The sequence below is a fragment of the Triticum aestivum genome, chromosome 6B (genome assembly GCF_018294505.1).
Source record: "Triticum aestivum cultivar Chinese Spring chromosome 6B, IWGSC CS RefSeq v2.1, whole genome shotgun sequence".
NCBI classification, from domain to species: domain Eukaryota; kingdom Viridiplantae; phylum Streptophyta; class Magnoliopsida; order Poales; family Poaceae; genus Triticum; species Triticum aestivum.
The window spans coordinates 68,941,295-69,013,383 of NC_057810.1; the positions used below are offsets into that span (position 1 = coordinate 68,941,295).

At 45.9% G+C, this 72,089-nt stretch overlaps 2 protein-coding genes and 1 long non-coding RNA gene across 4 annotated transcripts; 1 reads left to right on the forward strand and 2 right to left on the reverse strand.

The window, feature by feature from the left end:
* Window positions 1-3,168: 3,168 nt before the first annotated feature.
* Window positions 3,169-7,667, forward strand: LOC123135838 (uncharacterized). 2 transcript variants are annotated; one of them, XR_006466271.1, is made up of 10 exons: window positions 3,169-3,618; window positions 4,222-4,312; window positions 4,834-5,323; window positions 5,408-5,627; window positions 5,724-5,921; window positions 6,007-6,180; window positions 6,249-6,558; window positions 6,698-6,942; window positions 7,028-7,153; window positions 7,388-7,667. It is a non-coding gene; the product is annotated as an uncharacterized lncRNA (long non-coding RNA). The 2 variants fall into 2 exon arrangements; XR_006466272.1 differs by having other exon boundaries at window positions 3,217-3,618; window positions 4,222-4,511.
* An 8,450-nt stretch (window positions 7,668-16,117) lies between these two features.
* On the reverse strand, window positions 16,118-17,992 carry LOC123133518 (putative F-box/LRR-repeat protein At5g02700). The gene is made up of 2 exons (XM_044552994.1): window positions 16,837-17,992; window positions 16,118-16,731 (listed from the first exon to the last, which is right to left on the reverse strand). Exon 1 carries the CDS (start codon window positions 17,951-17,953, stop codon window positions 17,006-17,008), a length of 948 nt encoding a protein of 315 aa, XP_044408929.1. The 5' UTR covers window positions 17,954-17,992; the 3' UTR covers window positions 16,118-16,731; window positions 16,837-17,005.
* A 7,981-nt stretch (window positions 17,993-25,973) lies between these two features.
* Window positions 25,974-28,042, reverse strand: LOC123133519 (F-box/FBD/LRR-repeat protein At3g26920-like). The gene is made up of 3 exons (XM_044552995.1): window positions 27,062-28,042; window positions 26,851-26,985; window positions 25,974-26,751 (listed from the first exon to the last, which is right to left on the reverse strand). Exons 1-3 carry the CDS (start codon window positions 27,980-27,982, stop codon window positions 26,389-26,391), a joined length of 1,419 nt encoding a protein of 472 aa, XP_044408930.1. The 5' UTR covers window positions 27,983-28,042; the 3' UTR covers window positions 25,974-26,388.
* Window positions 28,043-72,089: the final 44,047 nt, after the last annotated feature.

Below are 72,089 nucleotides of genomic sequence, written 5' to 3' on the forward strand. Positions count from 1 at the left end.
CATATGACCATGCTGAATTGGATGTTGACTTGCTTCCGGGACGGGTTAGCTTTTATAATCTCATGACCATGTTGAACTTGATGATGTTACACTTCTGGTATAGTGTGAATCACTACAGGAAAATTCCGTTTTCCCGTGTGTTAGCCTATAAGCCGTGAGCTATTTATCAGGTACTCGGCTTACGTTCCCTCTAAACCGAGTGCCGGATAAACAACACCCGGCAAACAAAAAGCACTCGGCTTATAGTGTCTTGTAACTCGAGTGCCCAGAAAAGCCCTCGGCTTAAATAATGCACACGGTATTTATACAAAAAAGCACTCGGCTTATAGCGCACACTCGGCGAACATATTTGCCACGTGTCTACAATGAAGGTCGTTGACGGCGTCGTCACGGAGGAGCCTATAAACCGTGCACACCGGCATGGCTCTCGGCTTATACGCCTTATAAGCCGAGTGCTTTCTTCTAGCACACAGCTTACATGTCTTATAAGCCGAGTGCTTCCTGCATACACTCGGCTTATCCTTTGCAAATTTTTTGCAAGAACATAAGTTTTAAAATGCTTTTCATTGCATATATATATTTACCATTTAAATATGATTCCTTTCTTCTCTTTCGCACCCATTCTGTCCCGACAGTTTTAATGACCCTTATTTTCCATGCCCTCAATTTTCTCATCTCTCTCCATTTACCCTTGAATATTATTTCGGCATGTCACCATGGTCTACCCTAACACAAACCACGAGGAGTTCACCCCGGGCAAACCCCTCTAGAGTCCAGTCAAAGGCGTAGATCACGCAGGCCTTGTAGATCGGTTCATCTCCGAAAACCGTGCGAGGCAGCATCAGAAGAGCACACCCACCAGCATGTGTCCCAAATATATGTATGAAAGTGTGGTTTGATGTATACATACACAATACAACACTTTGATGCGAAACTTGCCTCACAAACAAGACAGTACACATAAAGGTTCTGCACCTATAGAGGTGTTCCACTTAGTACTACCGGTGAGGAATCTGGAGAAGGTATGTGCACAAACTTGGTGTGGCATGTCACCATGACCTACCGTAAGGTAAACCAAGTAGAGTTCACCCCGGTCAAAACCCTCTCGAGTCCGGTCAAAGGCGTAGATCGCGCGGGCCTTGCGGATTGACTCATCTCTGAAAACCATGCGAGGGAAGGTCGTAAGAGCACACCCACCTGTAGGTGGTCCAATATATGCATGAAATGGTGGTGTGATGCTTAAACATCCAACACTCAACTTTGGTGTGGCATTTGCCACACAAACACGACAATATTGTAGGAAGGATATGCACCTAGAGTGTTACCATGGTCTCTCATAACACAAACCATGAGGAGTTCACCCCAGTCAAACCCCTCTCAAGTCCAGTCAAAGGCGTAGATCGTGCAAGCCTTGCAGATCGGTTCATCTCCGGAAACCGTGCGAGGGAGGGTTGGAACAACACACCCACCTGCATGTGGTTCAAATATATGTATTAAAGGGTGGTTTGATGTTTAAATATCCAATATACAACTTTCTTGCAACACTTGCCACACAAAACACGACGGCCCCACGGGAAGGTTATCCACCTACAATGTTGATGCCACACTTGGCACCGCCGGGAGGGAATCTTGTGAAATCGTGCGCTCAAAATTATTCTGGCATGTCATCATGGTCTACCGTAACACAAATCAAGAGGAGTTCACCCCGGTCAAAGGCGTCGATCGCGCAGGCCTTATGAATCGACTCATCTCCGAAAACCATGTGAGGAAGGGTCAGAAGAGCACACCCACTAGCATGTGGCCCAAATATATTTATAAAAGGGTGGTGTGATGTCTAAATACCCAATACAACACTTCGACGCGACACTTGCCTCACAAACACGACATTTCACAGAAAGGGTCTGCACCAACAAAGGTGCTGCAGTTAGTATCGCCCGTGAGGAATCTTGAGAAGGTATGTGCACAAACTTGGTCTGGCATGTCAACATGACCTACCGTAGCACAACCCAAGTAGAGTTCACCCCTTTCAAACCCCTCTCGAGTCCGATCAAAGTTGTAGATCGTGCGGGCATTGTGGGTCGACTCATCTCCGAAAACCATGTGAGGGAAGGTCAAAAGAGCACACCCACCTGCATGTGGTCCAGATATATGCATGAAAGGGTGGTGTGATGCTTAAACATCCAGTACTAAACTTTTGTGCGGCATTTTCCACACAAACACGATAATCTTGTGGGAAGGATATGCACCTACGGTCTTGGTGTCGCTCTTAGCGCCGGCGGGAGGGAATCTTGTGAAGGCATGTGCTCATACTTGTTCCAGCATGTCACCATGGTCTACCATAACACAAACCATGAGGAGTTCACCCCGGTCAAACCCCTCTTGAGTCCGGTCAAAGGTGTAGATCGCACAAGCCTTGCGTATCGGCTCATCTCCGAAAACCGTGCGAGTGAGGGTTGGAAGAGCACACCCATCTCCATGTGGTCCAAATATATGTATTAAATGATGGTGTGATGTTTAAATATGCAATATACATCTTTGATGCGACACTTGCCACACAAACACCATAGTCCTATGGGAAGGTTATGCACCTACTGTGCGGATGCCGCACTTGGCACCGCCGGCAGGGGATCTTGTGAAGTTGTGTGCTCAAAATTATTCCGGCATGTCGCCATGGCCTGCCGTAACACAAACCAAGAGGAGTTCACCCCGGTGAAACCCTTCTTGACTCCAGTCAAAGGCGTAGATCACGCGGGCCCTACAGATTGGCTCATATCTGAAAACCGTGTGAGGGAGGGTCGAAAGAACACAGGAGAGAAATGTAGATCGCGGCGAGGGAGGGGCGGCGTCGCTGCGGCATGGCCAGATAAGTGTGGTAGTGGAGGGGAGTGGTGGTGCCCGATAGGGTTTGTTTGCGAACAAAACAGAGATTGACCGGTTTGACCGGCTTTTAGAAAAGCCGACCGCTCCAACCGGTTAAAAAAAGAAAATACTAAAAAAATATGAAAGAAAAAAGTAAAGTAAAATAAAGAAAATAGTTGTAATGAAATAAGAATGTAAACCGTGTAACACTACTTGACACTCGGCTTACATTTTCATGAAGGCGCGGGACTTAGCAAAAATCACGCGCGAAGCTGAAATCCTCTCCCTGCCCGGCTAAAATCCCCCCAAATCCACAAGCTCACTCTGTTTCCCCCCATTCCCTGCGCCGCCGAAATCCTCTGTGCCCGCCCCGCCGTCTCCGCCCACCCACCCACCGGCCGCCGCGCCGCCCCTCCTCCGGCGCCGTTCCTCTCCTCTAGATCTCCCCCGCCCCCACCCCACACATCGCCTTTTCCTCTCCCGAGCATGCCCGGCCGCCGCCGCCGCCCCCCGTCCCCCGTTCGCTAGGGTTGAGGTCGCTGGGCCTCCTCCGGCGGCAAGGTGCTCGGCGAGGATGAGAAGAACGCCGGGAACGTCTCCGCCCGGCCCGAGGTCACCGACACTGGCGCCCCGAGCACCTTCTCCTCAGGCGTCGCCGCCCCGTTCCTCTTAGACTCCGACGCTGCCGGCCACCTGCACCGCCGTCCTCTTCAACTCTTCTGCTTCGTCGACGGTCGCCACCACGCATCGAGGCCCAAGGTAGCGCCCCTCAACTCCTATCCCTCATCTGTGTTCGTGTTGTGCTGGGTCTCAAACGTATCTGAACAAAGCTACCAAGCAAGGCCTGATACGACTGAAGAAATAGAAAGTGTGCAATGTTATACCAACCGAAAATAAAAACTGTACAAGGCTTTATAGCATTACCATGGTCAAGTAGCTACCCGACCAACAGACATGATCACTGTTGTATATGTTCTAATACAAATATGCGTAGTTTGACACTGTCAAAGTAGTATTTTGATTCACTGTCTCGCATAATCAATTTTTTGTGAGTTTCAGAAATTTGTAAAAGTTCAGAAGTAAATTAAATTCTGCCAATTTGCGCCGTGATAGATACAATAACAGAGTACTTTTTAGTTAATAAAAGCTTTCACTCATGGCAGCAAGAAAAACTTGCATTCAGAGTAAAAGCTTTTAATGAGTACATATATATAACAGGTCGCAGACTTTTGATGAGTCAAAGCTTGAATTCAGAGTAGTCTGCAATTTGTTATTTGCAACCTGTTATTTCTGAGTAGTACATATATATATAACAGGGTAGCAAGATTTGAGCTGACTCGATGTTCTTGTCAACTTGGTCAGTTTGGAGGAAGAAGACTCCCAGGGACACCTCCAACTAAATTGCTCATGGCCAATTATCCTCAGCCCACATAGCACCTAGCACCGACGTGAGGTGAGGATCTCTGTCTTCCAGGACATTAAGTAAACTTTCTGGATCTCTGTCTTTCGTATCTGGATATAACCAAGAAGCTGGATATTAAGTAAACCAGGACATATTTTTGTCTTCCAAGATGTGTTCTTTTGACATATAACCAGGAAATCAAGTAAACTTCCTGGAAGGCACCTGCAATATACTCCTTAGTATCCAAGATGTAAGACAACTCTATGTTCTATGAAATTGTGCTTCTTGCCAAGAAGTTCTCGCCCTATGATTGTGAACTTTTGCATATGATTTTTTTTTTTGATAGCATATGAACTTTTAAACATGAACTTCTGAAGTGCTCTACTTTTGCATATGAACTTTTAAACATGCCCTTCTCAACTGCTTTCGTTTTGCATATGAAGTTTTGAAATTGATCTTTTGAACTGCTCTACTTCTGCATATGATCTGTTAAATGTGCCTTTTTGAACTGATTTTGTTTTGGATATGAAGTTTTCAACATGAACTAATCGCATTATTGTTTCTTGGAGCAGGTGTTAAGAAGATGCCAGGGAACAAAAAGAACAACAAAGTTGTGAGACTTGGCAATGTGATTGAAAGGTTAGGCAAGTTGACGGGGGTCATAAAGAAGGGCACCGGTGCGACACGTTCCACACAGGTAGGCAGGGCCAAACCCGCACAACGAGCCACGGTGGATGGTACCCAGGGTAGACGAAATGGTCGTACCCTTGTGTCCCGTGTTGCTAGCCCTATCCCCTCTGCCCATTCTGAGGAGGAGTCGGAGGAGGAGAGGGAGGAGGAGCTAGTTATGGAGGAGAGGGAAGAGGAGGCAGAGGAGGAGGGGGAGGAGGAGCTAGTTGTGCAGGAGGAGTTGGAGGAGGGAGAGTATGAGGTGGAGGAATCGGCAAAGCACATGGAATGGCCGGTTCCTAAGGAGACCAAAATCTAGTTGCGTGGGGTGTCCACGCTGCCTTCGCGACCATATCCACATAAGGGGATCATTGTTAAACCAGTTGGTGTGAGGTAAGTGCTTCTGTGGACTCTTAACTACGTCCTTACATTCAAGTTTTTTGCAGATACTAACTTACTTGCCTTTCCATTGTGCAGGGCCTTGGTGGTTATTCCAGAAGGCACAATCCCGCCATGACAGCCAAGCACCATCATTAGATGTCTTTGTAGGCATTATTAACCCGGCCTGGTTCCCATAGGAGACGGTGAGGAGGAGCCAGCTTGGTCTTGGGAGCATTGGAAACGCGCTCCAGATACGAAAGACAAGTGGGACAGGGAGTACCGCAGTGCTGCTGAGCGGGTGGTCAACGATTTTTGGGTAAAATTCTTTGTCAATTTTCTTAGTTATTTCTTTGCCAATATTCAAAATCATTGCATTGATAACTGTCTTATGCGAATTTATGCACTTTGGTAGGACTTCTTTACTTGCGTTGAGGGTATGGAGGATGAAGCTAATGAGGTCGTGGAGGAGATTGCCAAGAAGATTGTCCAAGACATGCCTTACGAGGCTCGCGTCAATGCTGTGGTAAAGTATTTCGCGCATGAACGCAAGATCCTTCTTAAAAAGCCGCTAGCCCGGAGAGTGCATCTCACCCATTCCATGTACATGAAGGTAGTTTCCATTTAATTACTTGTGATTGCCTCGATTAAAACAACTTAGTTTCATTCCTAAGTTGGATGTATTTGACATACTTCAGGCGGTTCCCCCGTGGTGCAACAACAAGATTCCTTGCTACTAGCAAATCATATCTAGGTGGATAAACCCAGAGTGGAGGGCCACACGCAGAGCAGCTTCGGAGCGACGTGCCTTGATGGGTGGTCCGGTACACCTTCAAGGCAACCTCAACCTCCATGCTTACGTGCAGAAGAAGGTAATAATATATTTGGCTTATGAACTTCTCAACTTGTGCCCTTATGGATATTATTGCTTCTATTGCAGAATAGGGAGAGAGGTGAGGGTGAAGAGCCGCTCAATACCTTCACGGGATTATGTCTCTCCCGCAAGTCAAAGAAACTGGAAGGGGGGTGGGTCAACCCAAGGGCTGGGTTGAGGATTGATGCATATAATGGGAAGTTCAAGGAGTGCAACGGGCCCAACTCTGATCCAGCCTCACATGACATTGATGTTACGGTTTCCCTCAAGTCGGGACAAGGCAAGAAGCGTGGGCGGTTATATGTTGGTGACGGTTCCATCCGTAAGAAGGACATTCCAAAACTTGCCCACCTCCGTGCTACCACGTCGAGCTCAGGTCCTGCTATTGAGCGTCGCCCAGAGCCTGGGCTGCACATGATGCATCAATTCCATGAATGTTTTGCTTCATTGATCTCCCTTCGGGTTTCTTCTTTGCATTGCAACGATGGTAAACTTGTTGTGATGGCATATTGCAGGCTCGCCTAGAGGAAGAAAGCAGGTTGCGGCAGGAAGAAACCAGGTTGCGGCTGGAGGCTCAGGCCAATGCCCTACTTCAACAGGAGCAAGCCATGAAAATGCAGCAAGCCCTGTTTCAGCAGCAGGAATTCATGGTTAAACAGCAGGCGGCCCTGCAGGAGACGTTCGCTCGGTTCAGTACTAATATGCAGGGTTCTACTTTGCGGATCTTCCTCCTGTTCCGCCGCTTCCTACTTTTAGCTTTGTAAGTCTTCAACTTTTCAATCATGCATCTTACCATCATGCTTAAAGATCATGCATCTTACCATCTTACCGTCTCATGCTTGAAGTGTCCTCGATCGGGAGAAGACTCCAATAACTTTGTGGTAGGTGGATCTACACCTGCCCAAGCAAGCCCAGTGACACCCACTGCGGCTCATGGTGCTTCAACCTCCACACCACAATGATCACTCGAGGTAGTTGTCTATGCTTGTGCACTATTGATGCTTGTGTCTTGTTGTTGGTTGTGCCTCTCAACTTGTACCTTGTGTATTGTTGATGGTAGAGCCCACAAATGTTGATCCTTATATTATTCATACTTCTTAGCTTCAGTTTGAAATTTATATGTTGATGCTTGTTAAATCTTGTGCCTTATTGATCTGTAATTTAACTTTGGAAATTCTTACTTGGCTTCAATTTGAAACTTATAGGTTTGCATCGTGGATGTCATCAATGGTGGGCATACATGCTGTGGTGGAAGCTGATTGCATCTTTTAGGTTGAACTCATGCTAGGTGTGAACTTGGAACTCATGATTCCATTTGTGGACTCTTGTTGCATTTGTAGGTGAACCCTTGTTGAATATGTACGCTTGTGGACTTTGAACTCATGGCCCTTTTGTTTGTGAACTCTTGTTGCATATGTACACATGTTTTTGTGAACCTTCTTTGAATATGTATGCATCTGTGGACTACTCATGGTTGGTTTGTTATGGTTGTCAACTTGTAGTATATTGTTGCTGTGAACTTTGCTGTATATATATTGTTGGTGCTCCCAGAAGCCATTTGTAGCATATAGTTGCATACGTACACAAATAAAATGCTACTAGCGCTATAAGCCGCGTGTCCCAGCGGCAAGCACCCGGTTTATAAGGCATGTATATGCCCCCAATGGGCTGTAAGCCGTGTGTCCCAGGCTACTAGCGCCATTATGCCACGACCCTGCTGGGCTGTAAGCTGTGTGTCCAAGGACGCGGCACCCGGCTTATAAGCCATTATCCGACGACCCCGCTAAATATAAGCCGGATTGGGGGCCTGCGGTTTACATTTATACCGTGTGCTTGCCTCGGCCCTCGGTTTACATATAAACCGTGCGGCTTGCCTCGGCCCTCGGTTTACATGTAAACCGTGTGCTCGCTGGCACTCGGCTTATATAAACGGACACATGGCGCAACCGTGAGTGTCCGGCTGCCGTTATATATAAACCGTGTGTTTATTGGCCCTCGGCTTACGTAGGTGTACTCGGCTTATATATAAACTGAGTGTTTTTCCCGTGGCTCTCGGCTTACCCTTGATAAGCCGGTCCTTAGTAAGCCGTGTCCTGTAAGCCGTGAAAAACACTCGGCTTATATATAAACCGAGTGCAAACCGGCATAAGCCTAGTGTTTTGGGCACTCGGCTTATAAGTTTTTTCCTGTAGTGAATATTTCTTCTTACCATTGAACTCGACAATCGGTTGTCCTGATATATGTACTAAACTTGCCTTTATATTAATGCATCATGCCGTTTGATCTTCCATGGCTTGACCATATCATTAGGACCGGCACCCTCGCGCCAAGGCGCGTTGCCGATCTAGTTAGACAGAGAAACGAACCAGGTGGAGTTGGGCCAGCCCATCAAATATCGCCAGACTCCCTGCCCCTGCGCGCCAGCGTGATCCCTGGCGCGTAGGTCCCCAAATAGGGTCCCGGGCGCATCTCGTACGAGGGCTAGACTCAGAAAAGAAAAAATCTACGTACGAGGGCGACGACTTGCGAGATGGCCAGCCGCCGCCGCCGCCGCTCGCCGAGGGCGACGCCGCTGGACAATGACGATTTGCTTTCCGAGATCCTCCTCCGCCTCCCACCGCAGCCCTCCTCCCTCCCTCGCGCCTCGTTCGTCTGCAAGCGCTGGCGCTCCCTCGTCTCCGACCCAGGCTTCCTCCGCCGCTTCCGCGTCCACCACCGTCGCAACCCTCCCCTCCTCGGTTTCTTCAACACAGGATTTCGCAAAACCTCCTTCGTGCCTACTCTCATGGCCCCCGATCGTGTCCCGCGCGGACGCTTCTCCTTGCCGTGGGGTGATGTCAGCCGCTTCAATCTCCTCAACTGCCGCCATGGTCTCGTACTCATCTCTGACGAGACGCAGCGCCAGTTCATTGTGTGGGACCCTGTCACTGGCGACCAGCACCGCGTCGCCGTTCCCGCGCCATTAGAGATCAACGGTGCCGTGCTTCGTGCCGCCGGAGACGTCGGACACTTCCAGGTGGTCTTTGTAGCAACACGCAACAACGGCATAGAACATGGACAAGAAGCACTCGTCTGCGTTTACTCGTCGGAGACCGGCGTGTGGGGTAACAGCATCTCAACACCCATTCCATTCGGGCCTAGCCGGAGCTTATTTGGCACCCATATATCTACCAAGCCAGCTGTTCTGGTTGGCAACTCCCTTTACTGGACTCTCACTGGTTTTTGTTCATCAAGTATCCTTGAATATGATCTTGAGAAGCAGAGACTAGCTGTGATACAGGAGCCTGACTATGTGCGTGAATATTACTTCACGGTTATAAGGGCAGATAGTGGTGGTCTGGGTTTCCTCAATTTGTTGGAATTCACCGCACAGTTGTGGGAGAGAAAGACCGATTGTGATGGTGTTGCTTCGTGGCGGCTGGGAAGAACAATTGAACTGGATAAACTACTTCACCTGAATCCTCCCCCGATTCCAGGTGAGTATGACGATGATGAGCAGGATGACAAGATAAGAATACTAGGGTTTGCTGAGGAAAATAATATGGTGTTCGTGGGGACATGGATGGGCCTCTTTGCGGTCCAGCTTCAGCCATTGCGGTTCAAAAGACTATCTCGAACAAGAAGTGAAACAACATTGCATTGTCATCCATTAGAAAGTGTTTATACTGCAGGTAATAGCATGCTTTACAATGTGGGTATAATGAAATCAAGTTAGTTTTCGGTAATTGGTTGATGTAAAATGTTGTTCACATCCTTTAGTAAGCTTACTATTTTTAGTGGTATTCTATGAATTATTTATTTTTCTGCTTGATGATCTCTTTAGCATAGAGATATTAATCTACGGCGCTTTGTGTCAACGCTTCAGTGGATGCATCTTCTACGCATAAAAGGCCAGATAATTTTATGTACTGCTTCAGAGCTGGAAAATTATTTGTTAGCATCTAGTTTAGCTTGTCGTCAGTTCTTATGTAGCCAGGTTCAAGCTTCCTGTCCTACACACATTTAGCAACTAGTTGTGCCAGTCATAAGTTGAATGCTCACAAAGCAAGATGATTTCCCTGACGGCTTTGGCAAACCCAACCTGGAGTTAAAGAGTGCCGGTGGAGGTCACTCGAGAAGTAAGAGACAGAGGGTCCTTCATGGACTCCTAAAGGATGGAGAAAGCTGAACCAAACTTTTTTTCGGTTGTCATTGTTCTACTATGTTGTGATTTCTATGATTGAAGCAGAGGGGTGGGGTATCTTCTTTGTCAAATTATGTAGCAATGCTGTTTTATCGACTATGTAGCATATTGTCTCTGTTTCTATCAGTTAGTCTCCAACTCTCTATCAATTTAGTATATGAATATCCATACAAATAAAATAGTTAACACAAAGATTTGCAAATCCTTTGTTACTCATTGATTGTTTGACCTTTTATCCTTTTAGAAACAGCCTTTTGTGGTGACCATGATGGACCTGAATTTCTGCACAACGCATAAGATGTATTGCTTGATCAGGTAAGCTTATCTTCTGCTTGTTTGAGGTATCTGGAATTTACTTTGTTTGTCGATGTTTTTCTATATGACCCTTTGCAAAGCTTATCTTCTATATGACCCTTTGCAAAGCTACCTGGCGTCACACTCTCATGGCAGCCTACCTCTTGGATCTCTTTTGTATGCCTTGCTTCATCATCCCTTTCTCAGTAGCTTTCCATTCCCTTTGCACTCCTTGGTACTCCTCCCGTTCCTTCTGATGGTACTAGTGCTTCTCCCTCTAACTTCTCAGATGACTGATGACATGGGCCCCTTCCTCATGCCCGATTTGATGTCCGTGCCTGCTCATAGATGAGAATGATGTCATGCTAAGTAGTAGCGGAATGAAATATTTTCCCTTTATTTTGCTTTGTTGATATTTTTGGTCTTGCCAGTTGCTATACATTTTAGATTGGCACAATACTCAAAGAGCATGTCCTCATTAATTAGACCTTATACTACTATCTATGTTTTGCTTGCAGTTAACAAGTTTTTATGGACACTTGTGCTATTCTTAGCAGGCGTGTTTAAATATTTTCTCAAGATGTATCAGTTCATCAGTCTAACTCTTGCATATGGTTTGTGCGCAGTTCTGATTTCTTCTATTTTAATGTCCACAGATGCTTATAATATAGTTTATCTGGTCAAAACTAGATGTTGCAATGGTTTGTGTGCAGTTCTTAAAGAAAATTTACACCCTGACTTATATGAGTCAACTAGAAACTCAAGGCCTGGCCTTTTGTGGGAGAATATGCTGAGTCCTTCACAAAATCGCCTGATATCTTCTATTTTAGTTACAACAGATGCTTAATAATTTTAGCTGAACACATAAAAATTCACATGGCTGGCTCATCACGAACACTGCTTTCAGCAAATTTCCACTTTTAATCTTTTGATATCATATTATCATCACTAGTGACGGTTAAGGTTTTGTTTATTTATGCTGTGCGGATCATAAAAAGTTTGACTTCTGTTTTTAAGGTTAGTATCAACGTATTTTCGCATGAGTCCCTCACAAGTCATATGCCCGTCATGACAAATACTATTTTGAATTATCTGATAAGGCATGTTGTTCAGTATATGCGGGTCATGTAGCTCTTACTTAGATCAGAGCAAAAAAACTCCTTTTTAGAAGGAACACAACTGCTGCATTCCATTAAACTTAAAGCTGGACGGATTGCCAGCGCACAGGTTCACTACAAACTGAGGTACATGACCAACTCACACAACATGGTTGCCACCCCTGACAGAGCGCCTCACGCAGTAGGTTCATGGGCTATAGTTTAAACAAGACCTTACACATACAGAAACTTTTACATAGTCATATGCAACACACAACATATATTAGCTAGAAACCTCGATGTTTCAGTTTTACTCAACATGTTGGTAAGCTAGCTGATCATGTAGCTTCTATTTAGATAAGAGCAAGGAAGTTGAGATCCAACTTCGAAAAGAGAGACGACCCCCGCGTCGCTCCGCTCGGGCGACTCGGGGGAACTCCGCGCGTCGCCGGCGGCCCCCTCCCCTGCGCCTCCTCTCCTCCGCCGCTGCCGCTGGCCTCGCCGCGGTGGCGGCGGCCCCCTGCCTCCGAAGGTGGCTCGGGGAGATCCGCGGCGGACGCGTGAGGGCCGGGTGGCCGGGGTCATCTCGGTGGCGTCTCCACTCGAGCTCGGTGCCGAGGGCGCGGTGAGCGCTGGAGGGAGCAGGGGTGGCGTCGAGGTGGCGCGCAGCCTGCTCGCCGGCGCCTGGTCGTGGCGCTCACAGGCGCTCCCCTCGGCGGCGGATCTGGCCGGCGCGCCGGATCCGGGCCAGCGGCTGGCTTTGGGCGTCGGGGCGCGGTCTCTATCCTCGGCGTGGTGGTCCTGCCATCTCCTGTGGCTGCTAGGGCGGCGTGGGGGCGGGGCCAGGCCGGTGGCCAGCCATCCCCTCTCTTCCGGCCAGATCCAGATCGGGCGTGCGAGGTGCCTCCTCTGTTCGCGTCCTCCTGCCGATCTGGCAACCACCCCCCCCCCCCCGGCGCCCCGCGCTTTCACCCCCTGTGGCTGCTCCGGCAGTCTGGTGTTGGTTGTGCGGGTGCTCGGTGGCTGTCGTTGCTGGAGGGTGGTGCCTCCGGGCGGTGGTGTCTCCCGGTCTCAACAGCGGCATGGCTTAGCAAACGGGTGGCGCGGGGTGTTGCTTCTGGTGAAAGCCCTGTGTCGACTTCGGTCGACACCGGCGGCAGCGACGCCCTTCGGCGTCGGATCCCTCCTTGGAGGTGCCGTTGTGTGATGCACTGTTCCCTGCGTACTCTGTTCTTTCTCTGGGCGAAAGCCTTAGATCCAGCTGCTGGGTCGGACGGCGGCAACGTCCTTGACGTCGTTTTTACACCTTGGTGGCACCTGTCTTCGGAGAGGCTGCTCCATGCTGTTTGCTGAGGTCTGGGAGTGGTGCTTGGCTGGTTTGAAGCGGGTGGTCGGAGGTGGTGGTGCGGCCAGTCTGGGGGTCGACGGTGGTGTGTGTCGTGCTCGAGTGCCCCTCGGTGCGTCTCTGCTTGGCGGTGCCCTGCAGCTATGCCGTTGGCACACAGGTGCCGTGGCGTCGTCTCGGCCTTGCATAACCTTTCGAATGTACCCCCGACACAGGTGGTGTCGTGGCGTTGTGCAGTCTCGGTTGTGAGGTGCCTTTCGATTGCGTTGATGGTGCAGTGCTGCGGTTGGGTTTGCTAGGCGATGCCCTTCGACTATGCCGGTGGCACACAGGTGCCGTGGCGTCGTCTCGGCCCCGCGTGTCCCTTCGAAGGTGCCTCGCGACACAGGTGGTGTCGCGGCATTGTGCAGTCTCGGATGCGTGGGCCTTTCGATTGCGTCGACGGTGCAGTGTCGTGGTTTGGTCCGGCTGGCCAATGCCGTTAGATTTCTCCTTTGGTGCTCTTTGTTGTGTTTTCCCTCGCTGTTCCCCCTGTTATGTGTGTTGTTGGCGTGGGTTATTTTCTGTTTATCTCTTCTCCCTTGTGCCCCATGTACCTCTGGTTCACTTGAACCTATATTGCGATAGGCTGCTAAAGCCTTATAGGCAAATGAATACAATTCAGGTGGGGAAATCTCCCCCCCCCCCCGTTGAAAATTCAAAAAAAGAAGAGCAAGGAAGTTCTCGATGTGTCATCATAACAATAGAACTTGAAAGGTGTGCCACTGAACCAGCCACCATCAGAAAAAAAGAGCCCGCTCCCGCTCTCCTAGGGTTCCCCGCGCAGCCGCCGGCTCCCCAGCCGCGCGTCACCGCCTCCGCGGCCGGCACCCGCCGCCACTTGCCCTCCCCCCGCCTCATCACCCCCATCCCCACCCCTCCCTTCCCCTCCCCCCACCGCCGGGCCCTGCCCGCGTGGTGCTGGCGGCGGCGGCACTGCCTTTCCCCGCGCGTCGCGCCTCCTCTGCTCGGGCGTTGGTGGCTGGCGGCGGTGCTCTTCGGCCAGTGTTGGTGTGGCCTGGCGGTGGTGCTGCTGCGTGCCGCGGTAGCTCTCGACGCGCCGGTGCGGCCGTTGGCCGTGGGGCGGCACGGTGGTGCTGGTGGCTGGCGGCACCCGCCCATCCCAGATCTGGGCCCATTTGGACCTCATATGGGTTGGGGCGGGCCGGTGGCTTGGCGTTTGGCGGCGGCACTTCCTAGTGGTGGAGAGGTGGCGGCGGTCTGCAGGCGGTGAGGCCTTTGTCGGTCGGAGAGCTGCAGTGTGGTGGCAGGACTGTCCGGGTCCACTTGGACCCGGCTGGGCCGTCGGGGCCCGGCAATTCCTCGTCGCCGCGTCCGGTCGGCTACGCTGCGGCGATGGAGGTTGTCCCCTCCTGGTCGAGTTGTGCTCACTCCCGTGGCCGGTGTCTCCTTTCCCTCTCCAGGTTTCATGTTGGCAGCTCCAGTGAGGCAGCGAGAGTTGTCCGGTAGCTGTGGTGGCACAGGATGGTGGGCGGCTGATGGGATGCTGCATTTCGAAGTGCCTGGGGTGGTGGTGGTGGTGGTCATGGATTGGGAGAAATCCCTGTCGGCTTGTTCGGCACCGACACGGTGATGCCTGCGGGTGCCGTTGGTCCTTCCTGAGGGGCGTCGGGTGTATCCCTTCCCCACTATCCCCCGTGTACCAGGGGAAACCCTAGAACATTTTCGGGCAACAACGGTGATGCCGTCTCATCCCTTCTTGATGGTGTTGCTTGGTGCACAGCGATTCGGGATGCTGGAAGCATGGTGGTACTTCTTCGGAGGGTGCAGCGGTTGCCGGGCTTCCTTTCTCCATTGACCTGCCGGTGTCGGCATTAATTTCTCTTTTTTTCTTCTTGTTTTTTCCTTTTGGGCTTATTTGTGCTGTGGCCCCAGCCAGCTGGATGTATCGGTCGTTTGCGTTATATATAAAGCAGGGGAAACCCTTTATCGTCAAAGGTGTGCCACTGCAAATTGACTGTTGTCTTATTGATGTTCTCTGTTTATAACGTTGATTTTTGTCTAATAATGCTGAGATGGTTCAGCTTTTGAGCTTTTGGCAAAATTTATACAGTGATGAAGATAATGTCTACTACTTGAATATGGCTTTTCAATGAATGATTATTACAAAAAATGGTTTGACTGATGACATTGGTTGCTCTGCAGGTATCTAGCTGAGATGCAGAAATGACTTGCTTGCTGTAGGTTCTTCCGTGTTGTGTAGGCACTAGGCAGTCATACCACAGATGCAGAAGAAGCTACAAAAACTGCTATGCACACAGCAAGCCAACAACATGTTTCTTTCTGATTCTTTCATGTCCATGAAAAGAGATACGTATGGCTGGTAACGAAATGCGACCAATTCCATCGAAACTGTCCACATATGTTCAGTATCTCAAGCCTCTCTTATGTAAGTATGGGTACCCCATATACAGTGACAAAAGTCCAACAAGTAAATGTTAAATAACCAAAGGTTTTGAAAGCAACAAAGATATTTCAGAATTACCACTTATCTAGTGGTAGTAATGTTGAAAACAGGTTATGAGGCAGTATACACCTGGATCCTGCCGAAAAGCCAACACTATTTCCAAGTCCATAATTATCCCAATACGACAGCATTAGTAAAATTAATTACAAATTTGTACAAGGATGGATCCAATTTCATTTCACTAAATTCAACCTTTACTGACAGATCAACTAGTAGGCAACCACAGAATGTTCCGGCAGCACCCGAGAGACATTAGCCAAACTTCCCCAGGCTAGCTGTTCAGGATCATTAGCCAAACTTCAATATGCACCTAGAAATTTACAGACACGTTTCCTTCCTAGCTAGGAAAGCATAGGGGGCCGAACCTACAGGTTGGCCTTTCCTAAGCATCGAACAATGTCACACATAAGCGAAAAATCAAACCAGCAAATAAACTTCAGATATTTCTGTATATAACTGAAACGACAATTAAGTTTCCAATACATGCATGTGTTTCTAGACCACCATAAGCAGAACAAAGCCACAAATTCACAAGGTAATAGGGGTTACCGCTCCCTACTGGTTACAGACCATTTCAACCTCTCTGCAGTGCACTATTATTTGAATCCAAAATCATCTTTTGCAGTTTTAACAGGGGTAACTTCATAGGTACTGGAATGACAGACGATGTAATCTTCAGGCATCAACTTTGTCTTCAAATGAACACAAGACACTAAGACTGTGCAACCTTCAGGCATCAACCCTGTCTATGGTTGTCCGAAGGGGTCGGCCACGGACAAATCATGGATATGTGCATCATACTCAGTACGACGATGTTTACTCCTGAATTCAAACTGAGCATCTCGAGTAGCTCTGTTTTCCACTTTTAGCAGCGTGTGATGATAAGCCACTGATATAGTGTTGCACTGGCCATATACTTCAAATTCAACCTTTTTGAGCACTTTTGCATGCAAAACAAAGAACCTCGCAAAGTTAACCTGTTTCTCATAGCCTACGAATGACTTAAACACCACTTTTTTGAGATGGGTCTGAAGACATTCGATTGGATGTAAAGGGTCATATTGAGGGTCATTTTTCTTATCCTTCTCATTGTGTTTTTGAAACTGTAAAATTGGAAATAAGAGGTATATGTTAAAGCTGTTGCAAACTAGACTAGATAATTTGTCAACCAAATCAAACATTCAAAGCAAGCAAAGATGAGTACTCACAATGATGTAGAGCTTTTCTAGATAAGGAAACCACCTAAGGATGTTAAGAACTGCGTTCAATTCAAGGCCAGAAGACCTGAGGCAAAAAACCTTCGCGGTGCGCATCCAGTTTGCTGACATAACTGGGCTTATTCCGTGAAGATAAACGTACAATGAACATAAACAAAAATTATCTGCGTATACAAATGACAAATGTAATATCAGAGGATGTTGTTGCTGTTACCTGGGCGACGAGCTTGGAGGCTACAGGTAACAAAGGGCCCAATATCTCTAGTTTAGGCGCCCAAATTACCCTCATAGTAACACAATCATCATCGTAGCAACTAAAAGGTAATAGTACCCTTACAAGGCAAGGGGCGTCCTCAATCACCAGCTCTGATTTTTCTTTAAAGGCATTGCGGACACCAATACTTCTAAGAGTCCGTGAGCTAACACGAAGGCATCCCTTGCCACAAACTTCGGACATGTAAAAACTCTCCAAGGCATGGCATCCAGAGAGCAGTCTATGGAAGACCTCCCATGAGATGGTAACGTCCACCAAGGATAGTTGCTTGAGGAGGGGAAAGTTCATGGAAGGCAAGATCTCATCAGGGAAATCACAATAGCTGAACTTGGTAGCGAGGAGGGTGGATGCAGAGTGGAACACGGATGGTGGCAGCGTGTTTCTTGGCTCAGAACATTGATGGGGGCACTGGTAGTTGATATCGAGCTCTTGGAGGCTGGCGAGGGCTTGGGAGTGGAACCAACTCTCCAACTGGGTGTATAAGTCGCCTTCCAGGAAGCACTGGAAGGAGAATCGACGGATGGGGACAGGGTGTTGGGAAATTATCTTGGAGACGGCGGCGGGGGTGATGGCAGAGGTGGAGACGGGGTAACCACCGGGTGGGTTGCGGACCTCAAGATTGAGGGGTGTGGAGCGCCAGAGTTGGCGCCATCGGGGGGAGAGGGCCGACATGCGTCCACCGTCCTTGGTGGGGAGGAGGGAGATGATGGTTCGGAGGATGGCATCGGGGAGCGTGTAGATGAAATCACTCGCGATCTCATCGTAGACGGTAATTCTATGGGATTCTGGCTGGTCGGGCCACCAGAGTGTAAGTGTAAGTGCCTCATCCTCCATGGCCGGCGGCTAGAGAGACGACAGACGATTTTAGCGACGCCGGGGAATGGATCAGTGAGATCGGGATCTGGGATGGAGAGCTATTTATTAGCGACCCCCCACCGCCCAAATTGGCAATCCATACCCACTTTCCTCATTTGCCTATGGCTGCCAGCTGTCGTGCGCATCAACAACGCTATCCTAGCTCATCAATGACGTAATCCTAACTGGTCAGTAGTGGACCTGTGGACGCGTGTGCCGCTCTTTATATTTTTCCTTTCGCAACCCCCAAAATACATTTTTTTTACAATTGTTGTGGCACAATTTTGTTTCAAACCTAGAAAAGTGTATTTTGCTTAAACAAAAAATACATCTATAGGTAAGCACTACAGAGAGGATGAGGCTTATCCAACCAGACGCCTGGTGAATCGGATCCCATTTTAGCTGGTCCATTACCTGGTTTTCTTCGCTAGATAGTGGGCAAAAGTTGTCCTTAAGACCATCTAATAAGATATTACATTACAAGCAAAGTTGCAGCCGTTGGAGTCGATGAGAATCACCCCTGGGGCATTGCCTCGACCAAGACCATGCAATCGGACCCCACGGTCATTCTCTACACACCTGCTTAATGTGTCGTTACGGGCCGATCTGCTCACAAGGAAGATGTGGTGAAAGGGAGAGGAGTTGGGAGTAGAGGCAGCGAGAGAGATGATAAGAATGGAGGAAGAACAAGTTCTCTCCGGTTCGGTTCAATGTCTTGCTCGATACCCTTACAACTGGCCCTCTCTGGCCTCAATAGCTCTCTCTCTCTCTCTCTCTCTCACACACACACACACACACACACACACACTATATATATATATATATATATTCTTGGAGGCATCAGTCGACGCAGTGGCAGTGCTGGCCTCGACGCTTGCTTCACTGACCAGTGGTCCCACCTCCTAGGCTGCCTGACTAGTGAGGTCCAGGGGCACAGTCATGACATGTGTCGACAACAAGATGTTTCTTTTAGTGCGCGCGCTTCCCCACGTCATGGCATCAGGCATGCAGTTTAGTCCATCCGTGTAGAAGGCCGCGTCAATGTTCAGTTTGGTTAGCCCTTCTTGCAGCTTGTACCATCCTCTCCTCTCAGTTCTTTCCTTCTCCAGTTTGTGGCTGTTATTCGTATGACAATTGCTAACCTCTCCTCCCTTGTATAGCTTCTCAATGGGGCCAGTTGTTGTCGCTCCCACCGGGTGTATCATATCTCTGCAACAACGACCTCATGTATAGAAACATTCTTCTATACCTAATAATAAAAGGGCTATTGCTTCTTGCGGTACGTCACGGAAATTGCCCCCAAATCGCAAAATGTTACCCACACCAGTGCCACCAAGTGATAAAAAACGTCTCACAAAGGGGAATCCCCGTCTGGGCCGGCCCATGCAGTAAGGACCTCTTCTTGGCAAGGAGCAAAATTCGTTCAAAGGCAATCTGTATAAGACACATTCCCAAGATATGAATCCATGTGGCAGAGAAACAACTCCCTAACTAGTGAGATTGATGTGGCTTGAAAATCTCACTTCTGGGACAACACCCTTAATGATGTGAGCGTGAAAATTAGATCCATAGTCACAACACTATATTCTTGGAGGAAGAAGTTGAGAATCTGACATGACAAAACTAGGTAGGCAATATGCTGATGTTGAAGAAGCTGAAAGCTCGTTTCAGCCTGGCGCAGGTCCCTGAGATCTTGGAGTCGGATGCATCTGTGGCGGTCTCGAAACTATGGTGCTCAGATTTTCTGCGCCCTATTTTACCATGCTGTATGACTCGACTGCAATACGATGAGGCACTCTAAAGTTCTCCGTTCCTCCACCCAAAAAGGAAAATTGTGAACCAAAGAGGCCTTCGGTGTAGGGAAGCAATCCATATCAAATTTGGACGGTGTGTTCCTTTGAACCGAATGGACTCTTAAGTGAAAAAAAAACCTATGAATTTGAATCCTAAAAAATTCCTTTGAAAATCCTTTTAACCAAAGAGGCGCTAGCCCCTCCTAAGCACCCATAGTATCACTAAAGACACAAGTATATATCTTGTTCTTATCCATGCCACAAATATATACTTTGAATACTTGTGGCCTGGAAACGTTTTCTTGTGCTACTAATTCATGAAAGCTCCAGAACAAGTCGCAAATTTTCCCGCTGATTCTTTCATGTCCATGGGAAAGATATATACATGTCCACCAACAAACAGTCGTTCATTCCATCAAAAACTGCTGACTTTTGTTCAGGATCTCAAGCCTCTTTTACTTAAGAATCTAGGATACCCCATGCACAGTGATAAGGATGCATAAAAAAACCTGGTTACAACGATGTTTAGGAGTACTACTTCTGGCAGTAATGCAGAAAACAAGTTAGGAAGCAGTGTTACACCATGATTCGTGGCAAAAAGCCAACACATACTATTTTCAGGCCATCGGCCCAAAACGGCGATGTTAGAAAAATCACTTGCAAATGTGTACAAGGATGCAATCAGTTTCATTTCAGCTTCAGGCAGAGACACATTGAGAGATCAACTAGTAGGCAACCTAAGCATGTTTCGGCTGCAGGCAGAGACATGATGAATATTGCAGCTTTTAGCCCTTCTCTCAAACTTGAACACGGCAGCAGACACAGATTGAGCTTTCCTAAGCATCATACAGATGCTATGTATATGCAAAGAAATCTAATCAGCAACGGAACTTTTCATACTTCTGTATATAATAACTGAATAGGCAGCCAAGTCTCCAGGAAGCATGTGTTTCTAGACCAGCTCAGGCAGAAGAAAGGACACAACTGTGCAGGTTCAAAGGAGATTCGGCGGATGGCGTTACCAGCTCCATTCAAGTTACAACTTTCGGCAGTAATCTTTATTTATCCCTCCACATTAGAGCATTTCAGCAATGAACTCTTTTTGCATCAACCCCATTACCAAAATGAGCACAAGACGGTGCAATCTTCAGCCATCGACCCTGTCTATGGCTGTCTGAAGGGGTCGGCCACTGACAAATCATGGATACGCTTGCTGACATGGTTATCAATACAAGAACGAGTGTTTCTAGAATCAAATTGAGCATCTTGAGAAGCTAGCAACCTGTGCTGACGGGCCACTGATTTATTGCTGTAGTCACCATATCTTTTAATTTCAAATTAGTTTAGTACTCTTGCATTTGAAACAAAGAATCTGGCGAAGTCAGAGTGTTGCTCATGGTCCATGTGTAAATTCAGCACCACTTTTCTTAGATGGGTTTGAACTTTGAAGGCATTCGATTGGATGTAATGGGTCATACTGAGGCTCAAATTGCTCATACTTCTTATAGTGTACATGAAACTACAAAAGGAAAAAAGAGGCATATGTTAAAGCATTACTAACTTGGCTAGATAATGCATCAACCAAAGCATGATTTAAAGGAAGCAGAGTGGAATACTCATAGTGACATAGAGCTTTTCCAAACAAGGGAACCACCTGAGGACGTCAATAACTGCGCTCAATTGATAATCATTAGAACACCCAAGGGCCAAAACCTTCACAGGGGATACTGAATTTGCCGAGCTGACTAGGCTCATTCCCTGAAGAAAACAAACAATGTAAGTGAAAAAAAAGTTAACTGTATGTAGGAATGCCGAAGGCTGGGTGTTACTGTGACCTGGAAGATCCCTATTTTGAAGAAGTCCGGCGAGAAAGGGCCCAATATCTCCAATTTAGGCGCCCTAACTATCCGAATAATCATAGTACAAGCGTGCCGCTCACAATAAGGGAATAGTAACCTTTCAAGGTGAGGAGCATCCTCGACGACCAATTCTATTTTTTCACCATATCTACCACGGATGCAGATGCTCCTAAGAGTCTGAGAGCTAACACGCAGGCAACCCGGAGCACGAACTCTCACGATGTATAAGCTCTCCATGGCATGGCAACCGGAGAGCAAGGCGTGGAAGACGTCCCCGGAGATAGAAACACAAAACAAGGAGAGCTGATTCAGCAAGGGGAAATTCATGCGTGGCGCGATGTCCTCCAAGAAATCGAAACCTCTGATCGAGGCAACGACGAGGGTGGATGCGGAGCGGAGCGAGGATGGCAGCAACGGATGGATCGTCCCAGGTAGATCAAAGAGGGTATCGTAGCCGACATCGAGCTCCTGGAGGTTGGCGAGAGCTCGGGAGTCCAACCAGCCCTCCGCCTCGGCCTCGAGGTCGCCGGCATGGAGGCAGGGTAAGGAGAATCGGCGGCCTGGACCACGGTCCACGGTGTTGGGAGATTATCTTGGAGATGACAGAGACGTGGACGGTGGACGGGTGGAAGGCAGGGGCGTAGGTGCGAACCTCAAGGTTGAGAGGCGCGGAGCGCCATAGGTGGCGCCATCGAGAGGGCCTGCGTGCGGCCGCCGTTCTTGGTGGGAGAAGGGAGATGATGGTGTCGAGGATGGCGTCGGGGAGGTGGCTGATGAGATCGTCGGCGTTCTCGTCGCAGTCCCCACTCCGTGCGGTTCCATCCCATTCCTGCTCCTTGCGAGCGGTCCCGCCGCCGCTGCCTCCTGCTCCATGACCGGCGGCAGGTGAGACGGAGGGTTTGGGTGGTTCGGCGGCGCTCGGTCGATAGTGGGTTTGGGCTTTGGATTTGGATTTGAAATTTCCGCATTTTCTTTTCTTTTTGGAGGGATGAAATATCCCCAATTAATATTGTCTATAGTATTCACTCAAAAAAATTGTATATGATCGAAAAGGAAAAGGAAAGAATGTAAATAAACAAGAAAAAGAACAAAGAGCTTCCAACATATGCCTATATCAATTTCACTCTAGTATCTACTATATCATTAAGCTCCCTAGGATTGGTGGCCTCTCACTCAATTGAGGTCATTAATTTGAAATTTCTCACTCAATTCTTTTAATTGAGAACTCTCCAATTTTACCGCTCTCTCATTCAAATGAGAAATTTAATATTGAATTTCGTTCACAATTTTGACTCGGTCAACAATTTTTTAAATCAATCAAAAGCAACCGACCTATAAACCATACCAATCCCCCGCACCTTCATCACTTAGAAAAAGAAGCGCCAACTTGTGATATTGTAGCATCAATATAGTACATGCAGCCATCGGCGAAGAAAATTTCTCCACATAAGTATGAGTAGATTAGCAGACAACACAAAAACACACCACGAAAGGCCCATAAAAAACACGTTATTTGAATAAAAAACACACAAACTCCATCATCTTCCCCACTAACCAAACCAAATACTCCATCTGTTTCAAAATATAAGGTCCATTAGTTTATTGAAAAGTCAAATTCTTTTAACTTTGACCAAGTTCAGAGCCACAAATAGACATCCATAATACAAATAAATGGAATTTGAAAATTTATTTCATGATGAATCTAAAAATCCGATTTGATATTATGGATACTGATATATTTCCACATAAATGTGCTTAAACTTAAAGAGGTTTGATATTTCAAAAACTAATGCACCTTATATGTTGAAATAGATGGAGTAATTTTTTTATGAAAACCCAATGACATAAACGGCGCAGCAAAGCGCGGCCTACTCTTCTAGTAAAGTACTATAGCTCAATGCCTTTGTTAATGCTTCATACTTTTGTCATGGTGTATGCGATTTTTTAAGAAAAAAGTTAAGGGGTTTTAGTCAGTTCATGTTGTTCTATTTTCAAAATAGATTCGTAGTTTAACCCGGAAATCAACTGTGAGATCAAATTTTCATTTTAAAATATGAATGTATAGTAGAACTGAACTTAGTTTGTATAGGTTCAAATAATAGGATAGTCCATGCATAGTAATATCAATGCATCAACCGTTTATACGCGTGGAAAAATCAGTCGCCTTATCAGGCGTTGGATCTTACTTCATATGATTCTGAGCTATTTTATTTATGTAACATAAGTACATAACCCATGCCTGCAATACTATTTGGGAAGGGCATGTGTGGAGGCGGGAGTGTGCGGCGTGCAAGATGATCGACCATGATCAGTTGGTTCCTTCCGATTGTTTGACATTGTTTGCTTGATTTGGACTGTTGACACTAGTATGGGAATGAGAATGCATCAATTTGTGTATTGCAATTCAGCATCAAGCTTTTAAATAAGCCTACCCATGGATATTCATTTCTCAATTAGCCTTAGAGATGCAGTAAGTGCTTAGTGTGGAAATCTATGAGTTACAAGCAGCGAAATGATTATTATCCTTGTGAAATATATGTTTTGATCCATAAAGCACGGGTGTCCACAATGGAGAGTTGGTGGTATTTGACCAGACATATCTATCAAGGGTTCCTCTTGTTTCCTCCCCTAACCCTAGGTGGCTAGCATGAACTCTTCCCTCCAATCACCGGCGAGTCTGTGGATTCGCCTCCGCTCTGCCCGCCACTCTTGCGGCCGGTGGTGGGGAGGGGAATTATGATCACAGGACATGGTGAGTGGTGATTGCCACCTCCGAACACGTCGACAATGATGACCTAGTGGATGCTGGTGGAGCTAATGATCTAGCTGGATTCCCTCGACAAGAAATGGGATACGGCCGACATAGTTGTCGGTATGGACGACAAGTGCTGGTGAGGGAAACACGACGGGCCTCCCTGTACCTGTATGAAGATCCCTCAAGGAGTACATAGGATGGAGAGTGGCAGAATCCACAAAAAGAAAGGTTATCCTAGCCAAGACTTTGTAGGTATCTACCAATTTACAACTATGAAGTTCTCAAGTGAACCAAATGAAATTTGTAAATCCTTCACTATTTAGTCTTTGTCACTGCTCGTTAGTGGGAGTTACACCATAATCAACAAAGTTGACCCAGATAACCTAAGGCTTTAGCTTCTCCACTGCATGGTGAGGTGTTATTGTCAAGCCAGTAATGCAAGGGTAGGTGGTGCAGCGACCCATCCTAGGTCTAGAACAAGAGGGAAGAACACTACGAAATAGACACTTCACTATAAAAAGAATCGGGCACACACGTCGCTTTATCTTCTTACATGTAGTATAAATGAAGGAGATGTTTGGTGTGATGAATAGATTACATAATTGGTTGTGAGAAGGAAACCAAAAGAAGACAATCGTGTTTATCAGATGCAGTCGAAAATCATATTTTCATAGCCCTCGCATGGTGGAAAAAAAATAGGATGATGCTTTGATCCATCAATGACTATGTTGTTTAATTGCAATACAAGAATATGTAACTAGTATAATTAGCATGGATCCTTCCCCAAAAAAATGCTTAATCTCTTTCTTTAATAAAACTATTTTTTAGATTGTTTTTTGTTTTTTTAGATAGTGACAGAAAAGAGGAGTAGCGGGTGACAAGATGGTTCCAATGATGGAGAAAGTAAAATGCATCCCTTTGTCAAAATGGAAGGGACAAAATGGTCATTTTCTACTATTTGCCGGCTTGAAATCTATGTGAAAATGATCTAAAGTTGGCTTTTTTTTTTAAAAGTTGGTCATCTCAATCTGGACAAACCAATGTGTGTGTGTGTGTGTGGGGGGGGGGGGGGGGGGGGGGTATATCGAAGACCCTAATAATGTGAGGTATTAATTCATAATTCACATAGAATTTATGTTTGGTTTTTTACTGACACACAACCATCAACTAAAGTCACTCCACTAACAAGTTCAGCGACCCTCCCTTAAACAGGATGGGGTACAATTAAGAAAAATGGAAGGACAAGACGAAGGATCGATATTACAGATTGGACTAGTTGCAAGCACCAGTTATAACACTCATGGAAGGTATACTGTGAGGAAGTGTGCCCACCTTGTAAATATCGGAAGCAATCATGCATAGTATCCTGATACCATATTGCTAATTAGCCAAGTAAAATCATCTGGTACTTATACATGCCACAAGTATTTGCTTCCAATACTAACTTAGCTCCACAGCAGGTAACAAATGGGGTCAACTCCATGAATTGTTGACGTTAGTTCAGAACCTCAAGCCTCTTTCACTTAAGAATGTAGGATACCCCACACACAGTGATAAAGATGCAATCAGTTTCAGCCTAGTATATTCAGCTTTTACCAGCATATTTCCAGCTGCAGGCAGAGACACGATGAATATTGCAGCATTTACTCCACTGGCTGTTCCGGATCGATAGCCAAACTCCGGCCTGATGGTAGGCATAGAAATTTTTAGGAGCATTGCTTCCTAGCTAGAAAAGCATCAAGCAAATGTCATATATACGTTCGCGGAAAATAAAACCACCGATTAAACTTCACATATCGCTGTATATAATTGAAAAGACAATGAAGTTTCCAACACAAGCATGCATGTGTTTCTAAACCAACTTAGGCTCCATCCCAGTTACAACTTTCGGAAGTTTTTTTTCACCCCTACCCATTAGAACATTAATTTCGGCACTGAACTCTTTCTGCATCAACGCCATCTACAAAATGAACATAAGACAGTGCAATCTTCAGGCATCAACCCTGTCTATGGCTGTCTGAAGGGGTCAGCCACTGACAAATCATGGATATGATCTTCTACATGTTTGTCAATAAAAAACAGAGAATTCCTGAATTCAAATTGAGCATCTCGAGAAGCTCTGTTTTCGACTTGGAGCAGGCTGTGCTGGTGAGCCACCAATTCATCACTGTAGTCGTTCCATACTAGAAACTCAATTTTCTTTAGCACTTTTGCATTCAGAACAAAGAGTCTGGCCAAGTGAACCTGTTTCTCATAGCTCATGTATAACGTCAACATCACTTTCTTTAGATGGGTCTCAAGGCATTCAATTGGATATAGTGGGTCATCCTGAGGCTCAAATGTCTTGTATGTCTGATAGTATTCGTGAAACTGCAAAAGGGAAAGGAGAGGCATATGTCAAACCGTTGCTAACTAGGCTAGTTAGTATGTCAATGCATAAATTTAAAGCGAGCAAAGATGAATACTCACACTGACGTAGAGCTTTTCCAAACATGGGAACCATCTAAGGACGCCAAGAAGTGCATCCAATTGAAGAGCAGAACACGTGAGGGCCAAAACCTTCATGGTGCTTATCGAGTTTGCCGAGCTGACTGGGCTCATTCCCTGAAGAAAATAAACAACCAGCATCAAAAACAATTATCTCCATGTAAGAATGTTGTATGATATCTGTTTCTGCTACCTGAAAGATCCGGAATTTGCACGAGTCCGCTGAGAAAGGCCCCAAAATCTCCAGCTTAGGCGCCCTAATAACCCGGATAGTCACACAATGATTCCAGTGACAATACGGCAATAATAACCTTTCAAGGCGAGGAGCATCCTCGAGGACCAATTCTGTTTTTTCACCAGAGTTATGACGAAAGCCAATGCTTCTAAGAGTTGGCGAGCAAACACGGAGGCAACCAGCTGTAGCATGAACTTGGAGCATGTATAGGCTTTCCAAGGCATGGCAGCCCGAGAGCAAGCTCTGGAACGCGTCCCCGGAGAAGGAAACACAATGCAACGAGAGCTCCTTGAGGAGAGGGAAATTGAAGGACTGTGGGACTGTGTCAGAGAAACCGCAGTTCCTGATCTTGGCAACGAGGAGGGTGGATGCCGAGCGGAACGTGGATTGCGGCAACTGATATCTGCCCTTGGATGCCGAGAGGTACTCATAGCCGATATCGAGCTCCTGGAGGTTGGCGAGGGCCGGGGAGTCGAACCAGCTCTCCACCGCCGCATAGAGATCGCCGGCCCCGAGGAAGAGGAAGGAGAATCGGCGGGCGGGGCCAGGGTGTTGGGAGATTATCTTGGAGACAGCGGAGGTGGGGACGGCGTAGCGATCGAAGACCGGGACGGGGAGGAAGGCGAGGACCTCGAGGTTGAGAGGCGCGGAGCGCCACAGGTGGCGCCATCGGCGGGAGAGGATCTGCGTGCGGCCGCCATCTTTGGTGGGGAGGAGGGAGATGATGGTTCCGAGGAGGACGTCGGCAAGGTGGCTGATGAGATCGCCAGCGTTCACATCGTAGTCGCCGCTCCGCGTCCGCTTCCACGCGGTTCCATGGGATTCCTCCTCGTTACGAGCGGGTCCCGCCGCCGCTGCCTCCTCCTCCTCCTTCTCCATGGTCGGCGGCTGGCGAGACGGAGCGTTTGGGTGGAGTCGGCGGAGCTCCGAATATATCGATCGGTGGTGGTTTTGGGCTTGGGCTTTCTATTAGAAGTTTCCCAAATTAATAGTACAGGATAGAAGAAGAAGAAAAAAATTGTCTCAAAAAAAAAGGAATATAGACCTTCCGATATGCCTATTTCAATTTCAATCTAGGTGAACTTTCCCCTAAAAAATCTAGGTGAACTTTTTTTTTTGCGAATGAAACATTTCATTACTTAAGCTTTTTTTAGGGAAATTTCATTACTTAAGTGGACACATGGCGGGCTTCCCATATGAAGATCCCTCGAGAAGGAGTACATAGTATGGAGAGTGACGGAATCCACGAAAAGAAGGATTATCTCGAGCAAAACTTTGTAGGTACCTACTAATTTACAACTATGGGGCTCAAGTGAAACCAATGAAATTTGCAAATATTTCACCAATTTAGTCTTTACCACTGCTTAGTGGGAATTACAGCATAAACAACAGAGTTGACCTCAGGACCTAAGGCTCTGGCTTCTCCACTGCCTGGTGGGCTGTTGTTGTCGAGCCCGTGGTGCAAGGGAAGGTGGTGCGATGACACATCCAGGTCCAAAACAAGAGGCAGAGCATCATGAACTACACACTTCGTAGGAAAGCGGTACAGACCTGAACTCGCCCCTAGGAAAAAACTAGGGTTTCGACGTCTTCCGGTGATCTGCGTCGGAATCCTATCTCCGTTCGTTGCTCTCAAGTGCGATCGGATTCCTCTATGAGGGTGTTCCTTCCGGGCCTTGGGCGAGGGGCCAGACCGCCTTGGAAGGACATGGCGGAGGAACTACTGGCCCGTCTCACCCTGCAGGAGGAAGAAGAGGATGATTTTGTTTGGGAAGAGGAACTCCCAGATATGATGGAACCGGCGAGGTGGCTGGCGATCGTGAGGGTTCACACAACAAAAACCTTCAGCCCTAACGCATTGTACGGTGACATGAGGGCGTCCTGGAACCCGGCAAAGACAGTAGTCTGGAGGAAGATCAGAGAGAACCTGTTTACGACGCAATTCGGCTGCCTTACAGATTGGAAGAAAGCGATGCTTGATGGTCCTTGGCTGTTTAGGGATCAGGCGGTGATCCTGGAGGAGTATGATGGATTCAAAAACCCTGATTCGTTCAAGTTGGATAAGATTGAGGTGTGGGCTCAGATCCATCGCCTACCTGACAATTTTCTTATTGAGTCGGCGGTGAAGGGACTTGCGTCACGGATCGGTGAGGTGATGGAGGTGCAGCTGAAGTTGCCGGCGGGATTTTTTGGCAAATTTGTGAGAGTTAGAGTCAAGATTGATGTGAATGCAAAAATCAAATGATTTGTGACAGGAAAGAAAGGTGAAGAGAGAGACAAGTATCAAGTGTATGAGAAACTGCCGATATTCTGTTACAATTGTGGAGAGTTTGGGCATTGGCATGAGGAGTGTGGCGATGGAGTACATGATGATAGGACTTTTGAGTGGGGTGACTTCTTATATGCAGATAACGTGAGAACCCAATCAGCAGGGCGAGGGACTGCACAATCACAAAGAGGAAGAGGAGGTTTTTCTATGGGGGGTCGCGGGAGGGGAAGGGAGCAATTTAACCCGGACCAAAGCTGGCGTTTCAGCGCCCGTTCACCGCAGACCCATGAAGCAGCTTCTGGCTCTGAGCTGAGATCACATGAAGGAGATGGGGGGAATGTGCAAAGCAAGGTGCAGGCGGGGAATCAAGCAGGGGGTAGAAACGAAGCTCCAGTGGATGGGAGCACTGGCCCCGCATCGTTTGCAGTGGGGAGTTCGGCGAGAAGTTCGCCAATGGAGGAGGTGGATGGACTGGTAGGAGGCTCGCTCGAGAGGCTTCCGGCTGACAACACCGCGACTAGTTTGAAGGTGCAGACAGACGAGTCAGGAAGCGATTTTGGACTTGCAAGCATGCTTATGGACGTCGGGTATAAGAAGAGATTTTGGACTTCTGAAAAGAAGGTGACGGGGGGGTCTTACACGAGAGTAAGATTGGATCGGGCTCTTGGATCAACCGAATGGAGTCTATTTCCTCTTGCATGTGTCAATCACCTAACTTCAGCAACTTCAGATCATGGTCCGATACAGTTGAAACTTAATTCGGTAGTGGAACAACGCCAAGCAAGGGAGAATTTTTTTTGCTATGAGGTTGCTTGGGAAACTCATGAGGATCTAAAAGGTACAATCTCAGCATCGTGGGAGGCATCAATGGAAGGGGGCTGAGTGGAGGATCTAAAGATCAAGTTGGCTGATTTGTCGAGTAACTTGAGAAGATGGGACAGAAGAACTTTTGGGTCAGTGCGCCGTGAGATAAAGGAACCGAAAAAGAAACTTGAAGAACTTCGAGATGAGCCGGGTCAAACTGGACCTAGTCATGAAGAGAGGAAGGTGAATGAGAGGCTGGTCGAATTATACCATAGAGAAGAGTTGTTGTGGAGGCAGCGATCAAGGATAGAATGGCTAACGGCAGGAGACAAAAACACGAATTTTTTTCATATGAGAGCAAGCATGAGGAGAAAGAAGAACATGATCAAAGCTTTGATGAATTATTTAGGGCATCAGGTGGATGACCCGGAGGAACTAAAAGAGTGGATCACAATTTTTTACAAAAAAATGTACACCTCCGAGGGGGTGACGGACTTGGAGGCGGTTCTTGCTCATGTCCCGAGGAAGGTCACCTCAGAGATGAATGCTATTCTTTGTGCAGATTATAAGGAATAGGAAGTCAAATCTGCTCTGTTTCAGATGTTTCCTACAAAGTCTCCTGGACCGAACGGATTCCCAGCTCATTTTTACCAACACCATTGGGATGTGTGCGGTGCCGAGGTGACAAAGGTTGTTCTTCGGATAGTAAGAGGGGAGGAGGATGCAAAGTGTATCATGTTGGAAATATGCCCTAGAGGCAATAATAAAAGGGTTATTATTATATTTCCTTATTCATGATAATTATCTTTTATTCATGCTATAACTGTATTATCCGGAAATCGTAATACACGTGTGAATACATAGACCATAACATGTCCTAGTGAGCCTCTAGTTGACTAGCTCGTTGGTCAACAGATAGTCATGGTTTCCTGACTATGGACATTAGATGTCATTGACAACGGGATCACATCATTAGGAGAATGATGTGATGGACAAGACCCAATCCTAAGCATAGCACAAGATCGTGTAGTTCGTTTTGCTAGAGCTTTTTCAATGTCAAGTATCTCTTCCTTAGACCATGAGATCGTGTAACTCCCGGATACCGTAAGAGTGCTTTGGGTGTACCAAACGTCACAACGTAACTGGGTGACTATAAAGGTGCACTACAGGTATCTCCGAAAGTGTCTGTTGGGTTGACACGGATCGAGACTGGGATTTGTCACTCCGTATGACGGAGAGGTATCTCTGGGCCCACTCGGTAACGCATCATCATAATGAGCTCAAAGTGACCAAGTGTTTGGTCACGGGATCATGCATTACGGTACGAGTAAAGTGACTTGCCGGTCACGAGACTAAACGAGGTATTGGGATACCGACGATCGAGTCTCGGGCATGTAACGTACCGATTGACAAAGGGAATTGTATACGGGGTTGTTCGAATCCTCGACATCGTGGTTCATCCGATGAGACCATCGAGGAGCATGTGGGAACCAACATGGGTATCCAGATCCCGCTGTTGGTTATTGCCCGAGAGCCGTCTCGGTCATGTCTACGTGTCTCCCGAACCCGTAGGGTCTACACACTTAAGGTTCGGTAATGCTAGAGTTGTATGAATATGAGTATGCAGCATACCGAATGTTATTCGGAGTCCCGTATGAGATCCCGGATGTCACGAGGAGTTCCGGAATGGTCCGAAGGTGAAGAAATATATATAGGAAGTGGTATTTCGGCCATCGGGAAAGTTTTGGGGTCACCCCGTATTGTACCGGGACCACCGGAAGGGTCCCGGGGGTCCACCGGGTGGGGCCACCCATCCCGGAGGGCCCCAAGGGCCGAAGTGGGGAGGGGAACCAGCCAATAGTGGGCTGGTGCGCCCCCCTTGGCCCACCCCCTGCGCCTAGGGTTGAAACCCTAGGGTGGGGGGGCGCCCCACTTGCCTTGGGGGGTACTCCACCCCCCTTGGCCGCCGCCCCCTTGGGAGATTAGATCTCCCAGGGCTGGCGCCCCCCCCTAGGGGCCTATATCAAGGGAGGGGGAGGGGCAGCCGCACCCTGAAGTTCTGGCGCCTCCCTCCCCCTGCTACACCTCTTCCTCCTCCGTCACGCGCTTGGCGAAGCCCTGCCGGAGTGCTGCTATTCCACCACCACCACGCCGTTGTGCTGCTGCTGGAGCTATCATCATCAACCTCTTCTTTAAACCGTAGTGTGTTGAAGGCGGAGGTGCCGTCCGTTCGGCGCTAGGATCTCCGGTGATAGGATCACGACGAGAACGACTACTTCAACCCCATTCTTTTGAACGCTTCCGCGCGATCTGCAAAGTGGTATGTAGATGCAATCTCTCTCCCATGACTCGTTGCTTAGATGAACTCATAGATGGATCTTGGTGAAACCGTTGGAAAAATTTTAATTTTCCGCAACGTTCCCCAACAGTGGCATCATGAGCCAGGTTTATGCGTAGTTCTCTATTGCACGAGTAGAACACAATTTTGTTGTGGGCGTAGATCTTATCAACTTGCTTGCCGCTACTAGTCTTATCTTGCTTCAGCGGTATTGTGGGATGAAGCGGCCCGGACCAACCTTACACGTACGCTTACGTGAGACCGGTTCCACCGACTGACATGCACTAGTTGCATAAGGTGGCTGGCGGGTGTCTGTCTCTCCCACTTTAGTTGGAGCGGATTCGATGAAAAGGGTCCTTATGAAGGGTAAATAGAAGTTGACAAGATCACGTTGTGGTTATTCGTAGGTAAGAAAACGTTCTTGCTAGAACCCAATTGCAGCCACGTAAAAGATGCAACAACAATTAGAGGACGTCTAACTTGTTTTTGCAGCAATTGTCATGTGATGTGACATGGCCAGAAGTTGTGATGAATGATGAATGATATATTGTGATGTATGAGATCATGTTCTTGTAATAGGAATCACGACTTGCATGTCGATGAGTATGACAACCGGCAGGAGCCATAGGAGTTGTCTTTATTTTTTGTATGACCTGCGTGTCATTGAAGAACGCCATGTAAATTACTTTACTTTATTGCTAAATGGTATAGCCATAGAAGTAGAAGTAGTCGTTGGCGTGACAACTTCATGAAGGCACAATAATGGAGATCATGATGATGGAGATCATGGTGTCATGCCGGTGACGAAGATGATCATGGAGCCTCGAAGATGGAGATCGAAGGAGCTATATGATATTGGCCATATCATGTCACTACTATATAATTGCATGTGATGTTTATTATGTTTTATGCATCTTGTTTACTTAGAACGACGGTAGTAAATAAGATGATCCCTTATAATAATTTCAAGAAAGTGTTCCCCCTAACTGTGCACCGTTGCTAAAGTTCATCGTTTCGAAGCACCACGTGATGATCGGGTGTGATAGATCCTTACGTTCACATACAACGGGTGTAAGACATATTTACACATGCAGAACACTTAGGGTTAACTTGACGAGCCTAGCATGTACAGACATGGCCTCGGAACACAAGAGACCGAAAGGTCGAACATGAGTCGTATAGAAGATACGATCAACATGGAGATGTTCACCGATGATGACTAGTCCGTCTCATGTGATGATCGGACACGGCCTAGTCGACTCGGATTGTGTAACACTTAGATGACTAGAGGGATGTCTGATCTGAGTGGGAGTTCATTAAATAATTTGATTAGATGAACTTAATTATCATGAACTTAGTCTAAAACTTTTGCAAAATATGTCTTGTAGATCAAATGGCCAACGCTCATGTCAACACGAACTTCAACGCGTTCCTAGAGAAAACCAAGCTGAAAGATGATGGCAGCAACTATACGGACTGGGTCCGGAACCTGAGGATCATCTTCATAGCTGCCAGGAAATAATATGTCCTAGAAGGACCGCTAGGTGATGCACCCGTCCCAGAGAACCAAGACATTATGAATGCTTGGCAGACTCGCGTTGATGATTACTCCCTCGTTCAGTGCGGCATGCTTTACAGCTTAGAACCGGGGCTCCAAAAGTGTTTTGAGCAACACGGAGCATATGAGATGTTTGAGGAGCTGAAACTAGTTTTCCAAGATCATGCCCGGGTCGAGAGATATGAAGTCTCCGACAAGTTCTATAGTTGTAAGATGGAGGAAAATAGTTCTGTCAGTGAGCATATACTCAAAATGTCTGGGTTGCACAACCGCCTGTCCCAACTGGACATTAACCTCCCGGATGAGGCGGTCATCGACAAAATCCTTCAGTCGCTCCCACCTCAAGAGCTTTGTGATGAACTACAACATGCAGGGGATGGTAAAGACCATTCCTGAAGTATTTTCAATGCTGAAGTCAGTAGAGGTTGAAATGAAGAAAGAACATCAAGTGTTGATGGTCAATAAGACCACTAAGTTCAAGAAGGGCAAGGGTAAGAAGAACTTCAAGAAGGACGACAAAGATGTTGTCGCGCCCGGTAAGCCAGTTGCCGGGAAGAAGTCAAAGAATGGACCCAAGCCTGAAACTGAGTGCTTTTATTGCAAGGGGAAGGGTCACTGGAAGCGGAACTGCCCCAAATACTTAGCGGACAAGAAGGCCGGCAACACTAAAGGTATATTTGATATACATGTAATTGATGTGTACCTTACCAGTACTCGTAGTAACTCCTGGGTATTCGATACCGGTGCCGTTGCTCACATATGTAACTCACAGCAGGAGCTGCGGAATAAGCGGAGACTGGCGAAGGACGAGGTGACGATGCGCGTCGGGAATGGTTCCAAGGTCGATGTGATCGCCGTCGGCACGCTACCTCTACATTTACCTACGGGATTAGTTTTAAACCTCAATAATTGTTATTTAGTGCCAAGTTTGAGCATGAACATTGTATCTGGATCTCGTTTAATACGAGATGGCTACTCATTTAAATCCGAGAATAATGGTTGTTCTATTTATATGAGAGATATGTTTTATGGTCATGCCCCAATGGTCAATGGTTTATTCTTAATGAATCTCGAACGTAATGTTACACATATTCATAGCATGAATACCAAAAGATGTAAAGTTGATAACGATAGTCCCACATACTTGTGGCACTGCCGCCTTGGTCACATTGGTGTCAAGCGCATGAAGAAGCTCCATGCTGATGGACTTTTAGAGTCTCTCGATTATGAATCATTTGACACATGCGAACCATGCCTCATGGGCAAAATGACCAAGACCCCGTTCTCCGGAACAATGGAGCGAGCAACCAACTTGTTGGAAATCATACATACCGATGTGTGCGGTCCAATGAGCGTTGAGGCTCGCGGAGGATATCGTTATGTTCTCACTCTCACTGATGACTTGAGTAGATATGGATATGTCTACTTGATGAAACACAAGTCTGAGACCTTTGAAAAGTTCAAGGAATTTCAGAATGAAGTAAAGAATCAACGTGACCGAAAGATAAAGTTCTTACGATCGGATCGTGGAGGAGAATATTTAAGTCACGAATTTGGTACACACTTGAGAAAATGTGGAATCGTTTCACAACTCACGCCGCCTGGAACACCTCAGCGTAACGGTGTGTCCGAACATCGTAATCGCACTCTATTGGATATGGTGCGATCTATGATGTCTCTTACCGATTTACCGCTATCATTTTGGGGATACGCTCTAGAGACAGCTACATTCACTTTAAATAGGGCACCGTCTAAATCCGTTGAGACGACACCGTATGAATTATGGTTTGGGAAGAAACCTAAGCTGTCGTTTCTAAAAGTTTGGGGATGCGATGCTTATGTCAAGAAACTTCAACCTGAAAAGCTCGAACCCAAGTCGGAAAAATGCGTCTTCATAGGATACCCTAAAGAAACCATTGGGTATACCTTCTACTTAAGATCCGAGGGCAAGATCTTTGTTGCCAAGAACGGATCCTTTCTGGAAAAAGAGTTTCTCTCGAAAGAAGTAAGTGGGAGGAAAGTAGAACTCGATGAAGTACTACCTCTTGAACGGGATAGTAGTGCAGCTCAGGAAAATGTTCCTGTGATGCCTACACCAACTGAAGAGGAAAACAATGATGATGATCAAGGTACTTCGGATCAAGTTGCTACTGAACTTCGTAGGTCCACAAGGACACGTTCCGCACCAGAGTGGTATGGCAACCCTGTCCTGGAAATCATGTTGTTAGACAACGGTGAACCTTCGAACTATGAAGAAGCAATGGCGGGCCCAGATTCCGACAAATGGCTAGAAGCCATGAAATCCGAGATAGAATCCATGTATGAAAACAAAGTATGGACTTTGACGGACTTGCCCGATGATCGGTGAGCGATAGAAAACAAATGGATCTTTAAGAAGAAGACGGACGCGGATGGTAATATCACCATCTATAAAGCTCGACTTGTCGCTAAGGGTTATCGGCAAGTTCAAGGGATTGACTATGATGAGACTTTTTCTCCCGTAGCGAAGCTTAAGTCTGTCCGAATCATGTTAGCAATTGCCGCATACTATGATTATGAGATATGGCAGATGGACGTCAAAACGGCATTCCTTAACGGGCATCTTAAGGAAGAACTGTATATGATGCAGCCGGAGGGTTTTGTCGATCCTAAGAATGCTAACAAAGTATGCAAGCTCCAGCTATCCATTTATGGGCTGGTGCAAGCATCTCGGAGTTGGAACATTCGCTTTGATGAGATGATCAAAGCGTTTGGGTTTTCGCAGACTTATGGAGAAGCCTACGTTTACAAGAAAGTGAGTGGGAGCTCTGTAGCATTTCTCATATTATATGTAGATGATATACTTTTGATGGGAAATGATATAGAATTCTTGGACAGCATTAAGGCCTACTTGAATAAGTGTTTTTCAATGAAGGACCTTGGAGAGCTGCTTATATATTAGGCATCAAGATCTATAGGGATAGATCGAGACGCCTCATAGGTCTTTCACAAAGCACATACCTTGATAAGATTTTGAAGAAGTTCAAAATGGATCAGTCCAAGAAAGGGTTCTTGCCTGTACTGCAAGGTGTGAGATTGAGCTCGGCTCAATGCCCGACCACGGCAAAAGATAAAGAAGAGATGAGCGTCATCCCCTATGCCTCAGCCATAGGATCTATTATGTATGCCATATGCTGTGTACTAGACCTGATGTAAACCTTGCCGTGAGTTTGGTAGGAAGGTACCAAAGTAATCCTGGCAAGGAACACTAGACAGCGGTCAAGAATATCCTGAAGTACCTGAAAAGGACAAAGGACATGTTTCTCATTTATGGAGGTGACGAAGAGCTTGTCGTAAAGGGTTACGTCGACTCTAGCTTCGACACAGATCTGGATGACTCTAAGTCACAAACCGGATACGTGTATATGTTGAATGGTGGAGCAGTAAGCTGGTGCAGCTGCAAGCAGAGCGTCGTGGCACGGGATCTACATGTGAAGCGGAGTATATGGCAGCCTCGGAGGCAGCGCATGAAGTAATATGGGTGAAGGAGTTCATCACCGACCTAGGAGTCATACCCAATGCGTCGGGGCCGATCAAACTCTTCTGTGACAACACTGGAGCTATTGCCCTTGCCAAGGAGCCCAGGTTTCACAAGAAGACCAGGAACATCAAGCGTCGCTTCAACTCCATCCGTGAAAATGTTCAAGATGGAGACATAGATATTTGCAAAGTACATATGGATCTGAATGTCGCAGATCCGTTGACTAAACCTCTCTCGCGAGCAAAACATGATCAACACCAGAACTCTATGGGTGTTCGATTCATCACAATGTAACTAGATTATTGACTCTAGTGCAAGTGGGAGACTATTGGAAATATGCCCTAGAGGCAATAATAAAAGGGTTATTATTATATTTCCTTATTCATGATAATTGTCTTTTATTCATGCTATAACTGTATTACCCGAAAATCGTAATACACGTGTGAATACATAGACCATAACATGTCCCTAGTGAGCCTCTAGTTGACTAGCTCGTTGGTCAACAGATAGTCATGGTTTCCTGACTATGGACATTAGATGTCATTGACAACGGGATCACATCATTAGGAGAATGATGTGATGGACAAGACCCAATCCTAAGCATAGCACAAGATCGTGTAGTTCGTTTTGCTAGAGCTTTTCCAATGTCAAGTATCTCTTCCTTAGACCATGAGATCGTGTAACTCCCGGATACCGTAAGAGTGCTTTGGGTGTACCAAACGTCACAACGTAACTGGGTGACTATAAAGGTGCACTACAGGTATCTCCGAAAGTGTCTGTTGGGTTGACACGGATCGAGACTGGGATTTGTCACTCCGTATGACGGAGAGGTATCTCTGGGCCCACTCGGTAATGCATCATCATAATGAGCTCAAAGTGACCAAGTGTTTGGTCACGACATCATGCATTACGATATGAGTAAAGTGACTTGCCGGTAACGAGACTGAACGAGGTATTGGGATACCGACGATCGAGTCTCGGGCATGTAACGTACCAATTGACAAAGGGAATTGTATACGGGGTTGTTCGAATCCTCGACATCGTGGTTCATCCGATGAGATCATCGAGGAGCATGTGGGAACCAACATGGGTATCCAGATCCCGCTGTTGGTTATTGCCCGAGAGCCGTCTCGGTCATGTCTACGTGTCTCCCGAACCCGTAGGGTCTACACACTTAAGGTTCGGTGACGCTAGGGTTGTATGAATATGAGTATGCAGCATACCGAATGTTGTTAGGAGGCCCGGATGAGATCCCGGACGTCACGAGGAGTTCCGGAATGGTCCGGAGGTGAAGAAATATATATAGGAAGTGGTATTTCGGCCAGCGGGAAAGTTTCGGGGTCACCCAGTATTGTACCGGGACCACCAGAAGGGTCCCGAGGGTCCACCGGGTGGGGCCACCCATCCCGGAGGGCCCCAAGGGCCGAAGTGGGGAGGGGAACCAGCCAATAGTGGGCTGGTGCGCCCCCCTTGGCCCACCCCCTGCGCCTAGGGTTGAAACCCTAGGGTGGGGGGGGGGGGCGCCCCACTTGCCTTGGGGGGTACTCCACCCCCCTTGGCCGCCGCCCCCTTGGGAGATTAGATCTCCCAGGGCTGGTGCCCCCCTGGGGGCCTATATAAAGGGAGGGGGGAGGGGGCAGCCACACCCTGAAGTTCTGGCGCCTCCCTCCCCCTGCTAAGCCCTGCCGGAGTGTTGCTGTTCCACCACCACCACGCCGTTGTGCTGCTGCTGGAGCTATCATCATCAACCTCTTCTTTCCCCTTGCTGGATCAAGACGGAGGAGACGTTACGCTGACCGTACGTGTGTTGAACGCGGAGGTGCCGTCCGTTCGGCGCTAGGATCTCCGGTGATAGGATCACGACGAGAACGACTACTTCAACCCCGTTCTTTTGAATGCTTCCGCACGATCTGCAAAGTGGTATGTAGATGCAATCTCTCTCCCATCACTCGTTGCTTAGATCAACTTATAGATGGATCTTGGTGAAATCGTAGGAAAAATTTTAATTTTCTGCAAGGTTCCCCAACATATCAATGGTATTTTCCTGGTCCTCATCCCAAAGGTAATGAGCCCATCCTTGCTTAGTCAGTTCAGGCCTATCAGCTTATGCAACGTACTGTATAAAATTGCTTCGAAGGTGATTGCAAACAGATTGAAGAAAATTTTACCAGACAATATCTCAGAGGAACAATCTGCCTTTGTTCCTGGTAGACTCATATCTGATAATATAATTACGGCATATGAATGCTTGCATTTCATGAAGGGAAGCATGTCCAAGAAAAACAGTCATTGTGCTCTTAAGCTAGATATGATGAAAGCTTACGACATGCTCGAATGGGATTATCTTCAAGCAATGATGGAGCGGCTCGGTTTTGCTCCGGAGTGGATAAATGTGGTAATGAACATGATCAAATCAGTTTCCTTTTCGGTTTTGTTTAATGGTGAAAAGTTGGAGGAGTTCAATCCTAGCAGAGGTATTCGGCAGCAAGATCCTATCTCCCCTTACCTTTTCTTGATAGCAGCGGAGGGCCTTTCATGCCTACTGAAATCAGTTCCTCAGTCGTCAGCATTTTCAGGAGTCCAGGTGGCGCCGACAGCCCCGGTTGTCAACCACTTGCTCTTTGTTGATGATAGCCTGTTGCTGTTCAAGGCGAGTACAAAAGGGGCAGAAGTGGTATCAAACCTGTTGGAGACATATTGCACTGCGTCGGGGCAAAGAGTTAATAATGAGAAGTCTTCAATCTTTTTTAGCAAAGGCTGTCCACGGGTGTTAAGGGATGGGATCAAAAACACTTTACAGGTTTATGATGAGCAGCTTAGTGACGGGTATCTAGGGATGCCAACGGAGGTGGGGCAGGCTAAGAATGGCACATTCAAATACCTAAGGGACAGGGTATGGGAGAAAATGAAGGGGTGGATGGAGAAGCTACTATCTTATGCTGGCAAGGAGGTCTTAATCAAGGCAGTGGCCCATGCTATACCCGTTTATTCTATGTCTTGTTTCAGGCTTCCCAGAGGCATTTCTGGAAGTATAACTTCTTTGATTAGACAGTTCTGGTAGGGAGGGAAGAGGAAACGATGCTGGGTATCATGGGATGTGTGCACTAAACCTAAGTATTTGGGAGGACTTGGATTTCGAGATATTGACCTGTTTAACATATCACTACTGTCAAGACAAAAGCATGGCACATAATACAGTCTCCTACTAATTTGAGTGCAAGAATTTTGCAAGCTAAGTATTTTCCTTCTACTCCTTTCCTAGAGGCCGAGCTAGGAGGTCGGCCGTCGCAGATTTGGAGATCTATTTTGGAGGGTAGAGGAGTACTAGAACAAGGGTTGATCTGAAGAATTGGAACGGGAGAGGAAACAAGAATCTGGGAACAGAATTGGCTCCCCCGGTCAGGACTCATGAGACCTATGGCGTGTCTGGTGGCTGATAGACCGGAGCGTGTTGCTGAATTAGTTGACACCAGCTCCGCAAGGTGGATGGAAGACAAGATACGTGCGGTTTTCTTGCCCATTGATGCCAATACAATCCTCAAGATACCGCTATGTACTAGAAGAGTTGATGATTTTTGGGCATGGGGAGAAGATGATAAAGGAGTTTTTTCAGTACAGTTAGTGTATAAATTTCTGCTGAAAACGAAGTTACAACGGGAAGCGTTATTACAGCCGGCAGGTGGACACTCAAATGAGGCAGCAGAGGAATCAGTTTGGACCTCCATATGGCACATTAAGGTTCCATCAAAAATAAAAGTGTTGTTGTGGAGGCTTTGTCATGAGACAATTCCAACAGCCGGGGTGTTACATCACAGGAATATGGCGACGACGAGTGTGTGCGCCTTTTGTTCTGCACAAGATGACTGGAAGCATGCACTGATTGATTGTGTGATGGCTAGAAGTGTTTGGTCACTTCGTTCAGAGGAAACAGTGGAGGTAATGCTTGACAACTTGTCCTTTGACGCAAAAAACTGGGTTTTCACAACACACGACTCGCTATCACATGAGGAATTCACTCAGATGGTTGTGACTCTTTGGGCTGTTTGGCGAGCGATAAGGAGAGCTATACACGAAGAGATTTTTGATAGTCCTTTTTCTACCAACTCTTTCATAAACCATTATCTTAGGGATTTGGAGCTGCTAGAGAAAGGAGAGAGGGGGCACAGAAGCTAGCCAGTATCAGACCATCTGTGTGGATTGCACCGCCGGAAGGACATGCAAAAATGAATGTGGACGCAGCGGTGTCTATGGACGGGGAGTGCGGTGCAGCGGGGGTGGTGTGCCAAGACCACAATGGCAGGTTCTTGGGAGCTTCGGCCTTAAAAATCGAGTTCATCACCGATGCAAGTACCCTGGAAGCGATTGTTGTGAGGGAAGGGCAAGCCTTGGCGGAGGATCTATACGAACACAAAATTCAGATTGCATCGGATTGTAAGAGAGTGGTAGAAGATGTCCACAAGAACTCGGCATCTAAGTATGCAGCTATAGTGCATGAGATAATACACCGTGCAAATTCTTTTATGTCATGTAAAGTAGTTCATGAGTTTAGGAGCTCGAATTTCGAGGCTCATAACCTCGCTAAGTATGCTTTGTCTTTAGGTTTTGGCTGTCATGTATGGCTGGGCCAGCCTGGAGATCTTGATTTTGTACTTATAAACGTTATGGACAGTGAATAAAGCATGCGAGGTTGTCTCAAACAAAAAAAATGAACTACACACTTCGCTATAAAAAGAATCGACACACATGTCGCTTTATCTTCTTATTACATACATGAAGTATAAACGAAGAAGGAGATGTCCCTAATAGAATTTCAACGTACATGAGTGCTTGGCTCTTCACCGAGAACCAAAACATGGGCATTCGGCAAAGCTAAGTAAGCCGAGAGGTAAACTCAGCAATAGATGCAGCACGGCAAACATATGCATTTATCGAGTCATTGCTCGAAACATGCTCGGCAAAAGGAAGATCTTTGGCAAACGCTATGTATGCCGAGAGCCAAACAGTGCTCTCTCGGTAAAGAGGTGCAGTGGCAAGTTTGGTAGTGTTTAATTGCTCGGTGACTGTGGGTATACTTTGCTGAGAGCCCGTGGCTTGGCTCTTGGCATTGTGCAAGAGTTTGCCCAGTGGCAGCTCTCGGCAAAGATATGACGGAATCAGTGGTCGTGAAGTCACTTTATTTTGCCGAGACGCACTGTTTGCCTCTTGCAAACAGTTTGCCGAGTGCGCGATGGTTGGTTCTCAGTAAAGCTGTGTTTGCCTAAGAGGTGTACGCCGAGTACTCTTTGCCAAGAACAATTCTCGGCAAAGGTTTTACCGAGTTTATTTGACCCTTTGCCGAGTCTTTCTGGCACTCGGCGTGCATTGAAATTCCCATAGTGTGTGTGTTGTGATGAAAAATTGTCAGGTGGTTATATAATTGGCTATGAAAAGTAAGGAATAAAAAAAATATGGTGTCGTTTATCAGATGCCGGAAATCATATTTTCATTGTCCCGCATGCATAGTGACAAAGAAAGGATGGCTCTTTGCCAGTAAATGACTATATGTTGTTTAATTGCAACGCGGGGATATTAACTAGTATAATTAGAATGAATCTTCCCGGAAAAACACTTATTCTCTTTTTTTTATAAAACTATTTTAAGATTTTTTTAGCATTTTTAGACAGTGGGGCTCATCAGAGCAGAAAAGAGGAGTGGCCAGGGGGGTGACACAATGGTTCCAGTGGGGAGAAAAAATGCATAACTTTGTGAAAATGGCGAGGACAAAATTGTCATTTTCTATTAATTTGCAGGCTTGAAATCTATGTCAAATTGATTAAAATTTAGCATTTTTTATAAAACAAATTGGTCATTTTCTTAATAAAGTTGGTCATCGACAAACAAAAGTAGAGGGGTGGTGTGAATATATCAAAGTCCCAAACAATGTGAGCCATGAATTCAAAATCAGCATACAATTTATGTTGTTTATTACTGATGCAAAAACTATCAACTAAAGTCATTTCACCACTATGTAGTTCAGCAACCCTCCCTTATACAAGATGGATTAAAATTAAGGAAAATGGAAGGACAGGACGAAGGATCAGTTTCTCTCCGGTTATAATACTCATGCAGATATACTGCAATGAAGTGTGCCTATCCTACTTGCTACAATACCATTCATCTTCCAAGCCACCTGCCCACATTGTAAAGATCGTTAGTTTTTTTTTTTGAGACAATGTAAAGATCGTAAGTGATCATGTGCTGGATGTAAGACCTAGGGCGGGTGCCAGGCCCGAGGCCTGAGGCCCAAATCCTTTGTGTACTGTGGCAAGGCAAATTTTAGCATGCTCTCTCTTGCCCCACTCTTTTCACATGTGAGGCAAAAAGATAAGAGTTAATCGGACCACTAAATAATGATATCAACAGCTCAGATCTATTGATATACTTTTACTTCTCATGTGAAAAAGAGGAGGTAAGAGAGAGCATGTTAATACTGTGGCAATTGCTACAGTATATGAAGGGCGCCCGCAACGGCCTGCTGGGCTGGATCCGCTGCTGGTACCAAATTACTAATTATCAAAGTGCAAGTATCTAGTCCTTGCAATTGCTGCCCGCAAATATTTGCTTCCCATACTAATTACAAGAGCTCCACAAGAAGTTTCAGAGCTCGTTGCTGATTCTTTCATGTCTATGAGAAAGATGTATGCATGTCCAGCGACAAAATGTTGTCAACTCCATCAAACCTGCTGACGTTTGTTCCGGACCTCAGGCGATTTACTTAAAAATGTAGGATACCCCATACACGGTAATAAAGATGCAATCAATTTCAGTTCAGTAAATTGAAATTTTACTAACAGAGATCAACTAGCATATTCCAGCTGCAGGCAGAGATAACATGAATATTGAAGCATTCGTCTCTTTGATTGGAGCAGCGGCCACTTTTGGATGAGGTGGTGTCAAGGTCTTGGATGCCAGGGCGGCGGCCCTGGAGGTGGTAGCGCGGTGCTTATGGTAGAGCCCGTGGTTTGGTGCTGCCTGGTGACCATGGCCGTGTGGGCGGCATGGTTGTCGGGTTTTCCGTACGGTGGTGGTGATTGTTGGCCAGGATGAAAACCTGCTCTATCCTCAAACAGATCGGCGGCGGCGAATTGTTCCCTTTTTGAAGGCGTCGTCGCGGTCTTAGTTTGAAAATAGGGTTTTTCGTGGGGCAAAACCTCTCCACGTCTTTCTTTATATAACAATCAGCATATACAATTACATGCATATAGGGTACGTGTACACGACACGCTAGACCTATCTTAACACTCCCCCTCAATCTGAACTTTACTCTGTACAAGATTTAGATTGGTACTAAAACGGCCTAGCATCTGTCGGGTGGCTGTTTTAGTAAACACATCAGCCAGCTGATCATTAGAAGAAATGAATCCGACCTCAAGAGCTCCAGAAGCAACACGCTCGCGCACAAAATGAAAATCAACCTCGATGTGCTTGGTACGCGCATGGAAAACTGGGTTGGCAGTCAGATATGTGGCCCCTAAATTATCACACCATAGAACAGGAACTCGCTGCTGAGATTCTCCAAGCTCTTTGAGTAGTGACTCTACCCAGATGGCTTCAGTAGCTCCATTCGCCAAGGCATTGTACTCGGCTTCTGTACTGGATCTCGACATTGTCGGTTGTTTCTTAGAACTCCTGGAAATGAGGTCCGGTTTAACAAAGATGGCAAAACCTCCAGTTGATCGATGATCATCAGGACATCCTGCCTAATCTGCATCAGTGAAGATACTAATGCTAGTGGAAACAGCCTTGCGAAACTTCAGCCCTATGTGCAACATTCCTTTCACATAGCGCAAAATCCGCTTAACAACTTCCCAATGAACATCGGTGGGCTGTGAGAGAAACTGGCACACCTTGTTCACTGCGAACGAAATATCTGGATGAGTGAGAGTTAAATAATGCAGTCCACCAACAACACTGCGATACCGGAAACAGTCATCGGTACTGAGAGGCTGTCCAGACACTCGTACAAGTTGATCGGAAGTAGACATCGGTGTGGAAGTAGGCTTACAATTCTCCATGCTCACACGGTGCAAAAGATCCAAGACATACTTCCGATGAGTCAATGTCATCCTCCCTGAATTGTATGACGCTTCCAGACCAAAAAGTACTCCAACGGCCCAAGGTCCTTGATAGGAAAACTGGCCGCAAGGGAGTGAACAAGACCATCAACAGCTCGTGGAGAAGATCCGGCAATGACGATATTATCCACATAGACAAGCATATAGATCTGAACATCACGATAGCGGAAGAAAAACATAGATGTATCTGCTTTGGAGGATACGAAAACCCAGCTTGAAAAGACAAGCACTGAGCCGAGCATACCATGCACGAGAAGACTGTTTGAGTCCATAGAGAGAGCGCTGGAGCTTGCACACATGCGAGGGAAACCGAGCATCCTCAGAGCCAGGTGGTTGCTGCATATAGACGTCCTCTGAGAGATACCCATGAAGGAAAGCGTTGCTGACATCAATTTGTCGAAGAGTCCAACCGCCAGACACAGCCAGGGCAAGAACTACTCGAACGATGGCCGGCTTGACAACCGTACTGAACGTATCACCATAGTCAATGCCAAGCTGCTGGGTGAAACCACGAGCAACCAGTCAAGCTTTGTACTTATCAACAGAGCCATCCGGACGGTGCTTGGTCTTGAATATCCATTTGCTCTCAACAATATTGACTCCGCGCGGTCGAGGCACAAGAACCCAAGTCTTGTTGTGGTGAAGGGCAGCGAGCTCATCAATCATTGTTGTACGCCAGGCAGTCTCACGTAGAGCATCACGATGAGAGACAGGCACCGCATGAAATGCGCGGCGACGGGGATCATATCGGATGGTCCCATCAGTAGGGATAAGAGCATGGCGAGTATGTTCGCGGGTGCGCGTAACCATGCTGTGTGTAGGAGCAGCTGGAGGGGTCGCGGTTGAGGGGGCAGGACTGCCCTTGACAGAAGGCGAGGTGAGCTGTGGCGGCGATGGTGGAGTAGCATCCTTGATCACCGTGGCAGACGACAGCGTGTCAGCGCGCGGCGAGGAGACCGCCGAGGGACCGGGTGAAGCAGCAGTCGGGGCCGAAGATGGGCCAGGGGACGCGGCAGCCGACGGGCCGGTCGGGCCGGGTGACGCGGCAGCTGATACGTCTCCAACGTATCTATAATTTATGAAGCATTCATGCTATTTTATTATCTGTTTTGAATGATTACGGGCTTTATTATATACTTTTATATTACTTTTGGGACTAACCTACTAGCCGGAGGCCCAGCCCATATTGCTGTTTTATTGCCTGTTTCAGTATTTCGAAGAAAAGGAATATCAAACGGAGTCTAAACGGAATGAAACCTTCGGGAGCGTGATTTTTGAGAAGAATATGATCCAGAAGACTTGGACTTCACGTCAGAAGAGCCTCGAGGAGGCCAGGAGATAGGAGGGCGCGCCCACCTTTCCTGGGTGCGCCCCCCTGTCTCGTGGGCCCCTCGAGCACCCCCCGACCGACTTCCTTCACCTATATAATCCCATATATCCTAAAAACATCCACGGAGAAGATAGATCGGGAGTTCCGCCACCGCAAGCCTCTGCAGCCACCAAAAGTTAATCAGGACCCTATTTCGGCACCCTGCCGGAGGGGGGATCCCTCACCGGTGGTCATCTTCATCATCATTCCGGCGATCTTCATGATGAGGAGGGAGTAGTTCACCCTCGGGGCTGAGGGTATGTACCAGTAGCTATGTGTTTGATCTCTCTCTCTTGTGCTCTATCTCGTGTTCCCTCTATGGCACGATCTTGATGTATCGCAAGCTTTGCTATTATAGTTGGATCTTATGATGTTTCTCCCCCCTCTAATCTCTTGTAATGGATTGAGTTTTCCCTTTGAAGTTATCTTATCGGATTGAGTTTTTAATGATTTGAGAACACTTGATGTATGTCTTGCATGGGATAACCGTGGTGACAATGGGGTATTCTATTGATCCACTTGATGTATGTTTTGGTGATCAACTTGCAGGTTCCGCCCATGAACCTATGCATAGGGGTTGGCACACGTTTTCGTCTTGACTCTCCGGTAGAAACTTTGGAGCACTCTTTGAAGTGCTTTGTGTTGGTTGAATAGATGAATTTGAGATTGTGTGATGCATATCGTATAATCATGCCCACGGATACTTGAGGTGACAATGGAGTATCTAGGTGACATTAGGGTTTTGGTTGATTTGTGTCTTAAGGTGTTATCCTAGTACGAACTCTTGAATAGATTGATCCGAAAGAATAACTTTGAGGTGGTTTCGTACCCTACCATAATCTCTTCGTTTGTTCTCTTCTATTAGTGGCTTTGGAGTGACTCTTTGTTGCATGTTGAGGGATTGTTATATGATCTATCTGTGTTATTATTGTTGAGAGAACTTGCCCTAGTGAAAGTATGAACCTTAGGCCTTGTTTCCTACCATTGCAATACCGTTTACGCTCACTTTTATCTCTTGCTACCTTGCTGTTTTTTTATATTTTCAGATTACAAATACTCATATCTACCATCCATATTGTACTTGTATCACCATATCTTCGCCGAACTAGTGCACCTATACAACTTACCATTGTATTGGGTGTGTTGGGGACACAAGAGACTCTTTGTTATTTGGTTGCAGGGTTGTTTGAGAGAGACCATCTTCATCCTACGCCTCCCACGGATTGATAAACCTTAGGTCATCCACTTGAGGGAAATTTTCTACTATCCTACAAACCTCTGCACTTGGAGGCCCAACAACGTCTACAAGAAGAAGGTTGTGTAGTAGACATCAAGCTCTTTTCTGGCGCCGTTGTCGGGGAGGCTAGGTAAACGACACTCACACCCCGTCAACTAAGCTCTTTTCTGGCGCCGTTGCCCGGGAGGTGAGTGCTTGAACGTATATCTTTAGATATTGCAATCGAATCTTTTTGTTTCTTGTTTTATCACTAGTTTAGTCTATAAAAGAAAACTAAAAAAATGGAATTGAGTTTGTCTCACACGCTTCATCTTTTTAATATCTTTCGTGAGAATGATGGAAAGGAAAATTGTGCTCAAGTGCTAGAAGAAGAAATCTATAAAATGTCTGTCACTAAATCTTTGAATGATGAGCATGATTGCAATGTTGTTAGTATGAACTCTTTGAATATCCATAGTACTAATGATGATTGCCCTAGTTATGATGAAAATGTCTCTTATAAGCATGTCGATTTTTGTGGAGTAGATCGGGTTTGCAAGTACACACCTAATAGGGAAAATAGATATTGCAAGAGGCATAAGCATTTAGAAACTAAATTGTTGCAAGAAAGTCTTAATGTTTGTGCTGAAAAATTCAATATTTTTCACGCTCCTTGTGAACTTTGCAATGAACGTGGTCATTTAAATCTCCAATGCAAATTGTTTCATGACCAAATCGTATCCAAAATTGTGATAATTTGATTACCCTTGAGCATCATAAAGAGCCTAGTCTTCTTTTGGGGTATGAAGAAATGAAACATATAACTGAGGATATTCCAACATTTAATCTTGATAGATTTCTTGATTTTGATCTAGAGAAGATTTATTTGTATTGTGCGGTGAATTGCATTGAAAATCCTTATATTGCCAATTACATAAAGAAAAGGAAGCAAATAGAAGATGATGAGAATACTAATGAAAGGGAAGAGACTTCCCAATCTCCTCCTATTATTTCTTATGCTGAATCAGGTAACGAGGAGGAGCTTTCTATTCAACCAATCCCATCAATAAAGAAGGTTGAACCCACACATAATGTGAAGAAGAAAAAGAAAAGAAGGAGCAACAAAGGTAAAAAGGTATCCCTCCCAAATGATGTTGCTCCTACTACTCATTGTGATGATGATAATTGCTATACTATTGGTGATATCCATACTACTAATGATGAGAGTGATTATGCTTGTGATATGAAAAGGCCCAAGCTTGGGGATGCTATGTTTGATGAGGATGACATATTTGAGAATATATTTTCTGAAATTAATGTTTGTCCCAAGCTTGGGGAAGCTACGTTTAATGAAGATGATATTTTTAGCCTCCCAAGTTTTGATATGCAAAGTTGTTATGAAATGCCTCTTACCTATGATGATTATATTGATGAAAGTGGGTTTGGAAGAGTGTCAACTTTAGGAAGTAATGATCCTACTATTTTGGAGGATGTTGAATCTTATTGTGATGAATATGAAAGTGGATTTGGAAGAGTGTCAACTTTATTTAGTGATGATTCCACTATCTTGGAAGAGGTTTCAATCGATTATGATGAGAACAAAGTTGCTAATTATGATGATTATTGTGATAAAACTTATGCTATAAAAAGTAGTGATGATTATATTTATAAAACTTGTCATGATTATGAGTACCCTTTTTCTGAACATTACTCTTTTAATGTGGAAACAATTTATAGTATTCAAGTCTCTTATTATACTCCCACCATTCCGAATGAGAAGAATTTTGCTTATGTGGAGAGTAATAAATTTTCTATGCTTGTAGATCATGAAAAGAATGCTTTAGGTGCTGGTTATATTGTTGAATTCATTCATGATGCTACTGAAAATTATTATGAGAGAGGATCATATGCTTCTACATATTGCAATAATATCAAGTTTCCTCTCTATGTGCTTAAAGTTTTGAAGTTATGCTTGTTTTGCCTTTCTATGCTAGTTGATTATTGTTCCCATAAGTTGTTTGCTCACAAAATCCCTATGCACGGGAAGTGGGTTAGACTTAAATGTGCTAGTCATATTCTTTATGATTCTCCCGTTATGTTTCAATTCTTATCTTCTATGTGAGCATCATTTCATCATGCCTAGCTAGGGGCATTAAACGATAGCGCTTGTTGGGACTTGGGAGGCAACCCAACTTTATTTTTGTTCCTTGCTTTTTGTTCATGTTTAGTAATAAATAATTCATATAGCCTCTAGTTAGATGTGGTTTCATGTTTTAATTAGTGTTTGTGCCAAGTAGAACCTTTGGGAAGACTTGGGTGAAGTCTTTATGATCTTGCTGTAAAAAAACAGAAACTTTAGCGCTCACGAGAATAGCTGCCATTTTTTACTGGGAGTACTTTTAGGTTGATTATTTTTGCAGATGATTAATAGACAAATTCCTCAGGTCCACCAATTTATTTCATAATTTTTGGGGTTCCATAAGTATACGTTTGATACAGATTACTACAGACTGTTCTGTTTTTGACAGATTCTGTTTTCTATGTGTTGTTTGCTTATTTTGATGAATCTATGAGTAGTATCGGAGGGTATGAACCATAGAGAAGTTTGAATACAGTAGATATTACACCAATATTAATAAAGAATGAGTTCATTACAGTACCTTAAAGTGGTGGTTTGTTTTCTTGTACTAACGGAGCTTACGAGTTTTGTTTTGAGTTTCGTGTTGTGAAGTTTTCAAGTTTTCGGTAAAGATTCGATGGACTATGGAATAAGGAGTGGCAAGAGCCTAAGCTTGGGGATGCCCAAGTAACCCCAAGGTAATATTCAAGGACAATCAAGAGCCTAAGCTTGGGGATGCCCCGGATGGCACCCCCTCTTTTGTCTTCGGTCATCGGTAACTTTACTTGGAGCTATATTTTTATTTGCCACATGATATGTGTTTTGCTTGGAGCATCATTTTATTTTGTTAGTATTTGCTTTGTTTTATTTATAATCATGTTTTGCATCTTTATTTTCAATAAAAATGTCAAGGATAGCCTTTACCATGCTTATTTTGCTAGTATACATGTTGCTGTTTGAAAACAGAAAGTTTACCGCAGTTGCAAAAATTCCCTAGAAAAGTCAGAGAGTGATATAATGTTGAATCTTTTTGCATGATGAGCTATGATAAATCTTATACAGCATAGTATTTTTCTTATAATTTTGCGAGTTAGGTAAGTATGATGAATCTTGCATTCTTTACAGACTATACTATTTTGGCAGATTGTTGTTATGTTTGCATTGTTTGCCTATGCTTGCTTGTTTAATGATTCTATTTGAGGATAGGAGTATTAAATATGCAGAGTCATTTAGTATTCAATGTTGAATAATAATCTTAGTGATTTGTTACAGTAGGAAATGATAAGGTTTTGCATTGGTTTATACTAACCTATCTCACGAGTTCTTGTTGAGTTTGGTGTGGATGAAGCTTTTGATAAAAAGAGAAACCATGATATGAGAGGAATTAAGGAGACACAAAATTTCAATCTTGGGGATGCCCAAGGCACCCCAAGATAATATTTCAAGAAGTCTCAAGCATCTAAGCTTGGGGATGCCCCGGTAGGCATCCCACCTTTCTTCTTCAACAATTAACGGTTAGTATCGGTTGAACCTAAGTTTTTGCTTCTTCACATGAGTTGTGCTATCCTTGCAATGTAATTTTGTTTTTATTTGCTTGCTGTTTGAATACAATACCAAGATCTGAAATTCTTAAATGAGAGAGAGTCTTCATATAGCTACATAATTATTTAACTACTCATTGATCTTCACTTATATCTTGTTGGAGTAGTTTGTCATTTACTCGTGTGCTTCACTTATATCCTTTGAGTAAATGGTTGAATGAGTTGAATGTCATAAATATGAAATTATATATGCCTCATATGCTTATGCCATGGGGTAATGACTTCACATATAAGAAGTAGAGGTTGTAAATTTATTGAAGGTTAGCAAGCATTGTATTGGTCATTTGAACAATTCATGAAAGATTATTGAAGGAAGAGAGATTTCACATATAAATATATTATCATGGACATATATTATAATTGTGAGCACTCATTAAGTATGACAAGCTAGAGAGTTGATGTTGGACAAGGAAGACAACGTAATGGGTTATGTTTTCTCACATCTCAGTTAAAGTATATTGTCATGGATCATTCAAACATGTTGAGCTTGCCTTTCCCCCTCATGCTAGCCAAAAATTCCTAGCACCAAGTAGAGATACTACTTGTGCTTCCAAATATCCTTAAACCCAGTTTTTCCATGAGAGTCCACCATATCTACCTATGGATTGAGTAAGATCCTTCAAATAAGTTGTCATCGGTGCAAGCAATAAAAATTGCTCTCTAAATATGCATGACTTATTAGTGCGGAGAAAATAAGCTTTGTACGATCTTGTTATGGAAGCAATAAAAGCGACGAACTGCATAATAAAGGTCCATATACAAGGGGCAATATAAAGTGACATTCTTTCGCATTAAGATTTTGTGTATCCAACCCTAAAAGCGCATGACAACCTCTGCTTTCCACTGGGAAGGGCCTATCTTTTACTTTGTGTCTTTTACTTTATGCAAGAGTCAAGGTGATCTTCACCTTTCCCTTTTACATTTTATCCTTTGGCAAGCACTTTGTGTTGGGATGATCCTGATATATATATATATATATATATATATATATATCCAATTGGATGTACGTTAGCATGAACTATTATTGTTGACATCACCCAAAGGTGAATACGTTTGGAGGCAACACTATAAGCCCCTATCTTTCTCAGTGTCCGATTAAAACTCCATAACCATAAGTATTGCGTGAGTGTTAGCAATTGTAGAAGACTATATGATAGTTGAGTATGTGAAGTTTGCTAAATCAAAGCTCTCACATAGACCCTTCCTGAAAATAAGATGAATTGCAATTGTTTGATGACTAAGAGTGAAGTTTGCTAGTTTTCAAGAAAGTTTATGGTCTATGCTTTGACATGTGAATAGCTTGTTACTTTATCATGAAAAGTTTTATGAGATGAACTACTGTTATGACATATAAACATGCTAGAAAAGGTGATTGAATTTATCATTGATCAAACTCGTGCACCTGCTAGCATTCACACTTCATAAATTCTTTCTTTATCATTTACCTACTCGAGGACGAGTAGGAATTTAGCTTGGGGATGCTGATACGTCTCCAACGTATCTATAATTTATGAAGCATTCATGCTATTTTATTATCTGTTTTGAATGATTACGAGCTTTATTATATACTTTTATATTACTTTTGGGACTAACCTACTAACCGGAGGCCCAACCCATATTGTTGTTTTATTGCCTCTTTCAGTATTTCGAAGAAAAGGAATATCAAACGGAGTCTAAACGGAATGAAACCTTCGGGAGCGTGATTTTTGAGAAGAATATGATCCGGAAAATTTGGACTTCACGTCAGAAGAGCCTCGAGGAGGCCAGGAGATAGGAAGGCGCGCCCACCTTTCCTGGGTGCGCCCCCCTGTCTCGTGGGCCCCTCGAGCACCCCCCGACCGACTTCCTTCACCTATATAATCCCATATACCCTAAAAACACCCACGGAGAAGATAGATCGAGAGTTCCGCCGCCGCAAGCCTCTGTAGCCACCAAAAGTCAATCGGGACCCTATTCCGGCACCCTGCCGAAGGGGGGATCCCTCACCGGTGGCCATCTTCATCATCATCCCGGCGATCTCCATGACGAGGAGGGAGTAGTTCACCCTCGGGGCTGAGGGTATGTACCAGTAGCTATGTGTTTGATCTCTCTCTCTTGTGTTCTCTCTCGTGTTCCCTCTATGGCACGATCTTGATGTATCGCAAGCTTTGCTATTATAGTTGGATCTTATGATGTTTCTCCCCCCTCTAATCTCTTGTAATGGATTGAGTTTTCCCTTTGAAGTTATCTTATCGGATTGAGTTTTTAATTATTTGAGAACACTTGATGTATGTCTTGCATGGGATAACCGTGGTGACAATGGGGTATTCTATTGATCCACTTGATGTATGTTTTGGTGATCAACTTGCGGGTTCCGCCCATGAACCTATGCATAGGGGTTGGCACACGTTTTTGTCTTGACTCTCCGGTAGAAACTTTGGGGCACTCTTTGAAGTGCTTTGTGTTGGTTGAATAGATGAGTTTGAGATTGTGTGATGCATATCGTATAATCATGCCCACTGATACTTGAGGTGACAATGGAGTATCTAGGTGGCATTAGGGTTTTGGTTGATTTGTGTCTTAAGGTGTTATTCTAATAAGAACTCTTGAATAGATTGATCCGAAAGAATAACTTTGAGGTGGTTTCGTACCCTACCATAATCTCTTCATTTGTTCTCCGCTATTAGTGGCTTTGGAGTGACTCTTTGTTGCATGTTGAGGGATTGTTATATGATCTATCTATGTTATTATTGCTGAGAGAACCGGCACTAGTGAAAGTATGAACCTTAGGCCTTGTTTCCTACCATTGCAATACCGTTTACGGTCACTTTTATCGCTTGCTAACTTGTTGTTTTTATATTTTAAGATTACAAATACTCATATCTACCATCCATATTGTACTTGTATCACCATATCTTCGCCGAACTAGTGCACCTATACAATTTACCATTGTATTGGGTGTGTTGGGGACACAAGAGACTCTTTGTTATTTGGTTGCAGGGTTGTTTGAGAGAGACCATCTTCATCCTATGCCTCCCACAGATTGATAAACCTTAGGTCATCCACTTGAGGGAAATTTGCTAGTGGCCTACAAACCTCTGCACTTGGAGGCCCAACAACGTCTACAAGAAGAAGGTTGTGTAGTAGACATCAGCAGCCGATGGGCTAGGGGACGTGCATGTACCATGTAAGTCGAGCGCCAGGGAGGTCGGCGCATCGGCCACGTGGGGGCGGCGGGCAGGGGGCGTGCATGTGCCATGCACCGCGATCGCCGGGGATGAAGCAGCCAAAGGTTCCTGCACAGGATCAACATGGCTTGAAACAGGCGTGTCAGTAGACAAATAGGAGAAGTCCTATTTGCGCAGATGGTCACCCATAGCCGGTTCATTGGAAGGAAAAGAGAGAACATCGGCCAAAGAAGAGACATCGACGGTGACCCCAGGGGTGGCATAAGAAAAAATAGACTCGTCGAAAACAACATCACGAGAGATGTAGATACGTCCCGTGGAACGATCAAGACACTTGTATCCCTTATGCATCTGACTATAGCCCGAGAAAACACACATGGTGGAATGGAAGGCAAGCTTGTGTGCTTTATATTTGCGCAAACTAGGCCAGCAAGCGCACCCAAAGGTGAGAAGAAACTTGTAATCGGGTTGCACCTTAAGGAGACGATATATGGGTGTATCTTGTTGAAGAACAGGTGTGGGCATGCGATTAATGAGGTAGCATACAGTAAGAAACGCTTCATCCCAAAAGTGCAATGGAAGAGAAGAATGAGCCAGCAAGGGAAGACCTGTTTCTACAAGATGACGGTGTTAGCGTTCAGCAATCCCTTTCTGCTGAGAGGTGTGCGGGCAAGACACACGATGAGAGATCCCAGTGCATTGAAAATATCGGTGCAGTATGTGGTACTCGCCACCCTAGTCCGACTGAACGGCTATGATTTTAGTGTGGAGAAGGCGCTCAACATGAGCCTGAAAAGCATAAAACACTTGCTCAACGTCAGACTTGTGCTTGAGGAGATAAATCCAAGAGAAGCAAAGAATAATCATCAACAAAGCTCACATAATACTTATAACCTCCGGAACAGGCAATATCAGGCCCCCAAACATCAGAATGAATTAACTCAAGAGGCATAGTGGAAACATGATGAGATAACTTATATGGCAATTGTCGACTCTTAGTACGTTGACAAGCATCACACACTGAAATCTGACATTCAGAAGAACACACTACATCATGATTCCTAACAATGGTTTGAACAATATTATTCGAGGGATGACCGAGACGCTGGTGCCACTGGGACGGGGTGGTCTTGACGCTGAGAGACGCTTGGCTGGTGGAGGAGGACGATGCGTGACTAAATGGATGGGGTAGAGTCCGCCATGACATCTACCGTGAAGAAGGATTTTCTTTGTGGCTGTGTCCTTCACAAGGAAAAATAAACGGTGAAATTCCACAAAAACATCATTGTCAAGGACAAGACGATAAATGGATAGGAGATATAATGTTGATGAATATGTGGTAGACGAAGAATATTGCGTAAACGAAGAGATGAACCGGTAGTGGAATGACCAATATGCGAAATAGACAAACCTGCACCATTTGCCACTTGCACTTGATCCTTCCCTCCATAGCGCTCATGGAAGTGTAGACGATCAAGATCATTCGTCAGATGGTCCATCACACCGGTGTCCAGGATCTAGTGCGGCGGCTCATGGGAGGAGGATGCGGACGCGGAGTTGGCAGCGTGGTTGTCATGATCATAGCGGCCGTGACAGTCGGTCGCCTCATGACCCCAATTCTTGCATATCTGGCACTGGGGACGCCAGCGCCGGTTGCGGCCGCCGCCGTTGCCTCCTCCGTTGCCTCCTCTGTTGCGGCTATTACCACATTTGTTGTTGTTGTTGCAGCCAGGGGCGCTGCCCTAGCTAGGGCGTAGCCGCCAGATCCTGGCGGGAAGGAGCTGCCAGAAGGGCGGTCGCCACTCAGGCATCCAGAGTCCGGCACGCGGCCGGAGGTGTTGTGGTAGACCGGCCGAGACGCGGCATTGGTGGTGGAATGCCAATCCTCAAGCTTCGATTGCTGCTGCTGAAGGGCCTCGTAGTGAAGGACACTGGAGTAGAACGTGGGAAACGTGACAGGCACGCCCGCGAAGTTCATCGAAGCAGCGATGGGGTTAAACGCCAAGCCGATCCCGATCAGCATGTAGTCGATGATCTCATCATCACGAAGAGGAGAGCCGGCCGCAGCCATCGAATCATCGAGGGCCTTTACCTTCTGCATGTACTCGCCGGTAGGGCGATCTCCTTTCCTCAGCGCCTGGATCTGGCGCCGGAGTTTACGCACGCAGGCGCTGTTCTCGGCAGTGAACATGGTGTGCACGGCCGCCTAGGCGGCGACTGCCGTCCTGCAGCCGATGAGCTGCGCATAAATCTCCACGTTCATCAAACCGAGGAGATGCCCGAGAACCTTCTGATCCAGGGTCCACCACTGCTCGTACTCAGGGTTGGACACGGTGCGGGCGGCCTCGCTGGTGCCTATCATCACGGTCGGCGCCGGCACCCTGGCTGAGCCGTCGAGGAAGCCGTGGAGGCGAACTCCGGCGAAGTTGGGAAGGGCAAGGGGCTTCCATAGCATGAAGTTACTGCGGTTGAGCGAGACCGCGATGGGCGGAAGGACGGGGGTGGGAGCCGACGCGGCGGGTGGGGCGATGACCGGGGCGGGCACGGAGAGGGTGGAGAGTGTGAGCGCGGAGGAGGGGGTCATCGAGGCTGCCGGGGCGGTGGACATCGCGGCGGCTGCGAGAAAACTGCGGCGGCGGCAGCGGCGAGAGGAGAGGCGGCGGTGGCGGCGAGAGGAGAGGCGGCGGCGGCTAAGGTAGGGTAGGCTCTAATACCAAGTTTGAGAATAGGGTTTTTCGTGGGGCAAAGCCTCTCCACGTCTTTCTTTATATAACAGTCAGCATATACAATTACATACGTATAGGGTACGTGTACAAGACACGCTAGACCTATCTTAACGGCCTTCATTGCCCGTCATGTTACCCTAGGGGAAACCCTGACCCTCGTGTCAAGCGGTGGCGGCGCTTCAGTGTCGTTCCCTTCCTAAAGGCGCCGCCTTGGAGTCCACGGTTCGCCGTATGCGGCTTCATCTCTTGGCGGTGGCGTGTTCTCGGCTAAGATCTCCGGTTACTCTTGTAGTGCTTGGGGTGGTGCTGCTGCGCTCATCATCTTTGTATCCTGCTTTGGGTGTGTGTGTTGTGTTGGCATACATGTGTACCGGGTTGTTGATGATTTTTGCTTTATATATAAAGCGGGATGAAAGCCTTTTTGGGTTAATATTGAAGCATTCACTCCCCCAGGCCGAGGGATCAATAGCAAAAACTCCGGATGGTGGACACAGAAAAGATTATAGAATCGTTGCTTCCTAGTAGCAAGATAAGCATCGAACAAATATCATATGGGCGCGGAAAATAAAATCAGCAATTAAACTTCCCATATGTATGTGTATATATAACTGAAAATGCAATTAAGTTTCGAACACAAGGATGTGTTTCTGAACCAGCTTAGGCAGAACAAAGGCACAATTGCAAAGGGCAGAGTTTCAGCGGATGTGGTTACCAGTTCCATCCCAGTTACAACTTTTCGCAGTAATTTTTTTTGCATCCCTGCCCATTAGAAAATCACCAGCACCGAACTCCTTTTCGCATCAACCCCATGACCCCATCTACAAAATGAGCACAAGATAGTGCAATCTTGAGGCATCAACCGTGTGGCTGTCTGAAGGGGTCGGCCACTAACAAGTCATGCATAATGATGCTGCCGCCAAGGGTTTCCCCTGGTACTCGACGAGGAGAGAAGAAGGGTAGCCCCCGACGCCCTCCAGGAAGGTCCGGCGGCACCCTCAAGCGCCACCGCATCGATGTCGGCCATGCCAATGGGGATTTCTCCCGATCCCAACCATCCCCTCGGGTGCTCCGGAGCCCACCACCAAACCGACCACCACCCTGCGCCAACATGATCTTGAAACTGCTCAAGCCGTCTCACCACGGCACCACGAAGTGAGGTCTGCGCACCAAAGAAGAGAAGCCGGGACTAGAAGCAACATCATCGTCGGCACGCAGGAGGGCTCAACCTTCACCGTCAGCAACGGTAGCTGACCGGACGCAATAGTAGGAGCATACCAGGCCCGACCGAGCCCTCCTAGGCCCGTAAAGCTCCCTCCTTCGCGCTGCAGTAGGCATGTCGTCGGCCCCGGTCCGAGCTTCTCCACTACCTCACCACGCAGAAGACAACAAAGCCATGCCAGGGACAGACGTCACTACAAGAAATATGTCAACTTGTGACCACCACTATTGGTCACTAAAAGGTCATAGTTTTTCATTTGCGACCTTTTTGTGACCAAAAACAGAAGGTCAAAAGCTGGCGGTCGTAAACTGAAATTAGTGACCTTCTTTGCGATATGTAAAAGGTCGTTGGTTCCACGACCAAATTTTTGGTCACAAGAAACCTCCCCAGACCACGTAGGCATCCAGCATGGCAAGCTGATGTGTCACAAGAATCATCCCGGTCCGATTCAGTGTTTTACATGGGCCGAGCCCAACAATTCAGCCTATTTGTGTTTTTTCTGTCTGTCAATTTTTGGTTGGGTTCATGGGCCAAGCCCAGTATTGCAGCCTTTTTATTTTCTAGGCGTTCGTCCTTTTGCTTCCATTTCTTATTTGGGCCTTTTTACAATCCATTTTGGACCAGGTCCTAGGTCATCCAATTAGGTCCCACTTGTCAGTTTTCTTTTGTTTCTTTCCTATTTTAAAGGATCCACTAGTGAAATGGGACCAGGTGTGTTGTTTAGGTGCCACACGTCAATTCTCTATTTGTGCAACAACCAATAACTTGATTCAAACAGAGCCAATAACACATAAATTTTCAAACGACAGCCAAATCATGGCAGGTACTTTACAATCACGGCAGTACAAATCAGCTATTGAAATATAAAATACAGCTAATATTAACATGTCCAGCTCCAGGGAGCTAGAACACATTGTTGGGTGCAAGTTTTCTTTAGGATTCTTCTCCTGTAGTTCCTTGTATAGCAACTTTTGATGAATTAAGGCCAAAATCTGTGAGTTATAAATCAGAAAAGTTAGGAATATAATCAAGTGAAGCCGTGCACATAACATTCTCCTAACAATGAACAATAGTTGCAGAATTTGAGATCTAATAAGAAACCATGCATATAGCATTCTCATAACAGCAAAACTGAGATATATTTGGGAAGGAAAATGACAAGTATCAACCCAGTGCAAGATAACAGAGCAACTATGTCAAAGTTATTTAGATTTCATGATGTGTGAGTCACAGTATACATGCATCTAGCATCAGGCGACCAAGCAAACTGTTCTGGAATAGATACAAAACAAGCATGTATTGACCATCCTACTGGTAGCAAGTACATAAAGTTAATCACTTAACAAGCACCGCGAACATGAACGAGTCACATAACTAAGTACAATCCAATATCCCAGCTGAGAGCGAACATGTATTTGACATTTCAGGATTTCAATACATGCACGACAGAGTGGCGCTCTGTTCTTACCATGGCACAAGCGAGAGATGTCCCCGACGATGCCCTGCTTATCCAGTTCGCACTAAGGCTCAACCAGCTCCGCGGTGTGGATGATGCCCCCTCCTTGCTCCATCCAGAAGGCAGGCCATGGACTAGGAAGCCCTGCATATTGCAATTTGCACAAGTTGAGAGAAACACAAGGAACTGGTATCAAGCAGAGCACAAGTTGAGAGAAAGTTACGGTCCATGATCCAACCTTCCAAGGGAGTAGCATGATGCGTCATCGGAGTGCCTTCATCTGGAGTTGCAGGACGGAGTTGTGAGCTGCTGCTTTGCTTCCCCACATAGCACGCCTAGGTTCACAGCAAAACTATAACCTATGGAGTGACAAGCACATGACCTATGGAGTGAACAGGAAAGCATGTCGTCTTTGATTCACAGCAAAACTATATATAGCTATACAAACATGCATGAACAGGAAAGCAACCAAACTACAAGAACATATAAGGAAACAGAGGGAATCACTATAACCTATGGAGTGACAAGCACATATATGAACTCAAAGTAATGCCCAGCTAGACCAAAAGAAGCTGGATTAGTCAGAAGCACATATATGAGCCTAATGACCCACAAGTGTAGGGGACCGCAACAGCTTTCGAGGGTAAAGTATTCAACCCAAATTTATTGATTCAACACAAGGGGAGCCAAAGAATATTCTTGAGTATTAGCAGTTGAGTTGTCAATTCAACCACACCTGGATAGTATCTGCAACAAGGTATTTAGTAGCAAAGTAGTATGATAGTAATGGTAACAGTAATAAAAGGTAAAGATAGTAATAGCAATATTTTTGGGTTTTGTAGTGATTGTAACAGTAGCAACGGAAAAGTAAATAAGCGAAGCACAAGATGTGAAAAGCTCGTAGGCAATGGATCAGTGATGGATAATTATGTCGGATGTGATTCCTCATGTAATAGCTATAACATAGGGTGACATAGAACTAGCTCCAATTCATCAATGTAATGTAGGCATGTATTTCGAATATAGTCATACGTGCTTATGGAAAAGAACTTGCATGACATCTTTTGTCCTATCATCCCGTGGCAGCGGGGTCCTAGTGGAAACTAAGGGATATTAAGGCCTCCTTTTAATAGAGAACCGGACCAAAGCATTAACACATAGTGAATACATGAACTCCTCAAACTACGGTCATCACCGAGAAGTATCCCGATTATTGTCACTTCGGGGTTGTCGGATCATAACACATAATAGGTGACTACAGACTTGCAAGACAGGATCAAGAACACACATGTATTCATGAAAACATAATAGGTTCAGATCTGAAATCATGGCGCTCGGGCCCTAGTGACAAGCATTAAGCATAGCAAAGTCATTGTTGGAAATATGCCCTAGAGGCAATAATAAAATGATTATTATATTTCCTTGTTCATGATAATTGTCTTTTATTCATGCTATAATTGTATTATCCGGAAATCGTAATACACGTGTGAATACTTAGACCACAACATGTCCCTAGTAAGCCTCTAGTTGACTAGCTCGTTAATCAACAGACAGTCATGGTTTCCTGACTATGGACATTGGATGTCATTGATAACGGGATCACATCATTAGGAGAATGATGTGATGGACAAGACCCAATCCTAAGCATAGCACAAAGATCGTGTAGTTCGTTTGCTAGAGCTTTTCCAATGTCAAGTATCTTTCCTTAGACCATGACATCGTGTAACTCCCGGATACCGTAGGAGTGCTTTGGGTGTACCAAACGTCACAACGTAACTCGGTGACTATAAAGGTGCACTACAGGTATCTCCGAAAGTGTCTGTTGGGTTGACATGGATCGAGACTGGGATTTGTCACTCCGTTTGACGGAGAGGTATCACTGGGCCCACTCGGTAGTGCATCATCATAATGAGCTCAAAATGACCAAGTGTCTGGTCACGGGATCATGCATTATGGTACGAGTAAAGTGACTTGCCGGTAACGAGATTGAACGAGGTATTGGGATACCGACGATCGAATCTCGGGCAAGTAACATACCGATTGACAAAGGGAATTGTATACGGGGTTGCTTAAATCCTCGACATCGTGGTTCATCCGATGAGATCATCGAGGAGCATGTGGGAGCCAACATGGGTATCCAGATCCCGCTGTTGGTTATTGACCGGAGAGCCGTCTCGGTCATGTCTGCATGTCTCCCGAACCCGTAGGGTCTACACACTTAAGGTTCGGTGACGCTAGGGTTGTATGAATATGAGTACGCAGCAAACAGAAAGTTGTTCGGAGTCCCGGATGAGATCCCAGACGTCATGAAGTGTTCCAGAATGGTCCGGAGGTAAAGAATTATATATAGGAAGTGCAGTTTCGGCCATCAGGAGAGTTTCGGGGGTCACCGGTATTGTACCGGGACCACCGGAAGGGTCCCGGGGGTCCACCGGGTGGGGCCACCTATCCCGGAGGGGCCCGTGGGCTGAAGTGGGGAGGGGACTAGCCCCTGGTGGGCTGGTGCGCCCCACCTTGGGCCCCCCTGCGCCTAGGGTTGGAAACCCTTGGGTGGGGGGCGCCTCCACTTGCCTTGGGCAGCACTCCACCCCCCTGGCCGCCGCCCCCCTTGGGAGATCTCATCTCCAGGGCCGGCGCCCCCCTGGGGGCCTTTATAAAGGAGGGGGGAGGGAGGGTAGCCGCACCCTTAAGTCTTGGCGGCTCCCTCTCCCCTACTACACCTCTCCCTCTCGCAGAAGCTCGGCGAAGCTCTGCCGGAACCCTGCTACATCCACCACCACGCCGTCGTGCTGCTAGATCTTCATCAACCTCTCCTCCCCCCTTGTTGGATCAAGAAGGAGGAGACGTCATCCGCTCCATACGTGTGTTGAACGCGGAGGTGTTGTCCATTTGGCACTTGGTCATCGGTGATTTGGATCACGACAAGTACGACTACCTCAACCCCGTTCTCTTGAACGCTTCCGCTCACGATCTACAAAGGTATGTAGATGCACTACTATCACTCGTTGCTAGATGAACTCATAGATGGATCTTGGTGAAATCGTAGGAAATTTTTTATTTTCTGCAACATTCCCCAACAGTGGTATCAGAGCTAGGTCTATGCGTAGTTCTCTATTGCACGAGTAGAACACAAATCTATTGTGGGCGTAGATCTTGTCAACTTGCTTGCCACTACTAGTCTTATTTTGTTTCAGCGGTATTGTGGGATGAAGCAGCCCGGACCAACCTTACACGTACGCTTACGTGAGACAGGTTCCACTGACTGACATGCACTAGTTGCATAAGGTGGCTAGCGGGTGTCTGCCTCTCCCACTTTAGTTGGAGCGGATTCAATGAAAAGGGTCCTTATGAAGGGTAAATAGAAGTTGACAAAATCACGTTGTGGTTATTCGTAGGTAAGAAAACGTTCTTGCTAGAACCTAATTGCAGCCACATAAAAGATGCAACAATAATTAGAGGATGTCTAACTTGTTTTTGCAGCAATTGCTATGTGATGTGATATGGCCAAAAGTTGTGATGAATGATGAATGATATATTATGATGTATGAGATCATGTTCTTGTAATAGGAATCACGACTTGCATGTCGATGAGTATGACAACCGGCAGGAGCCATAGGAGTTGTCTTAATTATTGTATGACCTGTGTGTCAATGATTTAACGCCATGTAATTACTTTACTTTATTGCTAAACCATTAGCCATAGTAGTAGAAGTAATAGTTGGCGAGCAACTTCATGGAGACACGATGATGGAGATCATGGTGTCATGCCGATGACGAAGATGACCATGGAGCCCCGAAGATGGAGATCAAAGGAGCTATATTATATTGGCCATATCATGTCACTACTATATAATTGCATGTGATGTTTATTATGTTTATGCATCTTGTTTACTTAGAACGACTGTAGTAAATAAGATGATCCCTTATAATAATTTCAAGAAAGTGTTCCCCCTAACTGTGCGTCGTTGCTAAAGTTCATCGGTTCGAAGCACCACGTGATGATCGGGTGTGATAGATCCTTACCTTCACATACAACGGGTGTAAGACAGTTTTACACATGCAAAAACACTTATGGTTAACTTGATGAGCCTAGCATGTACAGACATGGTCTCAGAACACAGAGACCGAAAGGTCGAACATGAGTCATATGGAAGATACGATCAACATGGAGATGTTCACCGATGATGACTAGTCCGTCTCACATGATGATCGGACACGGCCTAGTCGACTCGGATCATGTAACACTTAGATGACTAGAGGGATGTCAAATCTGAGTGGGAGTTCATTAAATAATTTGATTAGATGAACTTAATTATCATGAACTTAGTCTAATATCTTTGCAAAATATGTCTTGTAGATCAAATGGCCAACGCTCATGTCAACATGAACTTCAACGCGTTCCTAGAGAAAACCAAGCTGAAAGATGATGGAAGCAACTATTTGGACTGGGTCCGGAACCTGAGGATCATCCTCATAGCTGCCAAGAAAGCATATGTCCTAGAAGGACCGCTAGGTGAAGCACCCATCCCAGAGAACCAAGACGTTATGGACGCTTGGCAGTCACGTGCTGATGATTACTCCCTCGTTCAGTGCGGCATGCTTTACAGCTTAGAACCGGGGCTCCAAAAGCGTTTTGAGCAACACGGAGCATATGAGATGTTCAAGGAGCTTAAATTGGTTTTCCAAGCTCATGCCCGGGTCGAGAGATATGAAGTCTCCGATAAGTTCTATAATTGTAAAATGGCGGAAAACAGTTCTGTCAGTGAGCACATACTCAAAATGTCTGGGTTGCACAACCGTCTGTCCCAGCTGGACATTAACCTCCCGGATGAGGCGGTCATTGACAGAATCCTTCAGTCGCTCCCACCGAGCTATAAGAGCTTTGTGATGAACTACAATATGCAGGGGATGGTGAAAACTATTCCTGAAGTATTTTCAATGCTGAAGTCAGCAGAGGTAGAAATCAAGAAAGAACATCAAGTGTTAATGGTCAATAAAACCACGAAGTTCAAGAATGGCAAGGGTAAGAAGAACTTCAAGAAGGACGACAAAGATATTGCCGCGCCCGGTAAGCCAGTTGCCGGGAAGAAGTCAAGGAATGGACCCAAGCCTGAGACTAAGTGCTTTTATTGCAAAGGGAAGGGTCACTGGAAGCAGAACTGCCCCAAATACTTAGCGGACAAGAAGGCCGGCAACACTAAAGGTATATTTGATATACATGTAATTGATGTGTACCTTACCAGTACTCGTAGTAACTCCTGGGTATTTGATACCGGTGACGTTGCTCATATTTGTAACTCACAGCAGGAGCTGCGGAATAAGCGGAGACTGGCGAAGGACAAGGTGACGATGTGCGTCGGGAATGGTTCCAAGGTCGATGTGATCGCCGTCGGCACGCTACCTCTACATTTACCTACGGGATTAGTTTTAAACCTCAATAATTGTTATTTAGTGCCAAGTTTGAGCATGAACATTGTAACTGGATCTCGTTTAATGCAAGATGGCTACTCATTTAAATCCAAGAATAATGGTTGTTCTATTTATATGAGAGATATGTTTTATGGTCATGCCCCGATGGTAAATGGTTTATTCTTAATGAATCTCTAACGTAATGTTACACATATTCACAGTGTGAATACCAAAAGATGTAAAGTTGATAACGATAGTCCCACATACTTGTGGCACTGCCGCCTTGGTCACATTGGTGTCAAGCGCATGAAGAAGCTCCATGCTGATGGACTTTTAGATTCTCTCAATTATGAATCATTTGACACATGGGAACCATGCCTCATGGGCAAAATGACCAAGACTCCGTTCTCCGGAACAATGGAGCGAGCAACCAACTTATTGGAAATCATACATACTGATGTGTGTGGTCCAATGAGTGTTGAGGCTCGCGGAGGATATCGTTATGTTCTCTCTCTCACTGATGACTTAAGTAGATATGGGTATGTCTACTTGATGAAACACAAGTCTGAGACCTTTGAAAAGTTCAAGGAATTTCAGAATGAAGTAGAGAATCAACGTGACCGAAAGATAAAATTCTTACGATCAGATCGTGGAGGAGAATATTTAAGTCACGAATTTGGTACACACTTAAGAAAATGTGGAATCGTTTCACAACTAACGCTGCCTGGAACACCTCAGCGTAACGGTGTGTCCGAACATCGCAATCGCACTCTATTGGATATGGTGCGATCTATGATGTCTCTTACCGATTTACCACTATCATTTTGGGGATATGCTCTAGAGACAGCTACATTCACTTTAAATAGGGCACCGTCTAAATCCGTTGAGACGACACCGTATGAATTATGGTTTGGGAAGAAACCTAAGCTGTCATTTCTAAAAGTTTGGGGATGCGATGCTTATGTCAAGAAACTTCAACCTGAAAAGCTCGAACCCAAGTCGGAAAAATGCGTCTTCATAGGATACCCTAAGGAAACCATTGGTATACCTTCTACCTTAGATCCGAAGGCAAGATCTTTGTTGCCAAGAACGTATCCTTTCTAGAAAAAAAGTTTCTCTCGAAAGGAGTAAGTGGGAGGAAAGTAGAACTCGATGAAGTACTACCTCTTGAACTGGAAAGTAGTGCAGCTCAGGAAAATGTTCCTGTGGTGCCTACACCGACTGGAGAGGAAATTAATGATGATGATCAAGGTACTTCGGATCAAGTTGATACTAAACTTCGTAGGTCCACAAGGACACGTTCCACACCAGAGTGGTATGGCAACCCTGTCCTGAAAATCATGTTATTAGACAACGGTGAACCTTCGAACTATGAAGAAGCGATGGCGGGCCCAGATTCCAACAAATGGCTTGAAGCCATGCAATCCGAGAAAGAATCCATGTATGAAAACAAAGTATGGACTTTGACAGACTTGCCCGATGATCGACGAGCGATAGAAAACAAATGGATCTTTAAGAAGAAGACGGACGCGGATGGTAATATTACCATCTATAAGGCTCGACTTGTCGCTAAGGGTTATCGGCAAGTTCAAGAGGTTGACTATGATGAGACTTTCTCTCCCGTAGCGAAGCTGAAGTCTGTCCGAATCATGTTAGCAATTGCTGCATACTATGATTATGAGATATGGGAGATGGACGTCAAAACAACATTCCTTAACGGCTATCTTAAGGAAGAACTGTATATGATGCAGACAGAAGGTTTTGTCGATCCTAAAAATGCTAACAAGGTATGCAAGCTCCAGCGATCCATTTATGGGCTGGTGCAAGCATCTCGGAGTTGGAACATTCGCTTTGATGAGATGATCAAAGCGTTTGGGTTTATGCAGACTTATGGAGAAGCCTGTGTTTACAAGAAAGTGAGTGGGAGCTCTGTAGCATTTCTCATATTATATGTAGATGACATACTTTTGATGGGAAATGATATAGGACTTTTGGACAGCATTAAGTCCCACTTGAATAAGTGTTTTTCAATGAAGGACCTTGGAGAAGCTGCTTACATATTAGGCATCAAGATCTATAGGGATAGATCGAGACGCCTCATAGGTCTTTCACAAAGCACATACCTTGATAAGATTTTGAAGAAGTTCAAAATGGATCAGTCCAAGAAAAGGTTCTTGCCTGTATTGCAAGGTGTGAGATTGAGCTCGGCTCAATGCCCGACCACGGCAAAAGATAAAGAAGAGATGAGTGTCATCCCCTATGCCTTGGCCATAGGATCTATTATGTATGCCATGTTGTGTACCAGACCTGATGTAAACCTTGCCGTAAGTTTGTTAGGAAGGTACCAAAGTAATCCCGGCAAGGAACACTGGACAGCGGTCAAGAATATCCTGAAGTACCTGAAAAGGACAAAGGACATGTTTCTCGTTTATGGAGGTGACGAAGAGCTCGTCGTAAAGGGTTACGTCGATGCTAGCTTCGACACAGATCTGGATGACTCTAAGTCACAAACCGGATATGTGTATATGTTGAATCGTGGAGCAGTAAGCCGGTGCAGTTGCAAGCAAAGCGTCGTGGCGGGATCTACATGTGAAGCGGAGTATATGGCAGCCTCAGAGGCAGCACATGAAGCAATATGGATGAAGGAGTTCATCACCGACCTAGGAGTCATACCCAATGCGTCGGGGCCAATCACTCTCTTCTGTGACAACACTGGAGCTATTGCCCTTGCCAAGGAGCCCAGGTTTCACAAGAAGACCAGGCACATCAAGCGTCGTTTCAACTCCATCCGTGAAAATGTTCAAGATGGAGACATAGATATTTGCAAAGTACATACGGATCTGAATGTCGCAGATCCGTTGACTAAACCTCTTCCGCGAGCAAAACATGATCAACACCAGAACTCTATGGGTGTTCGATTCATCACAATGTAACTAGATTATTGACTCTAGTGCAAGTGGGAGACTGTTGGAAATATGCCCTAGAGGCAATAATAAAATGATTATTATATTTCCTTGTTCATGATAATTGTCTTTTATTCATGCTATAATTGTATTATCCGGAAATCGTAATACACGTGTGAATACTTAGACCACAACATGTCCCTAGTAAGCCTCTAGTTGACTAGCTCGTTGATCAACAGATAGTCATGGTTTCCTGACTATGGACATTGGATGTCATTGATAACGGGATCACATCATTAGGAGAATGATGTGATGGACAAGACCCAATCCTAAGCATAGCACAAAGATCGTGTAGTTCGTTTGCTAGAGCTTTTCCAATGTCAAGTATCTTTCCTTAGACCATGAGATCGTGTAACTCTCGGATACCGTAGGAGTGCTTTGGGTGTACCAAACGTCACAACGTAACTGGGTGACTATAAAGGTGCACTACAGGTATCTCTGAAAGTGTCTATTGGGTTGACACGGATCGAGACTGGGATTTGTCACTCCGTATGAAGGAGAGGTATCACTGGGCCCACTCGGTAGTGCATCATCATAATGAGCTCAAAGTGACCAAGTGTCTGGTCACGGGATCATGCATTACGGTATGAGTAAAGTGACTTGCCGGTAACGAGATTGAACGAGGTATTGGGATACCGACGATCGAATCTCGGGCAAGTAACATACCGATTGACAAAGGGAATTGTATACGGGGTTGCGTAAATCCTCGACATCGTGGTTCATCCGATGAGATCATCGAGGAGCATGTGGGAGCCAACATGGGTATCCTGATCCCGCTGTTGGTTATTGACCGGAGAGTCGTCTCGGTCATGTCTGCATGTCTCCCGAACCCGTAGGGTCTACACACTTAAGGTTCGGTGACGCTAGGGTTGTATGAATATGAGTATGCAGCAAACCAAAAGTTGTTCGGAATCCCGGATGAGATCCCGGACACCACGAGGAGTTCCGGAATGGTCCGGAGGTAAAGAATTATATATAGGAAGTGCAGTTTCGGCCATCGAGAGAGTTTCGGGGGTCACCGGTATTGTACCGAGACCACCAGAAGGATCCTGGGGGTCCATCGAGTGGGGCCACCTATCCCGGAGGGCCCCGTGGGCTGAAGTGGGGAGGGGACTAGCCCCTGGTGGGCTGGTGCACCCCCCCTTGGGCCCCCCCTGTGCCTAGGGTTGGCAACCCTAGGGTGGGGGGGCGCCTCCACTTGCCTTGGGGGGCACTCCACCCCCCTGGCCGCCGCCCCCCTTGGGAGATCTCATCTCTAGGGCCGGCGCCCCCCTGGGGGCCAATATAAAGGAGGGGGAGGGAGGGAAGCCGCACCCTGAAGTCTTGGCGCCTCCCTCTCCCCTGCTACACCTCTCCCTCTCGCAGAAGCTCGGCGAAGCTCTGCCGGAACCCTGCTGCATCCACCACCATGCCGTCGTGCTGCTGGATCTTCAACAACCTCTCCTTCCCCCTTGCTGGATCAAGAATGAGGAGAAGTCATCCGCTCCGTACGTGTGTTGAACGCGGAGGTGCTGTCCGTTCGGCACTTCGTCATCGGTGATTTGGATCACGACGAGTATGACTACCTCAACCCCGTTCTCTTGAACGCTTCCGCTCGCGATCTACAAAGGTATGTAGATGCACTACTATTACTCGTTGCTGTATCTTGGTGAAACCGTAGGAAAAAAATTATTTTCTGCAACGTTCCCCAACAGTCATAGCAACATCAATCTCAGAACATAGTGGATACTAGGGATCAAACTCTAACAAAACTAACTTGATTACATGATAAATCTCATCCAACCCATCACCGTCCAGCAAGCCTGTGATGGAATTACTCACGCACGGCGGTGAGCATCATGAAATTGGTGATGGAGGATGGTTGATGATGACGACGGCGATGAATCCCCCTCTCCGGAGCCCCGAACAGACTCTAGATCAGCCCTCCCGAGAGAGACTAGGGCTTGGCGGCGGCTCCGTATCGTAAAACGCGATGAAACTTTCTCTATGATTTTTTCTCCGCGAGACGGAATATATGGAGTTGGAGGTGAGGTCGGCGGAGCCTCAGGGGGCCCATGAGATAGGGGGCGCACCCAGGGAGAGGGCGCGCCCCCACCCTCGTGGACAGGGTGTGGGCCCCCTGGTCTTGATTCTTTCTCCAGTATTTTTTATATTTTCCAAAAAGTGCCTCCGAGGATTTTCAGGACATTCCGAGAACTTTTGTTTTCTACACATGAAACAACATCATGGTAATTCTGCTGAAAATAGCGTCAGTCCGGGTTAGTTTCATTCAAATCATGCAAGTTATAGTCCAAAACAAGGGCAAAAGTGTTTGGAAAAGTAGATACGTTGGAGACGTATCAAATCCCCCAAGCTTAAACCTTTGCTTGTCCTCAAGCAATTCAGTTGATAAACTGAAAGTGATAAAGAAAAACTTTTACAAACTCTCTTTGCTCTTGTTGTTGTAAATATGCAAAGCCATCATGCAAGCTTCAACAATATTATAAACTAACCGTACTCACAATAACACTTAGGTCTCACAATTACTCATATCAATGGCATAATCAGCTAGCGAGCGATAATAATAAAACTCGGATGACAACACTTTCTCAAAACAATCATAACATGATATAACATAATGGTATCTCGCTAGCCCTTTCTGAGACCGCAAAACATAAATGCAGAGCACCTTTAAAGATCAAGGACTGACTAAACATTGTAATTCATGGTAAAAGAGATCCAGTCAAGTCATACCCAATATGAACCAATAATAATGAATGCAAATGACAGTGTGCTCTCCTGCGGGTGCTTTTTTAATAAGAAGGGTGATGACTCAACATAAAAATAAATAGATAGGCCCTTCGCAGAGGGAAGCAGGGATTTGTAGAGGTGCTAGAGCTCGATTTTAAAATAGAGATTGAATAACATTTTGAGCAGCATACTTTCGCTGTCAACACAACAACTATGAGATGGTTGTATCTTCCATACTACATGCATTATAGGCAGTTCCCAAATAGAATGGTAAAAGTTTTTACTCCCCCAACCACCAACAAGCATCAATCCATGGCTTGCTCGAAACAACGAGTGCCTCCAACTAACAACAATCCAGGGGGAGTTTTGTTTAATTATTTTGATTTGCTTTGATCTTTTTGGATCATG

Excerpts from the sequence above, each read along its gene's own strand:
- LOC123133518 (XM_044552994.1), bottom strand. The coding sequence starts at position 17,953 with ATGGAGGATGAGGCACTTACACTTACACTCTGGTGGCCCGACCAGCCA.
- LOC123133519 (XM_044552995.1), bottom strand. The coding sequence starts at position 27,982 with ATGGAGAAGGAGGAGGAGGAGGCAGCGGCGGCGGGACCCGCTCGTAAC. Across the intron at positions 26,986-27,061 it reads GCAAATTCCGGATCTTTCAG|GGAATGAGCCCAGTCAGCTC; the intron begins GTAGCAGAAACA and ends TATTTTCTTCAG. Across the intron at positions 26,752-26,850 it reads TGGAAAAGCTCTACGTCAGT|TTTCACGAATACTATCAGAC; the intron begins GTGAGTATTCAT and ends TCCCTTTTGCAG.